The 72,089-nt window shown below is 33.1% G+C and overlaps 1 protein-coding gene across 1 annotated transcript; it reads left to right on the forward strand.

The window, feature by feature from the left end:
• Window positions 1–34,193: 34,193 nt before the first annotated feature.
• Window positions 34,194–38,550, forward strand: LOC139494117 (uncharacterized). The gene is made up of 4 exons (XM_071282291.1): window positions 34,194–34,920; window positions 35,333–35,431; window positions 36,395–36,481; window positions 37,371–38,550. The coding sequence occupies exons 1-4, from the start codon at window positions 34,194–34,196 to the stop codon at window positions 37,979–37,981; spliced, it is 1,524 nt and encodes a 507-aa protein (XP_071138392.1). The 3' UTR covers window positions 37,982–38,550.
• Window positions 38,551–72,089: the final 33,539 nt, after the last annotated feature.

Here is a 72,089-nt window from a genome sequence, read left to right on the forward strand (position 1 = left end):
TCTTATTGGGTCTTTTTATAGCTGACTATTCGGTATCGGCTTTGCTCATTGTAGAAGGCCGTACGGTGACCTATAGTTGTGAATGTTTGTGTCATTTTGGTTGTATTTGTGAATAGTTGTCTCATTGGCAATAATACCACATCTTCTTTTTTATAGGTACATGTTTATTGGTTTCATGGAGTCTATAGTAAAAGGAAGATGTTTATTATGATTTTCTTATAATTTTTTTTTCTCTTATATCATAACAAAAAGATTTTATAACTTGAGTCTGAAAATTGATATCTAAATAGTCAATATAGTGTTAATAATTCAGACAAGTTACCCACAGTTATGCAATTGTCACTAATTATAAAATCTATTCAACATCTTATATTTATAATTATGATTGACAAAAACACAGTTACTATTCCACATGTAGTATCCAACTGACCTTATTTTTCCCCATTATCTATGAATTGTAATGGAAATATTTCTGTTATATATTTATTTGTTTGGTTTGCTGTCCATTAGTCCGTCTGTAGATTGAATTAAAATAATCTTTTTTATTTTAATGCAAAATAAGAGTTTTAACCCCAACTTCATGGTCCACGGAACATTGAAAATGATAGTGTGAGAAGGGCATCAGTGTTATATGGGCACAATTTTGGTTTTTTTCATTTGATAAGCCTTTACTAGAAATTTCGATGACTATCCAACATTGTCCAAATAATGACAAAGATTATTGTATCCCTTAATTGAAAAAAATAAAAGTTTTCTTGAGAACAATTTGTTTTGAATATTTTTCGATTTCGACAAGATTTTATAGAAAACTTGTATACATATACTTAATGTGAAATTAGCAGGATATACCTACTAAACAATTTTAAAACTTGTTTGTTATTTTTAGCCTGTCATCTGTCTCTTAAACAGAAGAGATGGCAGATCCGAAATTACAAGATATTTTACTTCTTTAGGTAAGGCATATGAAACTTTTGCGTTGACATTATTTTTTAATAAAAATGGAGATAAAATTGAATATTTTTCCTCTTTTTACTCTTTTTATATGAAAAGGAAATGTTGGAGCCATTGCCAATTAGACAAATATCCATTGGAGTTGCAATGACAATCATATAAAAATGTTCAATTATCCTAACAGCAAAGTTTAAATTATTTTTTGTATTATTGATATAAAAGATGCAGCTGCTTTATACTGGAATACATTGTATGCAAAACTCATAAGAGTGATGATTAAAATAGTGTCAAATCAAGTGCTTTGTTCGGGGTGAATTTGATTCATACAGCTGATTTGCAGATCAGAAAGTATTTGTTTTGGAAGAATAAACGGGAATGATAAGAACATCAATATCCTGTCAAGGCTATCTAACATACCCGAACAATTAGCTGCACTGGAAACCGACTTTAAATAAAGATTACTTTACTTTACTTTTTACCCAGAATTGATATATAATATACAATGAATGACAAAAATATTTAACATTGTTACTATACAGATCACATCAAAGATATTTTATAATAATAAGCTCTTTTTTGCCAGCAGTAGAACAATTTGGAATTCAAGATGGTCACGTTCACATCAATTGCAGACAACAGTCAATTGTAATAATTAGGTAAACGGAAAAAAAGTCACAGGATATAAAGTCACAATATCCCTAGGAAAAAAAGTCACAGGAAAAAAAGTCACAATTTGTTTAGGTAAATTAATTTGTCAGAAATATGTTGGAATGCATGTGAAAAGGTCACTATGTACATGTATGCAATAAATAAATAACTGGAGTTTATGAATTCTTAATAATCAGTTTAATGTTTTGGGAGGTATATCAACAGCAATGGACACAGTGAAAACAAATATGGAGTATCTGATAACCTTGATAAATTCTAGGAGTGCAGGTAAAGGACCTCCATTTAGGCATTCCGCGCACGCTTCCTGTAAATACTTAAAATGATAAACAAGTTCTATTGAAATGACCTGTTACAACACCAATCATCAAACAAACGGTGGTTACAATCCTAAGGAGCAATGGTGTTATTTAAGGCAAGGATGCAATATTTAACTTTAATACCAGAAAACCAGTCGCAATACGTTAATTTCAGTTGGCCACCAATGGAATCAAATATTAGTGTCTTATAGATTCTTACTAATACACAAATACTTTCACATGAGTGTCATGATGAAGAGTAACTTTGAAAAAAAAACAGTAAAATATGTATGCCACATTTGTAAAGCATTCTTTTGAATAAAACCAATGCTAAAAAGACACGAAGAACTGCAAAAAAAGGCATTATAAACCAATCTAGGAAAAAAAGCAAAACTGATTTATTTGGGAACGACAAAAGGAACAGTCAATTACATGAGAAGAAGATGACTGTTGACATTAGAGAACCTATAGGGGTTTGTGTATTTTGGAAACATTTACATAACGACTCAAGCCGATCACCTTTATCATTGAACATGTAGGGCTACATCAGATACATTTGTTTTCGGTACTTATACATCTTCGGATTTCAAATGTTTGGCTTTGAGCGTTCCTGGTGAAGGTTAATCCAGAAAAGCGCTTTGTACGCAACAAATAATTAATAAACTCATCATAGATACCAGTACTAAATTCTATATATACGCCAGAATCGCGTTTCGTTTACAAAAGACGCATCAGTGACGCTTGAATCCAAATAAAGTACGAAGTTGAAGAGCATTGAGGACCAAAATTCATAAAAGTTTTGCCAAATACAGCTAAGGTAATCTATGCCTGAGGTAGAAAAGCCTTAGCATTTCAGAAATTCTAACTTTTGTAAACAGTTTATTCATAAATATAACAATATCAATGATAAATCAGGTCAGCACAAACAAACAGTGCTAATTACTGGGCTTGTGATACCCTCGGGGAAATAAATCTCCACCAGCAGTGGCATCGACCTAGTGGTTTTTGTCTCGCCTTGGCGGAGTCAAAAAGCGAGACATAGGTATGCTGTTTCCGGCGTCGGCGTCAACAATGTATTAGTTTGTGATTAGGTCAGTTTTATGGGGAACCACTAGTGGTGTGTCAATGATAATTGGTATGCAGATGTATTACCATTGCCATGGAGATTTTTGGGCTCCGCCCCCTCAGTCATGGTCTATTGACTTTGAATGGTTTGCTTACTTTACATGTATTACTTTGTGATTAGGTAAGTTTATGGATATCCACTTGTGGTACATCAATGATAATTGGTATGCAGATGTATTAGCATTGTCACATCTCATTGCCGTGGAGATTATTTAGCTCCGCCCCCTCAGTCATGGTCTATTGACTTTGATTAATTGGCACAATTCATTGCCAAAATTACAAAAAGGTGAGACATATCTCTGTGATAACAGTTTATGAATAAACTCATCATAGATATCATGACTAAATTTTATATATACACCAGACGCGCCTTTCGTCTACAAAAGACTCATCAGTGACGCTCGAATCGAAAAAGTGAAAAGTTAAACGTGTTGTTTACAAATTGTAGTATCACCCGGTATAGCAGAGAACCACACTTTCATTCCTATAAATATTGGCAACATTTGGAATAGTATGACGGCGAAAAAAGACTGTAAATCCTTTTTCGACATGTCCTCTATACTTTAATTAACATTGTAATAACAATTCGAAGTGTTCTGATTATTGTTTTATTTGGAAATTGTCGATCTCTTAAAGGAATGTATGTAATATACAATGAATGACAAAAATATTTAACATTGTTACTATACAGATCACATCAAAGATATTTTATAATAATAAGCTCTTTTTTGCCAGCAGTAGAACAATTTGAATTGCATGGAATTCAAGATGGTCACGTTCACATCAATTGCAGACAACAGTCAATTGTAATAATTAGGTAAACGGAAAAAAGTCACAGGATAAAAAGTCACAATATCCCTAGGAAAAAAAGTCACAGGAAAAAAAGTCACAATTTGTTTAGGTAAATTAATTTGTCAGAAATATGTTGGAATGCATGTGAAAAGGTCACTATGTACATGTATGCAATAAATAAATAACTGGAGTTTTTGAATGCATTGAAAAAAGTCATAATATATTTGTATTGGATTCTGTAAGGGTACTTATTTAAGTTATGTTACAGTAAAACTATAAAGGAATTATATATATAAAAATGTATTGGAATAAGTAATGTGGACTTTTTAACAAACAGGGAAAACTAATTGTGTCCTTTTATTTGATCTTGAGCATAAGTTGTATTTCGTTGATATGGCTTCCTACGAAGACAGGAAATGAAAGGTCTACAAAAGGGGAAGGGCGCCCGGGGAAGGTGCCACAAGAGGCCACACATCAATATCAACAGTTTCTAGATATATATATATATAAATATTAAGCTATTATTATTGGCAATGAGTTGTTTGTTTAACACTAAATTACAGAATACTTATTTTTATTAAAATAAAAAAAACATGTGGTCAAGTTATATACTGAACTTTTAACTTGTATTAAAATTGAAGGAAATTGTGCTGTTAAACTCACATCTCTTTCATTAGAGATATAAAACAAAAATAATTACAACAAATCCTTGAAAGCATGTATCAATAGTACACCAGCATGTACATGTTCCATTTAAATGTCTTGCGATTTATATCTAAATTTCCAAAGCTAGTCGTATAAAATGAATTAAAAAATGTCTATTTCCAAACAAAATATCTATTGGGAATGTTTCCCAATAATAATCCATATATATGTGCGGCTTTATGACCATTTCCATAAAAAAAATACAAATTAGGAATGTTTCTCCTGTTAATAGTACATATATGTGCAGATCATATGATTATTTCATACAAAAAATATATTGTGACTTTTTTTCCTACATTCGTTTGGTATGTTCGGGAGTTTACCTTTAAACATTACGAGATGTGGTAACAATGGTGATTAAATTAAATTCCCTTCAAATGATAACAGAACACTACATTCAAATAGTCGAGGTAGATCAAACAAAGAAATACAACAACTATCAAAGCGAATGTGACTTCCATATAAGGAGATTCAGTGACGAACATAACTTTTTATTTAATAGCTTTCATTTAAAAATCGTTTCCGACTACTGCTGTCTTTTGCATTATAATAATTGGCTATTGCCTGCAGTTGAACATCTTGAATCCCATGTTTTTTACATTTCTACTCTCATTTCAACCCGGAAACAACGATCTTTTTATCATAAAATGTTTTTGATGTGATCTGTATAGTAGCAATTCAGTCACTATGTAATATTTTTGTTATTTGATGTATATCACATACATTTCTCGCAGGAACTACCATTTAACTTCTTATCCCTTTAATGAAATACAATAATCTGGTGAAACATATGACGACAAAATCACGATTTCAATTTCCTATACCATATAATGATAATTTATGAAGAAGATACGTCGACAGAGTCTAACTAGATGCTCCCCAGGGCACATCTTTAAACGACCGCAGATGTCGAACCCTGAACAGTTGGGGTAAGTATGAACACAACATTTAAGGGGAGCGTCCAATCACCAAGCCGCATTGGTGCACTAAGCTCATAAAACTGCACTAAACCCATGAAAGGATGGTGCTATGAATGAAATAAACATACCATCGGAAGTAGTTTTTCATGAAGGTATCCAAAATATTTGCTTCCACCCTTTAACAAAATTTCAAAACTTCAAAAATTTTGAACCAACCATATTATCAGAAAAATTACACTGTTATATATATTGAAGCAGTTTGACAAACACTCCCTTATCAAAACAACGTAATTTAAACGTTAACCTGACTTTATAGAGTTAATTCACTGTAGTGTTGGGTACCACCTTAAAGAATTTGACATGCTCAAAGGAAAGTTAACTATATATTTGCATGCATTGGTGTTGATGAAAAATTGATTTCATGATTTCTTTCCATAAATTTAGTTCCATACACACTTATCATTCTAAGAGCTCAAATTGTATGCATACATGTACAATGCAAGACTATTTTAAAAATCTGTTGACAAAAATATTAGTTTCCCTGTTTGTTAAAAAGTCAATTTTGAAAAAAAGAACATTATTTATTACAATACACTTTTATTAGTATAATTCCTTTATCATTGTTTATAGTTTTTAGAAATTAACCACTAACATAACTTTAATAAGTTATCCGATTCAAATATAGTATTACTTTTTTTCACATGCATTCCAACATATTTCTGACAATAAGTTAAATAAGTTTTCTTTAACAAATTGTGACTTTTTTCCTGTGACTTTTTTTCTTGTGACTTTTTTTCCTACGGATATTATGACTTTTTATCGTGTGACTTTTTTTCCTGTGATTTTTTTCCGATTACCGAATCTCCTTATATGGACATTCGCTTTGATAGTTGTTGTATTTCTTTGTTTGATCTTTCTCGACTTTCTGAATGTAGTGTTCTGTTAACATTTGATATGAATTTAATTTACTCACCATTGTTACAACATCTCGTAATGTTTTCGCAAGTACGTTTGATGAAATGCAGATGAACATCAAAGTTATTTTCTGTTAGCATTCTCTTCAAGCAGTACACTTTTTTAAAAGGTAAACTCCCGAACATACCAAACATTGATTTCCTGAAAGAATGGAGCAGTTGAGGTTGTACAGTGTATACAAATTCATAACGCTTATGCTTCTCTTCAATTTGTCATCACGGAGAAAAATTATCTCCAACAGTCTTGCCATGACATTTGTGCCTGAATCATTGGATATAGAGTTCTCGAAATTTGTACCATAAAAGTGGGGATTCTGATTTTCTCTCGTGGCAATCATCGAGACTCAGAACCCATAGATCCCAAGATATTAATAGTTTACATGTCCTTTCTAAACTCAGTTATGCATAGATTATTTCAGCAAAGGAATCAGAATTTACATGACAGTTCCCTGCGAGAAATGGATGTGATAAACATTTAATAACAAAAATATTACATAGTGACGGAGAATCCATGACAAGTCGCCCCACTGGCAAGTCGCCCCACTCCTAGTCGCCCCACTTTTTCACCAACTCGCCCCACTTTAAAAAAAACCGCCCCAACCTGGATCACCAACTCGCCCCACTTTTTAAAAAATCGCCCCACTTGTGAAATGTGTTAAATCCCGTTAATATTACTCCTGAAAACTCGCCCCACTGAATGGAAAACGATAAAATCTAGATTAACATATTATTAACCAGGATGAATGTAGTAAAGCCAACTCGCCCCACTCATGGAAAAAGATGTTATCCCGTTGTATATAACTTAAATTCCGTAAATATTACTCCTGCCAACTCGCCCCACTTATAGAAAACGATAATATCTAGATTAATATATTATTAACCAGGATGAATGTATTAATGCCAACTCGCCCCACTTATGGAAAAAGATGTTATTCCGTGAATATTACTCCTGCCAACTCGCCCCACTTGAAAGAAAACGATAATATCTAGATTTATATTATATTATTAACCAGGATGAATGTAGTAATGCCAACTCGCCCCACTTATGGAAAAAGATGTTATCCCGTTGTATATAAGTTAAATTCCGTAAATATTACTCCTGCCAACTCGCCCCACTTATGGAAAAAGATGTTATCCCGTTGTATATAAGTTAAATTCCGTAAATATTACTCCTGCCAACTCGCCCCACTTATTTGCTTTCCCATTGAAAACCTTATAGAAACTTCTTATATTATTCCTTTTTTTTAAATATAGCAGTAAGAAGTGAGTATTAATATTTCGGTAACGTGAATGTCAACTAGCCCCACTTATGAATAGTACAAGTATGAATAGAGTTAAAGGCTACAAACTAGCCCCACTTACGAATAAAATAATTAAACTGAAATGTGTGTTGGCTTTCCAATTGGTCCCACTTATGAGAATGTTTGAAAGGCTTCCTTTTTGTTGTTGTTCTTTTTGTTCTTTTCTTCTGCATAGTTGAAATAAAACAAGGATACACAGTAGACATAGTAAATGCATGTCAAAGGTTAAAAACCTGTTTTGACTACTTTTACTAACAAAAACACGACACACGCTTATGGTAAATGAATGAATAGGCATTCTCTTTGATATTTACTTGAAAGAAACATTTGCCTTTCTCTGATTGCTCGTTAGTGTTGAATTATTCTAAATTCAGAGACAAAAGTAATCAATCTGGTAATTGCTATGATAACAAATTGCTGTTAATTGAAATCCGTTAAGTATTATGATATATTGCATTATGATACAATTACCAGGTTTCTTTTCAATTGTTATGCAAATAACTAATCTTAAAAAAATACAGTTATTCTTCAATAATACGAAAATTATTTTTAAGTGGGGCGAGTTTTTATATTTTAATTTTATATCTAAATATTACCGTTTTCCATTAAGTGGGGCGAGTTGGCAGGAGTAATATTAAACATGATTTAACTAATTTCACATGTGGGGCGATTTTTTAAAAAGTGGGGCGAGTTGGTGATCCAGGTTGGGACGGTTTTTTTTTAAAGTGGGGCGAGTTGGTGAAAAAGTGGGGCGACTAGGTGTGGGGCGACTTGCCAGTGGGGCGACTTGTCCTGCTTCCGTGACTGAATTGCTACTATACAGATCACATCAAAAATATTTTATGATAAACATTTCTTTGTTTGCGGGTTGAGATGGGAGAAGAAATGTATAAAACATGGGATACAAGATGTTCACGATCAATTTCAACTGCAGGCAATAGCCAATTATTATAATGCAAAAGAAAGCATTAATCGGAAACGATTGTTAAATTAAAGCTATAAAATAAAAAGTTCTGTTCGTCACCGAATCTCCTTACATGAACAATCGCTTTGATAGTTGTTGTATTTCTTTGTTTGGTCTTCCTCGACTTTTTGAATGAAGTGTTCTGTTAACAATTGAAGTGAATCATTTGCCATAGAGTTCTCGAAATTTGTACCATAAAAGTGGGGATTCTAATTTTCTCTCGTGGCAATCATCGAGATTCAGAACCCATATATCCCAAGATATTAATCTTAAGAAAATGTTTATAAGAAAATAGTTTATACTGTCCTTTCTAAACACAGTTATGCATAGATTATTTCAGCAAAGGAATCCGAATTTACATGGTAGTTCCCTGCGAGAAATGTATGTGATATACATTAAATAACAAAAATATTACATAGTGACTGAAGAATGTAGGACAGAAAGTCACAGGACAAAAAGTCACAGACAAAAAGTCACGGACAAAAAGTCACAGGACAAAAAGTCACAATTCATTTTTTCTGATTATTTTCTTTGAAAAAAATATGCTTATTTTTACAAAAACTTTTTTGTATTTTTCTTGAAGTATTGTATATTAACCAACTTTGTATCAAGCAAAATTTATCAAAAAAATATCAAAGATGATCAAATAATTGTAAAGAAAACAAAATGTCAAAGTAGATTGGCACTTAAATGGCTTCATAGTGCCAATAAGTATGTCTTTTGCATGATTAAAATTAAATAAATCTTCATTTTTCAAGTAAAATGATAAATTCATTAACTTTAATATGAATATATGTATTAAAAAGTAAATATTTAAAGATATTTCTCTTATATATTCAAACAATTGTCAAAAAATTGTTTGTGACTTTTTGTCCTATCAAATTTGTGACTTTATGTCCTGTGACTTTTTGTCCTGTGACTTTCTGTCCGTTTACCGTGACTGAATTGCTACTATACAGATCACATCAACAATATTTTATGATAAACATTTCTTTGTATGCGGGTTGAGATGGGAGTAGAAATGTATGAAACATGGGATTCAAGATGGTCACGATCAAATTCAGCTGCAGTCTATAGCCAATTATTTTAATGCAGAAGAAAGAATTAGTCGGAAACGATTTTTAAATGAAAGCTATCAAATTAATAGTTATGTTCGTCACCGAATCTCCTTATATGGACATTCGCTTTGATAGTTGTTGTATTTCTTTGTTTGATCTTGCTCGACTTTCTGAATGTAGTGTTCTGTTAACAATTAAAGGGAATTTAATTTAATCACCATTATTACAACATATCGTAATGGTTTTTTTTTGTGGATAAATTTCTTTTTTTCGCCAGCTATTTTTTTTAGCAACAAGTCGGAAACATTTTTTCTTTCAAATGCAGCATTACATATAGTGGTAGGTGAGGGTGAAACAAGCAGAATCAAAAACAAAACTGGAAACACTTTTTTCCCAAAAAAATCCTCAGCCCAATACGATTGTATTGGATATTTCTGTTCTTGTAAGATTACCTTCTCCGTTGAAATTATTTTAATGTATCTTTGATATTGATTCTTTAACGTCTGACACCAGTATTGGAGTAATTGAAGGTTTGATTGTTCAAATTCGTTACGTTCAATTTGATATCTATCATACATAAACACATCTTTTGGCAGATTTTGTTTTAAAGAAGTACCTGTATTCGGCACTTGTTCGTCTTCAATACGAAACGAATAACTTGTCTCTGGAAAGCTTTTGCATTTCTCGTCAAAAGATAGTTTATGAATAAATGGGCTCACAATTTTGGGAATTCCAGTTTGCTTTTCCTGAGCCTAGGTTTTATCAGAGGGATCCAAGGAATAAGTTAGGCTTTTTTGTACTCAGATCGATGTTGTTATGTTCATCAATTAAAAATTTGAAATGAAGAGGTGATGTCTGTACTCATAGAGCTGTTGGAATCGGTGTTGACCATCAACACATTTTGCAAGGACATTACAATAATCGTTATGCTTCTTGCCTATTATATGCATGCATTCTACATACAAATCATGTTCACCACTGTTGTCTTTGGCTCATCACCGCTATCCCAGTAATCGAGATTCATTGAAAACTTCGTCTTGATTGAGAAATTTTCAGAAATGATTTGTAAATCATTGGATTAAACTAATGGTTACGGTCAATTGTTAACTTTAAAATAAGAATATTTCAGAATTGAAGTTTACATGAAAGTCATTTATAAATAAAATACAAAAATCAAATGACATACAACGGAAGAAGTCATAAAGGTCAATCTTATCAGACCTTTGTACAGGTAATTTTGCTTAGACTTTTGATCCCTTCCTTTTCCTATTCTCTCTCCTTTTTTGACTGTATTCCTCAGTTTAGTCAGAGCCTTTTTCTCAGGGTTCTGTCTTATTTTTTTCTTATCCAAATTCTTGTTTTAATACCTTTCAAACTCTCTGTGTTAAAAGCTGTTTTTTTTTCATCTTGAACCTGGAATGTTTGTAGTTCTTTTCTTTCCTAAGCTAGGTATAAATGACATCATACCACATCTTTTGAAAATTCTCAAACTTTATACTGTAACTTGCTGGTCCTGTTTTCATTGCAACCTTAGTGAACTTTGTTTCTGGTCTTAAAGATATTTCCCTTGGCAATACAATTGGGAAACAGTTGTTTGGAACAAAACCCTTGTTTTGCAATTCTGTTCGTAGAGAGACCGTGAATAGATAAACGATTCACTCGGACTGCCATACAGTTGGACAGATTTTAATTTGAAGTTTCTGCTCACAGAAAAAGTAAGTCTGTCCGGTTCCAATGATGGATCAGAACCTTTTGCCAAAAAAAAAAAAATTACGTCACAACCTGAAAAAATCTACTTTATTATTTATTTGATAACTATAGTAAGATTTTGTTTGTAACAACAGCAGGTAAAATATTTCTCTGAACTACTGTTGTGACGAAACTTAGTGTCCCTCGTCCAAACAACATATTCATTTGACCAATATAAACAGACGATGGAACTTGGTGCCCTTCGTCCAAACAACCCTTCAGACTATCATTGACAAATACCACTTATGCAGCAACATACCTTTTTGATGATCTGGATTGATTGATTGTTTGTTGCTTAACGTCCAGTGGCAAATATTTCATGCATATTCAGGACGAGAACAAGTTCACAATAAATACAATAGGTAGGTTGATACAATAGAGGCCATCTGGGATGATGGTCGGAGAAATTTGGACTGCCACCGGAAAAGGAGGGTATATTGGATAGGGACAGATATTTTGCCTTGCAACAGACAACCTACGGACCCCGCAAAGAGTTGTTGCAAGGGTTCTTAACGTGCAAAGAGCTTGGCAAGAATAGTAAGTCATTTAGTATTAGGAAGTAAAACGCTTGCCGAAGTGGGGCGTCCGTTTGGCTGTGCGGGATGTATTAAGTTCGCAGTCACGTCCGGTCAGAATGGGGACGTTAAATCCGATGTCTCGTGTAAAGAGAGTGCCACGCTCCTTGCACGTTAAGAACCCTTGCAACAACTATTTGAGGGGTCCGTAGGTGGCCCGTTGCAAGGCAAAATTTCTGTTCCTATCCAATATACCCTCATTTACCAGTGGCAGTCCAAATTTCCCCGACCATCATCCTAAATGGCCTATATTATGACAAGACCTACCTATTCTATTTATTGTGAACTTGTTCTCGTCCTGAATATGCATGAAATATTTGCCACTGGACGTTAAGCAACCAACAATCAATCAATCAATCACATATTTGGAATACTGTAAAATGTTGTCAGCAACTGTGACAACAAGCAACTGTGACAACATAGGCTAAATGAAGAAAAAAAGTCTCATCTTCATTCCCATATAAGGCTATAGAAAAAGCATTAAAAATACAATTTCCATCTGATGATGCAGAAATTACTGTTCTATTTTCGATTGAATCTGGAATGCAATCCTTAATCCAGTGATAGCACTTCTTTAGTCTTGATGTACAAAGCCTGTAGGTCCACTACGATTTCTTCAAATAATGTCAGAGCTAGTTCTGTATGTCTTTATTTAAAAGAGCGCATCTGATAATGTACGTTCCAAAATTAGAGGTGTAAGCATTTACAGGTTGGCTTACAGCGTGCTCTGCATCTATTTCTTTCCTTGAAAAGGTTCTATTTCACCCGTTTCGCCATCATCGTTAGGTGGGCCAAGATGAATGTTCAAATGACTAAGGTTCACTAATGCCACAATGACAATCGGGTCTAGACTGAACTGATGACAGGTAATTTGCAATACTCTACTTAAATTTCAAAATCTTCTTTAAAAATATAAGTGAAGAGTTTCAATGTCAAATGCTTTATGTTATCCCCAAACTTCGCTACCATAATTCACTATGCTTGACACATATATGTATGAAATAAAGACAGAAGTGTTTCTGTATTAAAACAGTTTTCTTGAATTTTACTGAATAAACTAAAAACAGTTTTTTACCTTGATTTGACAACATTTTCTGAGTGTTCGTAACAATACCATGATTATAATTTAACAGCATACCTAGATATATAAATACATCACATAACTCAATATTCTCTCCATAAATGAACCATTTTCATCTGGTTTGATAACACCTCTGTTTCTAAATACAACATTCTTAGTTTTTAGCATATTTATATGTAAATTATACCCTTCACAACATATTTGTACAACATCTATCATTTTTTGAAAGGAACTTTATAAATAACCAAATATACACATACCGCGTTATCGGCAACATGATGAATGTGTATGGCAACATAATAAAAAAAAGTATTAATTTGAAAGTTTCATCAGACTTTAACTAGTTTTTCATATATATCTTACATTCAAGAATAAAAAGATAGCATTACATTCCTTTAAAACAACTCCATTAATTTAAGTTCAAAATTCAAATGGTTGTCTGTTTAATTTTGATTTACTGTTTCTTGTTATTTTATCTACAGCTTTGAAACTAATATAAGGAAATAAAAAAAGCATCTTTAAAATGCTGAATATTGATATTATAAGACCATCATAACTACTTTAATAATATAATCTTTTATTTGTCGTATAAGTAACATTATACTTGTGACATAAACAAAATTAACAACAACAATAAAATAACTGAGTTGAACACACATATCTATATATATTTAATACAACATATATTTTGAATTTGAATGTTCATAGTTATTTCCTATACTTCTTTTGCACCTCATTATTTACATCTATTTCTTTCTCCATACATTGTTCGTTTGCCAACTCATATGGGCACATTGGTGTCTTCTGGAGGAAGTATATGATTGCCTCCTTGTGTAGAACAAAGGTCACATAGTTGTCAGCAAAACTAAAATTATAAAATAAACAGAATTTAAACTTCAGCTTGTAATGGTTAAACATTTTTATTCCTATGTGTTTGTATGTAAAGTCATTTTAAGACATCGAAATATTTATGCATATTTTGCAAATCTTTCGCTACATCAATAGAAACGTAACCGTGGCGTTTTCGTCATGAACCTTACCAAATATGAAACCGACTAACGGCCATACGGCTCCATAGGTAGTCACCACGTCACGGTGTTAAACCAATCACAGCGTCATAATTATATAACCACAATGCGATAAAAATTATGATGTACCGATTATCAGGTTGTCTGCATGTTTACATTGTAAAATAACATCTGCAAGTCACAATATGAAGCTTTTTGTCGAGTGAGCTCAGTTTACAAACGACATTTTGGAAGCATGCATTTTGTCAAAACTTTCAAAGCCTGTTTGTGAGATATGTTTTTCTTGCAAAAATTGTAATTTAAAACATTTTGGAAGCCCAGCGACGATAGGCTTTAATTGTTATAAGAAAATAAGCATCCCTTATAAATCGACAGATGAGCAACAAGATTAAACTTACAATTTATATTTCAAAAAAATATTGTTAAGTTCAATATTTTTCAGCTTTCTTATTCTTCTGCCGCCGAATCTGAAGGGAACCTGATGGTTGTATACAAGTTCTTCTGTCAAATACTTCAACAGAGCACTAGTAATCTGCAAAAAAAAACATATTAAATCCCGAACATTCAAGATATATACTGTGAAGACGATTAATGTTTAAGACAGTCTATATATTATAAAAAAGACGAGATACAGTACCGAAACATTTGAGTTTAGGTAAGTGAAGTACTAGAAAAAGAGAGAAGCATTCACTATTAACGCCGTTTCTATTGATGTGTTCAACTTTCATAGTTAACTTAATAGATTAAAGTTGAAATTAATTGTCATTACATTGAAACAATGGTTGAAACGTTTATTCGAAGTATTGCCCTTATATTAATCTAGATCAATTTCAACAACTGTGTTAAGCTTTTTAACTTGTTTTTTTTAAACTTCTGTTTCAAGTGCTGCATGATAATTAAAGGGGTTCTTGCTACTAGACATAAAAAAAATCTAACGTATATTAATTTTTCAATCATTAACGAATGTGAAAAGTGAAATAATAATTCGCTTTTAGATGACACTATGTTTAAATTAAGCTAAAAAACAAAAACGGTGAACTATTATCTTGCCTGAATTATTCAATTGCAAGTTGTTTAAACTGAATACTGGGGTTGTCCCTTTTCCGTAAAAGATTTTACTTTTGTTTTTCTCATTGTTTTTTTTTTATATATATATATATATATTGCGTACAGCATTTATTAACAATATCAACGTAAAATTGAGAATGGAAATGGGGAAAATGTCAAAGAGACAACAACCCGACCATAGAAAAAAACAACAACAGAAGGTCACCAACAGGTCTTCAATAAAGCTAGAAATTCCTGCACCTGTTAGCGTCCCTCAGCTGGAACCTAAACAAATATATACTAGTTTAGTAATAATAAACGTCATACTAATATCCAAATTGTACAAAAGAAACTAAAATTAAAATAATACAAGACTAACAAATTTGTTAAAATAATCTGAAGAGCCATCGTACTATGATGTGTTATGATAACAAAATGTGAAGGTGGTGAGCATATTGAGTATAATAGTACATTGGGTAAATTGTTATTTTACTTTCTCATTGACATTTAACTCTACAAATAATCAAGCAGACCATTTTTCTTAATATCATTTGCTACAAACTTTTAATACATTAATATTTCTAGAAAAAAATAATTGTGAGCTGCAAAATTTCAGTAGAACTCGCACTCAGTTTTAGTAAGATTTGTGTTTTTACTTTCTAAAAATGTGTTATTTTAGCCTTGCTAATAACTGATGCGTTTCTTTTTTAGCATTCTTTTTAATGACATACAAAACAGTTTCATTAAAATGAAATATTGTGAATGATAATTATGTATTTTTCTTAAAATAAAATCTGACTGGTGTTGCGTACAAGTCACACTGGCAATAGTCATCATTCTGGCATTCACATTCAGACAAATATGCTTCACTGTCGATGTCTACTATAAGATTGTTCTTCAGATCTACATATTTTAACTGTTTAGTTAGAAACTTGCTGATGAGTTTTTTGCCTGACATAGTAGAAATAGCAGCCTGTTTGCTGAAGTTTTCTTTGCTTACAATTTCATTTTCTTCTTTCAAATGGGCAATGGTTATTTTTTCTTTTTTCTCTCTTTTAAGTCTAGTACTGGCCTTGAAATCATCAGGAGTAAAAGAATATTTTTCTTCGCAAATGGCAATTCTTTTTAAATTCGGTAGACTGCTAACAAGCTTCTTTATGATTGCATTAGAAACAAACTGAACATATTGTTGTCCAGAGGAAGCCAATACTTTAAATTTTGTGCCAGCAAACTCGACAATTGACAGATTGGCGTTGTTTCTGATGTGAGCAGGGAGCATTTTGAAGTCAAGAAACACACGCTGGTCTTCTTCAGAATCCCCTGATGAACTTGTATGTAAGGATTTTGCTACCTGGCATGTTTTGATTAAGTTCAGTATTGCCTTTTTTTACACCAGGTGATTTATTTGTCGCATTTTTAGACCCATCTGGTTTCGACTACAATTTTCAAAACAGAATATTGAGTTCCATCTTTAGCATATCCAAGCGGGGTTGGATATTGCTTCAAGAAAACAGGTCTGCCAGAGTGTAGTCGTTTTAAAGTAGGATTGTTTATGCACTCCATCACTAATTCATAAACAGAATTTAAATCATTAGTAAAAAATTTACTCCAATATGTGAATGTATCTTTCCGTATATGGTAAAGATATATGTGCTCCATGATTGTTTTCTTCAGTGATATTTGTCAAGGATGACGAATCTGGTTTGTCACACGCTTTTATACGGTATATTTTAGCCAATCAGATTAATTAAAATTTATAGTGTCATGGTGATTAGGAATTAACTCCTCCCCATATTAGATTCAGTGATGACAATTTATTAATAGGTGTTTGAGTGAAACATTTAATAAGTAGTATTAAAGAATTATGTAGTTTTGATTTTGACTAAAGAACGAATCTTGTTTTATTCTTTTTATTTTTTTTTACTAAAAATGGATTTAAAGATCTATTTATTTCATAGGTTCATTGAATATCCGAAACTTGACAATAATATAGTCTATATTGAAATATTATATTCCATACGTTTTTAGTGGAAGAAGACGTCAAGTCTTCTGAAGACTTAAGGGGCCGACCATTGGCTTTGAGTCTCCGTATGCCGCATTCATTTCGTGTATTACAATTTCAAAACAACTTAGATTCCTGACACCGATTTTTACACATGATTGGGCATCTGAATCATTTAATTTGTAAATTATGATTGTAAAACAATCACTATCGTAAATATGACCCTTTTATTTATGTAAATTATTAGATTTCATCTCATCCACATGAACGTAATTTGTTTACTTGTAACAGGATGTTTTAACTGTAGATATTTGTATTACGCATGCGTGAATTTGGTATGGGTACAACTCGCCCTGTTTACAAGTTCGCCCTTGAAGTTACGAATTTGCAATCCTGTAGACAAGAAGATTTTATTTTTATATAAATAAAAAGGATATATAAAGTGTTATCTTTATTCATGGGTTTCCATTGTCATGTGAATTAGATGCCCTTCGTAACATACATGTGAACCTCCCGTTTAGGAGAAAAAACTCCCGTGTATGAAATTTTTCAGACGCCATATTTGATCATTTCTTACTACTGTACGGGTGTAATTGACGCCTGTGGTTAAATTTTACCTGAACATCAAAGAAGATGTATAATTATATGGCTTCACTTGACAGCTTGGGTGTCAAACATACTGGTAATCAACGATGTTTACCTCCGGCTAACTGCCGTTGTGTTATCAAAACGATGTGTATTGGGAATATTGAAATACTTTTTTGTTACTTCCCTTTGTTTTATCCTGTTTTCAGTTATTTTGCTTTTAAAAATGTAAATGGTAAAAAGACTATAAATGATTAATATTTTAATGAAATAATCATAAAAGGATGTTGATTAAATGAATTTAAATGATTTTGGACAAATAAAAAAATTAAAATTTATAAATTATTTTATTAATTTAGACCTCCTTTCAAGGATTAAATTGAAGTTTATATATTAAATTTGTTTATAACTGGTTAGAAGTCAACTTACAATATGTGCAACCAGGCTAATAGTCTAGCTTCTGGCAATCTGCTAGCTTCATGTATAATTTTTCTACCGATTTAATATATAACTAGAATTATGCAAACAGACTTAAGGAAAAGGCATGTAAGTCATGTAAGTTCATACAAATATGACACTTTTTCTAGACAATCCAGATCTTGCAAAATACATCGCTAAAAATTGTAACCTTTAATTTTGTTGTTGTGCAGTAAAAACCCATATGGGAACTTTCAAAGGTTGGCAGGTATGTAACAAGTCTTACTATTTTTATGCTCCATTTATGGGCAATATGTTTTCTAGTCTGTCCGTCCGTCCTGCTTCTGGTTATAAAGTTTATGGTCGAGGTAGTTTTTGATGAAGTTGAAATCCAATCAACTTGAAACTTAGTACACATGTGTTCCTCTTGATATGATCTTCTTAATTACTGCCAAATTAAAGATTTTACCTAATTTTCATAGTCAACTGAACATAGAAAATGATTGTACGGATGGGAAATCCATGTACTTATGACCTTTTCTTGTTTGAAGAAAAATAATACATTTTAACGATAATGGAACAAAGCAGCCTGGGTAAGTGGGGCTGCTTTTATGGTAATTCAAGTTACCTTTTATTCACCTTCTTCCACTTCAGAGCTATCAGCTCTTTGATTTTATGAAATATTGTGAATGATAATTATGTTTTTTTTATAATTTTATAGGAAAAATGCCATTTGTTTATTTATATAAATAGTTACAATAGTTTAAGCGGTCTGGTTGTCTAAAGTATAATAAATTTATCAACTGAAGCTATAAAATAGATAAAGAAGATAAATAAATGAAGTCTGTTGATAATTGTAGTGCCACTAATAAATGTTTTCATTGAAAAGTTTTACGGGGAAAAAAAAGCATTCATCAAAAAATTAGTAGAGTTCATAATGGTTGTTACAAGAATGATTTTTCATTAAATTTTTGGTAACATTAGAATTATAGAAATCTCTATTTGAAATCATTAGTTCGAGATATTTATCTTAATTGTAAAGTTTAATATTTGCATCGTTGCAAATTCTCTGGATACCTTCTGTGAGAGATTTATAGATTTTATATAACTTCTTTTAGATTCTTACTTTGAATCCTCTGAGGACTGACATTCAGTCCCACTAAGGAAAGCCAGGCTTTCCAACCAGTATCCAATAGGTTAGTGCATTTGCTACATGCCTCCTCAGTACGGTAAATTGAAGTCTTCTTGAATGTTCCATTTCTACCCTTTTGGCTTTACATAAATAAAAGTTGTATTTTGTTAATTAAATTATATATTGTTTTCAGTTTTTTGTTTTTATTTACTTAGATTTATTACAGCTCATCACTTTTGGCATCAGTCGTTTTCCGCACACATCAGTTTACAAACTAGAATTAGCTGTGGTCCGCATCCCCGAATCTTAGGCAGAATTGTTCCTGCTACACCTTGAACAATATATTTTGTTTCAATAAAAGGTAGTTAGTTTGATCCAAAATAATCCAAGTAGAAGTTGATGTTATTGAAACAGAATGTGAGAACTTGAAAGTGAAAGTAATGGCAAGGTAAGTCCGAAAGTTTGAAACTAATGACCGGTCAAAATAAAATAAAAAAACCGAGGCAAAATATTTCTTACTTATTTTATATAGAAAACGCCAAATGAGCTACGAAAGTCTTGCAAGGCATCTTAATTTCGTAGACCTGATAGATTATCTATTAATTCTTGATATTTACAATTCAATAGCATATACTTACAACTCAGAGGTATCAGAACAGGTTTTCTGCCTTTTTGAAGCTGGCTCATCATGCTCATTATGGTGTTTATCATACATGTCGTATATCTTTTTCTTGGGGAATGGATGTTGTTTCTCTACCTTCAATGGCTGATGACTTTCCTCTACCTGTCGAGGATTTTCCTCTACCTCTTATCCCTCCTCAGGTGATCTTATTACTAAAAAAATATACCAAAATGATTGAATAGTGGTAATAGATTAATGATATTTACATTTTTTCTTGTTAATCAAGTAGAAACCCCAAATAATTTCGATACAAACAATAGTTATGTTAGCCTTTCTATTTTTGAAGCAAGTAATCAGATTAAATATTTTGTTGTTAATTTCCATCAATTGAGTGGGCTGCTACATTTTATAAATTTTCTTGAAATTTATCTGTTTAAAGTCGTTTCACCGTTTGTATTATTTGGTTTATAACCTTCCATCAAAGGTCATCTCAATTTAAGTTTTAATAGGTCATTCGCATTTAAACTGGTCAAAATATTGCTGTAAAATATACAAATAAAATGATACATATCCAGTGTGGAATTCTTAAATTGCTAACATGAATATATTAATCATGTGTACATTGTTGATTATAAATTCAAACCATGCCACAGCATTTGCATAGATGTTAATGTAAAGCATTCATTCCATGTAACATTGAATTGGTTTATTTAAAAAAAAAATCATACTTAGGTGGCTTTTTGTTATTTTGAACATGGGGAAGTATCTCTTTCACACATTACCGGTTTCCATTCTTAATCTATTTATATTGATAACGTAAAATGTGGATAATTACTATTTACACATTAACATCTGCTGGTGTAAAATTTATTTGCATTTGCTCTCTTGCCAAATTTCTGCCGCTGTCGACTGCAGAGTTGAAAGTATCCTTCTCCGGTGTCAGCAGAATGACTTCCTGATCTGGTGTAAATAGTTATCACAATTACCAGGATTATCATTTAGTACGCCAGACGCGCGTTTCGTCTAAATAAGACTCATCAGTGACGCTCATATCAAAATATTTATAAGGCCAAACAAGTAAAAAGTTGAAGAGCATTGAGGATCCAAAATTCCAAAAAGTTGTGCCAAATACGGCTAAGGAAGGTAATCTATGCCTGGGATAAGAAAATCCTTAGTTTTTTTTGAGAATTCAAAGTTTTTTTACAGGAAATTTATTAAAATGATCACATTATTGATATTCATGTCAACACTGAAGTGTTGACTACTGGGCTGGTGATACCCTCGGGGACGAAACGTCCACCAGCAGTGGCATGCAACCTCAGGCATTGAAGGCAGCTTCCTGCTATAACTGTATGGTGGTACATCTGTGATTGGAAGGCCTTCAGAGAAACGTTTTATCATATCTCCATAGCCATAGGCTTGATAACTGTACTCCCATTCCTCCTAATGAGGAAGAGGGTGTCAGCTGGCTCATATATTTGTTCCTTTTGTAATTTAGTGGCAAATTTCTGTAAAGTTTTTACGATTCGGCTTTTTGATTTTTGAAGTGCATTTATTTTACAATTTCTTAGCTGGTGCTTGTTTACCTATTTTCTCCTCTCGCCTGATTTTAACTTCTCTTTACTCTCTATAGCTGAAAAAATGTAAATATAAACAATTGAAATTACAAACATATACTGTAAAATCCAGGAATGAGGTTAAAGGACTTACAATAATTTCAAAATCAAAAAAACAAAAAAACATTTTTTTTTAATTCTGTTTGTGTATTTTATGTTATAGGTTAGTCATTTAAGGTGTTACCCAACACTTTCAGTAAATTAATTTGGCTCGTTTGATTTTCTTAAAATTTTGACAATTTTTTTTTTTGACCCTTTAACAAAAATTTCTAAATTTCAAAAATTCTGAAGCAACCATTTTATCATGGAAAGAAGGATCAACAGGCATATTATGGCAAGGCTGATGGACTCAAAGCTTTTCAAAGACTTTTCCATCAGCTGAACAACCGGTAACATCCCTTTAACTAGATATCCCTGGGTTCTTTGCATGGATCTGTCATTATCTTTCAGACGTTTAGATGTTTCCTTAGAACTCCACAGCACTTTATTCACGCAAGGAACCTCTAGAAATTCACAATTCTCTGGCCGAACAAATGTGTCCAGTAAATCCTGAAATTCTTTATTTTTATGATCTACGGCAGACTCCGGCCCTCGATTAACGATTTTTGCTATCTCCTCGTGTACCGGCGATCCTAATTTTGGTTTCTTAAACAAAATGTTCTCAACTTTTTGTCTTTTTTCCCATTTTGGACATTTTCGTCGTAACTTTTATTCTTTGTTGAGGTGGTTCCTCCGCCATATCCTCCCCATCCTCATGAGAAGACTCATAGTCCCGTTCCGATTCCTCCTCCGAAACACTGTCATAAAATGTATTCGGAAATTTGCCCCGTTTATTGTTTCTCAACTGCGGCGGCGCAATGGGCGCAATCGGATCAGCTGTTTTGTGGAGAACCGCGTTTTTAATTTCAATTACAGATTTGGCTAGCTCATTAATAGATTTCTGCTGTTCAAAGTAAAGCTTTTGGTTGTTTATCAATTGCTCATTGTATTGAGCTAACAAATCCGGTCGCTGTTGATTAACTTCAACACTTGCAGTAAAAGGTACACAGTTAGGCTCCACCCCCTTATTGTTTTTCTCAACTGTCGCGCGCTTCGGAACAGAATTTAACAACTTTTCTTGTTCTGATAATTGTGTGTTTGGAAAACTGACCTTGGAGGAATGTATGGGATATACATAAAAAGACAAATATTAAAACTGATGGAATTGTTACTTTACTGATGACGTCATTATATTTTATGATCCTTAATTCTTAGTTTGAAGCAGCAGTGAATATGTGTCTATCATTTTTCTGTGATCATGAATGTATTAAACAAGTTGCTTTCTTTCAAAAAGCAGCCCAAGGGTGACTGGGGTATAGAAATATGGTCACTTGGTCTTCTCCCGACCGGCAGTAAAACGCTTGCTGAAGTGGGGCGTCCGTTTGGCTGTGCGGGATGTATCAAGTTCGCAGTCACGTCCGTCAGAAGGGGACGTTAAATCCGATGCCTCATGTAAAGAGAGTGCCACGCTCTTTGCACGTTAAGAACCCTTGCAACAACTCTTTGAGGGGTCCGTAGGTGGCCTGTTGTAAGGCAAAATTTCTGTCCCTATCCAATATACCCTCATTTTCCAGTGGCAGTCCAAATTTCCCCGACCATCATCCTAGATGGCCTCTATTACAACCTACCTACCTATTGTATATATTGTGAACTTGTTCTCGTCCTGAATATGCATGAAATATTTGCCACTGGACGTTAAGCAACCAACAATCAATCAATCATTCTTTCAAAAAGCAATACTTGAACCAGGTTTTTCTGCTATCAGTGAATGACGTTTGTTATAGACATAAAGCTGGAGGCACAAGCCATTTTCCCTGAAGAGATTATTGAGTGATTTCTTCTGTATGCACATCATTTGCATCCATGTAGTCATTTAGATGCGTTAATCAGGAAGTTTAAGTTCAACTTTCTCCTTTTAAAGGTATTTTATTCTGAATAGTATGTTATTTATATGTATGAAGTGTCATGTTTTGTAAGAGTTGCTCTTACAAGGTCACAGTACCAGTCCAATTATCTCTCTTTGCAGCCATATCATCATTATATTTTTTTGTGTATATCTATACAATGCTTTCCTTTGTGTAAAATATCATTGAAATGAATCCTAACATTTGATCTTAATTTTTAAAAAACACTGCTTAAAGGCGTATATGTAAGTAGTAAAGGATAATGCAATAATGGCAATGTGCAATGCAGTAAATCCCCTTAACATATGCACATTAATACAGTCTAAAATCTTGGAAGTCCAATTGTGACCTTGAATATCAATAATTGTTCAATTCTCTTCATTTATTTTCTATGTGCATAGTAAAGACAGTCATTAAATTTTGGAACTGAGCAAGCAAAATTCAGTTAAATGCTTCAGCATCTCTCTTGACACTTATTAAACGGACAGTTTTGTTTATAATCTTGCATTTAGCAGAAAACAGGTAGAATTCCAAATAACTGTGACAAGTTTCTTGGCGGTCACAAGAAACACTCATTTGAAAAACCCTACTTTTGAACAGATCTTGAATTAGTGGCAGGAATATTGCAACTTTTTTCTGAAGATCACCGCTTTCAAAGAAGATTGTGGTACGCATATAATTATTTGCACATGATGCTGATGTTTGGACTTTGCAGTTTTAACACTGCATTAGATAAATCGGCGGTTTAGGGGCGGCTGGAAGGTTGGTTTGAATTTTTGCACTGCTATACTGCTACTTACTAAATAAGTTGGTTTGGATCGATTATTCGATTGCCCAAAGCTTGGTAACGTTTGACAACCAGCTGTGAGATGCCCAAGACTACCGCATGTTTCACATTCCTTATTAATTTGTCCACTTGTGATGGATGAATAGAGTTTTTCGTCTCTGATGGACAAATCTACAACTTTACTGTGGGTCAGTTTGATAGCAGCGACCTTATTTGCGAAAGCCTTGTGATACTCGTAGAAAACGCGACCTTTATATCTTGCAGAAATATCAATGACATCTTGAAAAATGATATCGAATTCGATGCGTCGGTCTTGCTTTTAACAAATAATATTTTTGTAAATATTAAAAGCTTCTAGAAATTCTTGAATAGACAAGTTTCTTTGAAGGCGAGGATCGCGATGAGTGATTAACAGAACGGACCCGTCAGATTCATCAACGGTTTTATAATCTTGTACGTTTTCTTGATTGTTAAGTAAAGTAGCCAGATTGATGTACTTGCCTTCTAAAATCTGCCTCCGAACGTTCGTTGCCACTGCTTGAACATGCGGAAACATGCCTGAGGAAACCTTGGTAGTGTGATAAGATCCTGTATCATGATGTACTCCATTATTTATATCACTAAAGACTTCAGGTTGACTAATGATATTTGATTCCAGAACTAAAAGCGACTGAATTAAAGTTCCACAGTTTGCTCCATGTTGTTTAAATTGATGGTAAGTTAAGTTAATGCTGGAATTTCGGGCATATCTGTAGTATTCTGTCATGAATTTTCATTTAATAGTTCCAATAAATGCTCTTTGGTGAAAGTTTATGGAGCCCTGATGCCCTGGTAAAAACTCACATTTATAACCTGAAATTGTTCTAGCTATTAGTATTATAATATATAGTGAATGCATTTATATATTTAATCATATTTAATATAAATTTCTTTTAAAAATATACTAGTCAACAAAAGAAACGACACAAGACTTTTTTTCTAATAAAAGATAAAGTTTTCCATTCATTGGACCAATATTCAAGTTAGTAATACTTAATTATTATGGAAATATAAATATGTTAAAAATTATTTTTTTTTACTTTATTGACGTTTTTTTCGCGATTTTTTTTCTTTCAAAATTTACTTAAAACGACAATTTCAAAAACAGTAGTGCCAACTTATGATGCCAACCCCTCATTTAAAGGTAAAGACAGTGTTTTCCATCAAGTTGTTTTTAAAAATCATACAGTTTCTTCGTTTATTTGTTAAGCAAAGTTTGGTCCCACGAAAAATCGTTAAAATGTATACATTATCAACAGATTTACCATAGACATTATGTGTAAAGTGATATTCAAAAAGCGGTAGCAATCTTAAAACTCATCCAAAAGGTTCCAAATTTACTGTGTGTTGTTTTCATATCTAAAGCATTGATTTGAGACGAAAATAAAAAAATATTTTTTTGGAGGTTTTTGAGATTTCAAAAAACACTTTTTCCCAAAAAAATTTGAAAACTCAATATTTCAACCCATAAGTAACATCATGAACATAACTTGATTATCATATTGAATTTTTTTAAACAAATTTGAAATTTAATTTAGTGCTTAGAAAATAATGTGTAGATTTTTTTTTCAACTTTCCGCAAAACTAGTTTGCACACTTTGATCATTTACACGAAATTTAGATACTTTCCGACAAGTTTTGATTTTCATTATCACATGTGCATACATTATAAATGAAAGCTTTTTAACATAGTGTATCTCATTTTGATTTATATTAAATACTTTTTGATAAATTTTATTTCAAAGTCGTGTATCGTTTCTTTTGTTGACTAGTATAGTTGAATTGGCCATGTCAGAGACCACTGACCACATACTTCAGAGGTTTCACTTCGGTGGACAAAATTTATGCATACCGGGAAATACTCATATCAATACCGACATTTTTGTGATTATGTTTTCAAGATAGATAACTCTTGTGCGAATACTGAAACAGCTGCTTTTCATTTTCGTTTTCAACATTCAACATTCGTTTACAGCTTTCAATTTTCAACTGTCATCGTTCGCTGTCAACATTCAACATTGAATTTTCAGTTTTCAACATTCGTTTTCAACATTAAACATTCGTTTTTAACATTCAACTTTCGTTTTTAACTTTCAATTTTCATCTTTCTACATTCGTTTTCAACATTCAACATTCGTCTTCAACTTTAAATTTTTGTTTTTAACATTCGATTTTCAACTTTCAACATTCGTTATTAACATTAAACTGTCGTTTGCAACATTCGATTTTCAACATTTGTTTTCAACTTTCAACATTCGTTTCAACATTCAACAATCGTTGACATCATTCGGTTTTCAACTTTCAACATTCGTTTTCAACATTCAACGTTTGTGTTAAACATTCAACATTTGTTTTCAAAATTCAACTTTCGTTTCCAACATTCGATTTTCAACATTCAACATTTTTCAACATTCGTTGTCAACATTCAACATTCGTTTTCAACATTCGATTTTCAACTTTCAACATTTGTTTTCAACATTCAACTTTTGTTTGCAGCATTCGATTTTCAACTTTCAATTTTGGTTTTTAACATTCAACATTCGTTTTCAATTTTCAACATTCGTTTTCAACATTCAAGAATCGTTGACAACATTTGATTTTCAATTTTCAACATTCATATTCAGCATTTGTTTTCAACATTGGTTTTCAACATTAAACATTCGTCTTCAACTTTAAATTTTTGTTTTTAACATATGATTTTCAACTTTCAACATTCGTTTTCAGCATTCAACATTTGTTTTCGATATCAAACATTTATTTTCAACGTTGTATTTTAAATTTTCAACATTCGTTTTCAACATTCAACATTCGTTACCAACATTCAACTTGTGTTTCCAACATTCGATTTTCAACTTTCAACATTCGTTTTTAACCTTCAGCATTCGTTTTCAACATTTGTTTTCAACTTTCAACATTCGTTTTCAACATTCAACAATCGTTGACAACATTCGATTTTTCAATTTTCAAAATTCATTTTCAATATTTGTTTTCAACTTTCAACATTTGTTCTCAAATTTCAACATTCGTTTTTATACATTCGACATGTACAATCATTAACAACATTCGATTTTCAACTTTCAACATTCGTTTTTAACATTCAACATTCGTTTTTAACATTCAACATTCATTTGTCAACATTCAACTTTCGTTTTCAGCATTCGATTTTTAACTTTGAGCATTCGTTTTCAACTTTCAACATTCGTTTTTAGCATTCAACATTTGTTTTCGATATCAAACATTCATTTTCACGGTTGTATTTTTAATTTCAACATTCATTTTCAACATTCAACATTCGTTTTCAACATTCAACAATCGTTGACAACATTCGATTTTCAACTTTCAACATTCGATTTTCAACTTTCAACATTCGATTTTCAACTTTCAAATTTCGTTTTCAACATTCAACAATCGTTGACAACATTCGATTTTCAACTTTCAACATTCGTTTTCAGCATTAAACATTCGTTTTCAACATTCAACATTCGTTTTCATCTTTCAATTTTCAGCTGTCAACATTCGCTTTCAACATTCAACATTGGATTTTCAGTTTTCAACATTCGTTTTCAACATTAAACATTCGTTTTTAACTTTCAACTTTCGTTTTTAACTTTCAATTTTTATCTTTCTACATTTGTTTTCAACATTCAACATTCGTCTTCAACTTTAAATTTTCGTTTTTAACATTCGATTTTCAACTTTCAACATTCGTTATTAACATTAAACTGTCGTTTGCAACATTCGATTTTCAATATTCGTTTTTAACTTTCAAATTTCGTATCAACATTCAACAATCGTTGACAATGTTCAATTTTCAACTTTCAAAATTCAATTTCAACATTCAACAATCGTTGACATCATTCAATTTTCAACTTTCAACATTTGTTTTCAACGTTCAACATTTGTTTTCAACATTCAACAAACGTTGACAACATTCGACTTTCAACTTTCAACATTCGATTTTCAACTTTCAAATTTCGTTTTCAACATTCAACAATCGTTGACAACATTCGATTTTCAACTTTCAACATTAGTTTTCAACATTAAACATTCGTTTTCAACATTCAACATTCGTTTTCAGCTTTCAATTTTCAACTGTCATCATTCGCTTTCAACATTCAACATTGAATTTTCAGTTTTCAACATTAAACATTCGTTTTTAACATTCAACTTTCGTTTTTAACTTTCAATTTTCATCTTTCTACATTCGTTTTCAACATTCAACATTCGTCTTCAACTTTCGATTTTCAACATTTGTTTTCAACTTTCAACATTTGTTTTTAACATTTAACATTCGTTTTTAACATTCAACATTCGTTTTCAACGTTAAACTGTCGTTTGCAACTTTCGATTTTCAACATTCGTTTTCAACTTTCGACATTCCTTTTCAACATTCAACAATCGTTGACATCATTCGGTTTTCAACTTTCAACATTCAACGTTTGTTTTAAACATTCAACATTTGTTTTGAACATTCAACTTTCGTTTTCAACATTCGATTTTCAACATTCAACATTCGTTTTCAACATTCAACATTCGTTTTCAACATTCGATTTTCAACTTTCAATATTCGTTTTTAACATTCAACATTCGTTTTCAACATTCAACATTCGTTTTCAAAGTTAAACTGTCGTTTGCAACTTTCGATTTTCAACTTTCGATTTTCAACATTCGTTTTCAACTTTCGATTGATTGATTGATTGTTGGTTGCTTAACGTCCAGTGGCAAATATTTCATGCATATTCAGGACGAGGACAAGTTCACAATAAATACAATAGGTAGGTTGATACGATAGAGGCCATCTGGGATGATGGTCGGGGAAATTTGGACTGCCACTGGAAAATGAGGGTATCTTGGATAGGGACAGAAATTTTGCCTTACAACAGGCCACCTACGGACCCCTCAAAAGAGTTGTTGCAAGGGTTCTTAACGTGCAAAGAGCGTGGCACTCTCTTTACAAGAGGCATCGGATTTAACGTCCCCTTCTGACCGGACGTGACTGCGAACTTGATACATCCCGCACAGCCAAACGGACGCCCCACTTCAGCAAGCGTTTTACTGCCGGTCGGAAGAAGACCAAGTGACTATATTTCTATACCCCAGTCACCCTTGGGGATTTCAACTTTCGACATTCCTTTTCAACATTCAACAATCGTTGAAACTATTCGATTTGCAACTTTCAACATTCAACAATCGTTAAAACATTCGATTTTCAACTTTAAACATTCGTTTTCAACATTCAACATTCGTTTGCAACATGCGATTTTAAACATTCAACAATCGTTGACAATATTCGATTTTCAACTTTAAACATTCGTTTTCAACATTAAACATTCGATTTCAACATTCAACTTTCAATTTTTCAACATTAGTTTTCAACATTAAAGATTCGTTTTCATCATTCAAATTTCGTTTTCAACTTTCAATTTTCAACTTTCAACATTCGTTTTCAACATTAAGCATTCGTCTTCAACTTTAAATTTTTGTCTTTAACTTATGATTTTCAACTTTCGACATTCGTTTTTAACATTCAGCATTTGTTTTCAATATCAAAAATTCATTTTCAACGTTGTATTTTCAATTTTCAACGTTCGTTTTCAACATTAAACTTTCGTTTGCAACATTCGATTTTCAACTTTCAACATTCGATTTAAACATTCAACAATCGTTAGTTTCAGTCCACACTCAACACACAGTTGATGAGGTCTAATGATTCTGACAGCAGCTATTTGTGGACTTGATGAAATTTGTCAATTCATAATAAAAATTCTTGCGTTGATGAATTACCTCTTCAAAACTCAATCCAATAATTGGTCAGTTGAGAATGAACCTTGTGGACTTTACTTTACAAAAACAGCCAACAGATATATATGTCTTTCAGGGCAAATTTTAAAATTGAATTGAAAACTGTTATTTCATTGATCTATGGGTTTATTTAGTCCCTACCCAATAAGTGGCAATGTGGCGTTTCACAGCTTGCACCTTGTCAAGTTTTTATTTAAATTGTCCTAGTTTGTGATGCTTGATATATTTTTCCAACGTAGAGGATGTTCGTCTATCAATCATATTGTTTTAAAGTCATTATTTCGAGATCTACCAAAAACGGTGCTGCAATAGTGTTTTTAACACAAAAATAATGGGAAGATGTAAATCAGACTAACTTTATTGCACATTACAATCCATCATTTGCAATTAGACAAAGATATGAGAACTACAATATTTTTTATGAACAAGTGTAAGAAACTGAAAATGCATTCATACCATCAATTCAAACAGCAATGCACAAGACTTGTAACAACCAATAAGTACTATAAAAAAAAACAATCATTCAGGAGAAATAAATAAATTAATGAATTATTTTCTCTGCAAAATTGGCTCAAGCTTAATGAAAATGAAAAGGGTAAGCATACCCTTGAAAACTGCAACCAATGCAATGTTACACATTGAGATGCTTCTTTGTTACACAAACGTTGCCAAGAAATCAATTAAAACTTCAAACTAGAGGCTCTCAAGAGCCTGTATCGCTCACATGATTCTACTTGGGTTTTTGAAATCATATAAAAAAATATAAAATTTGGCTAAAAGTAACAACACAACCTCATAAGGAAAGGAACATTCCGGCTATGTTTGATTCATTCAACTCAGTGGTTCTCTAAAAGAAGTCATGTGTATGCATTTCCCATGTTAAACTTAGTTCCCCGCTGGCGGCCATCTTGGATGATGGATCGGCTATAAAGTAACAAAACTTGGTCAGCACCTCATAAGGAACTTTCATGCCATGTTCGGTTTCATTCCATTCAGTGGTTCTCTAACAGAAGTCATTTGTATGCATTTCCCATAGGGTTGTATGTTAAACTAAGTCCCCCGCTGACGGCCATCTTGGATGATGAATCGGCTACAAAGTAACAACACTTGGTCAGCACCTTATAAGGAACATTCATGCCATGTTTGGTTTCATTCCATTCAGTGGTTCTCTAGAAGAAGTTCAAGATGTAAAACGTTAACGACGACGACGGACGACGGACGATAAGTAGTGAGAAAAGCTCACTTGGCCCTTCGGTGTTGGAAAAAACCTTTGATATAAACTTCAAAACCACATTAGCAAGTTCTAAATTTGTCGCCAAGAGAGCAATCCGTAGAAAAAAAATTCATGCACCAAAAAAACACAGGCTCTTTAGAGCCTCTAGTTTATTTCTGTGAAGATTTCCAAAATTTTGTTTTTATTTTGTTCCTTGGCACCATGTCGGGTCAGAATAAAGGGGTTTATATTGGTTCTGGTGGAGGGGGCTCAGGAGGGGCATTTGTTCAATATATTTCTAGGCCGAAAATGTTCTGTTATTGCTAAAAGATATCTGATTAGTTGTATAAGATATCTCATAATGTTCCTGAGATACCTAATATATTTTATAAGATATCTCATAAATTTTAGAAGATACCTTATAAAACAAATATATTAAATGTAAATACAGCTTGCCATAAATCTTATATATGTTCTTCTTTTTTTTTTAAATATCTTAAATATATTTCAGAAAATGTGAGATATCTTGAAGTATTATAAGATATCTTATACTTTAGTCAATAAGGTATTGGATTATCTTTATAAGATGTCTTATAAACAATTTTGAATAAAATATCTGATAAAGTTTAATTTTGAAATCAATTTTTTTCAGACTTGTGTGTGCATTCACACCAAATTAAATTGAAAGAGTTGTGTAGATTATGTGGTCAAGGGGTCAAACAAGAGAGTAGTTGTGAAAAAAACATGCTTTGCTACCGAATTGCTGCAACGCCACAACATTGATATCATTTAGACAGCACAAGTATTCATCCAACTCAACTATGTAATGCATGTAGATGTTCCTTAAGACGATATCGAAACACACCTACTAAAAAAAGGAAGATTTCACAACAGCATGATACACCAGTGACATTTGTGGAACACTCACATAACTGTGATTTATGCTATCCAGACTGCAATGTGGATTCATTTTCAGACCAAACCCCTTTATCGAAGGTAGATAAAATTTTCACAGAATTTAAAACACTTTCTTTTGACGAAAAGAAAGACTTGTTGCAAAAACAAATTGACAATGTCAAAGAAGAAATTGATTTGAAATCAAAAATAGAATAATTTAAAGGACTGCATCCATACAATGATAAAACCTCACTTTCAAAATTTTATCTAAAGGAATACTTTGATTGCTTTGACGATTTTATTGTAGAACTACTATTTTGGTTGTTTGGAAATATCAAAAGTTATGAACAGTTTACCAGAATCAATCACAGTCATGGAATGTATGTATCGTCTGTTTGATAGTTCATTTATAGGCCAGTGGTAATTTTTACAAAACATTGTTATTTTCTCAGCTTCAAAAAACAAAAATGTCTGCAATATCTTTGGAACTTCTGTACCAGCAGCCAAATTTTCCACACTGTCAAATTTTTTATCAGATATTGAAAGCACAGAAGAAACTCCTTGCCCAGAAGGAGATGTCATATTTATGTTTGACAATGAGCAAGTAATTGGACGAAATTGGAACATCAGGGTAAAAAATCGAATCAAATCCTCAATTATTACAAATGTTGCAGTAGCTGCTGTTCATAGCCATGATGATACGGAGTGTATTCAAACAGTAGAAGAACTGATGCCCGGGAAATGGTTAAAATCAGCAGGCAACGAAGATACAATATTAAAGTTATGTGATGAAACTCTCAAGGAAGAAGTTGATGATCAAGACAATGATACACCTTTTTTTGAAAAATTGAAAAGCGTTCATTATGAAGAGCTTTATCGACAGATAGACTTTGTCATTAATCTAACTGAAGAACAGTTGTATCTAGATGACAAAACAGGTAACTTTATGGACAACATTGACCAAATTGTTAAAGAGTTGGAAGAATTAAATGAGTCAGTAAGATGTCCTAAATGCAATTTATTGCTGGAAAAGAATAAGAGGAAATGTCCAGTGTGTCACATTCTTATGTCAGAATATAGAAAAAATCAAGAAGTAGCTCAAAAAGAATCTGAAGAGGAAGAAAAGTCAAAGAAATGTACAGCAAAATTATACGAGAAAAGAAACAATAAGGGGCTTAATGAAGACAAACACTCATTAGAGTCTGTTTATCGATATGAACATATTACTAGCAATCATATTTCTGAGGGTGTTGATGTAAGTGTACTTGACCCGGTTCTTGCTAATCCGAACTATCGAAAACATTCTCTATGTTTTGCGGCATATTGGTAAGAAAGCGGGCATAAAGCGATATGTTAGTTCTGGTAAGAGATATTGGACAGTCATTTGCTGTGATGGGCTTCCTCACAGTTTAGTTAGAAGGCTTATTGAAGAATATCTACATTGTTCTGAATGTGATGTTGGTTGCCTTGGTATAAAAGAAATGGAAAAACATGCTAAGAAAGTGCATGGAGGTAAAGTTTCATTCTACAACGAGTTTGATTGGGTTTTATTGTTAACTGGTGATGGACACTACGAGATGAACCTAGTTAAAAGTTTTATGGAACTAAATTGGGAGGTTTTCATGAAAAACTTTGCCCAAAAGATGGGATGGATAAGTGAAGCTGCACAGAAATCGGCTAAGAAATGTTCTGACAATCACAAAGCATGGCAAATGATCCTCTCATTTCACATTGGCACAATGTGTGAACTTGTTATACCATATGTAGCATATGAAAAGGGAAGAAATGAAAACCCATCGGCAGAAGGATATTTAACTAATTGAAGAAACAAGGATATAATTCCAATTATATGTACCTTTTTGAAATGGTTTGCAAGTATACTCAGGGAATAGTAAATTTTCGAATGGCTACAAGGCGGAACAATTGGACCCTCCTACAATCTGCAAAATGGATGACTAAGGAACTGTTCCATGGTCGGAGTCATCCCAAGTACCAAGACATTGAGATATACGACCAATTTGTTCAGCATATTATGCCTGAAAAGGTTAAACAGTTTGTAAGGTTAAATGCTACTATGTCAAAAACAGGACACCCTAGCAAAGGTCAGGGATACGACTTTATTTTAGAGGAAGAAAACAAATCTTTAAAGATATGGTTGAAGAGGGGAACTCCGACAGACAAAATGTGGTTCAGCACATGTAGAAATCACCAGTACTTGAAGCAAATAAGGGATCATGTGTTCTCACAAATTAAATCTCAAAGTATCACAGATGGTAGAAATATAAATCTTGATGAAGAAATATTCGAATGGAGGTTACAGCTAAGGAAAACAGGTTTCCTTTACAAATATGTTGCCTTGACATCCATATCTGGAGATATCCTGTGTCCAGATCTTTCAAAATTCACCTCAGATGCAAGCAGAAAACGGTCATACCGAATTTTAGACATGCTTCTTCAACAGGAACCGCCATCTGATCCAACACTAAATTCCCCTGTATATGTTACTTATGCAGAGCAGGCAGAATACTCATCATTTCATAACTTGTGCATTAGAGACATTGATGTAAAGATCAAGGAAGGTTTGGAACGTATCCAAGATGAGGAAGCTAAAAAAAAACAATGGAGAATTGGTACTTAGTTCCAGCAGTGCACATGTAGAAGCTTCAACATGTTCAATAGGTAATATATTTAAAGTCAAAATTTTCTAAAACTGTGAGTCTGTCAAAAAAAGAATGATTAATATAGATTTTCTTGTTTGTATTCTTTTTGAGACAGAAATTATCTATGAGGGACAATCTTCCACAATATTCATGCAATGGTCCTTTTTATTGTATGGGAATATATTGCACGCTATAAATTTAACATTGACGTCTATACAAAAAAAAAACATATCAACAGTGATAGCCAAATTATTTGATTACAAGAAAAAAATTACTTTTAGCATGTTACACTTTCATAACGAAAATGCTCAACTCTGATTTTAGTTCTGCATTTTTTAATTTTGAAAAAATACTGTGAAAGTGTTATTATTTTATTTGACAGGTAGCATCATCCCACCACCACCATCCTCATCACATTCATCATATGCTGATCATGATTATGATCCATCTCTAGAACTGTCCCCTGTACTTCCAAAATTGGGTAAGAAGAACTGTTTTAAGCATCATATCAATGTGCAATACAAGCAGACTTTGTGCTCAAGGAAAAACATACATTCGAACTCCTATAAAAACCAGGAGTGAACCCAGGTGCTTCGGAAGGGTAAGCAGTTCCTGCTCTGTCAACAGCATCCGTCGTGAGGTCTAACAAAGTCAATCCGATATGTGTCACAATCAGGATACGAACAAGACATGTTTATGACAATGGAAGCATGTATAATGTCATTTGTGTCACTGTTACATTGTAACGGTCAATTAATTCGTGATGACGACCGTAAAACGTCCGCAATGAAGAAGCCAGCCATTCCCTGACAAAACCCTGACTGAGCAGTTTTTGTGATAACAGCAACCCTCTCTCTAGAAAGTCATGATAAGTAATACATGCTCTAGAGTGACGGATAAGCTGAGAAATGTAAACACCATATGTAAAGCTGGTATGTTGCCACTAAGGAAAGGGAAATTGACAATGGGAAAGTTGAAGTCATCACACTTATTGTATAACTTAGTTATGAGATATCCCTCGTGGTCAGTTTCGAGAAATAAATCCAAATATGAAGTTGACTTTGGTGTGTCTGTCGTGTCCTTAATTTCAAGTTCAATAGGATACTAGTAGACAGATGAGATGTTAAAAGTCTTGAAATCTGTTGTTATTCAAGGACAAACGTCATCTATGTAACGGAAAGTGAAATTAAAGGATAGGGCTAGTTTCTACTTATCTACATGTTCACATAATTGATGCAATTAATTGTTAAGAAAAGATGATATAATATCATTAACCCATGTTAAGATCTGGATTTATTTATTTATTTTTTTACAAATACAGGTTTTTGATATTTTTTACAACTAAAGGTTCAAGACAGCCTGAATCACTCATCTTTTTTGTAAAATGTTCTGAAATAAAGTTATTGGAATGAAATAATATGTTTGATTTTCACTATTTTTTCAGGATCTCCAACAATGATAGGTGATCCTATAGTAGAACCACTAGCAGAGATTCATGTAGATGAAAATGAAAAAGCTGGCATGTCAAAAGGTAAGCACTAAATTAATTCCTAGTTCTTCGGATTCACTAGCTACCTAAATTTGAAGATTGTGAAAAAAAAAACCATTTTTTTGGCCTTTTACATTTTCTTTGAGGTTTTTCCCTTCATTTCACAACAATTTACACTTTGAAAAATAAAATTGATCACAGGTGGTCATGTTTAAAATACATGATATACCCTCCAACTTAAGTTAGCTTGGTACTGAAATGAAATAATCCCTAAATATTAAACAGGTCCTGTCCAAATACATTTGAGCGACATAAGCAAAATCTAGCAAAAATTGTGATCCAGTACTTTCACAGTATGATGTTTATTATTCTAATACTATTTGTTTGTAACAATGGATGTGATTGGCTATCCTTTTACTAAAAATTCACGATTGTCTTGCCGTAACTAAGCTGCAGCCTTTCACACAGCCACCATTTTGAAATGATAAAATCCAAATGCAATATTTCTGCCACTTTGGCAAAACAAATGAATTTCATACTTTGAATAATACCTTTTGTGAGATTTCAGTTTGCATAATTATCTCCCATTTGCAAGAGTTGTCTTTCTAATTTTAATGCCAAATTAGAGTTTTGACCCCAATTTCACGGTCCACTGAACATAGAAAATGATAATGCGAGTGGGGCATCCGTGTACTAAGGACACATTCTTGTTTTACTTTCTTTTAATGGTCCAATAAAAATCTACAGTAGATACATATCAAAGGAATTTAAACATTTGTATACACAATTTTTCAGAAGTGTTATATAATATGATAAAGATGCATTTCACAGAAATAACCAAGATAGAGACATTTAAGGTAAATTATGACAAAGGGGGATAGCTAAAACATATTTGGACCGAACCTGTTAAATATGTCTTTCTATTTTTCAGATACCAAAAGAGATGGAAGAACTGGGCGATTTGCCGTTAAATCTGGGACGCCAGAACAGATGAAAAGAAGGAGACAGATGGCTGACAGAAAAAATTTTATTAGAAATGTGGACTCCCTAATGGAGAAGGTTACAAAGTTTGGGGAGGATCATGATGAGTCAGAATATTTCTTAGTTGTGAAGCACAAAAATGAGGTGCATTATACTGGCTCTACAAATTTACTTGATAATTTTAAATCAAATAATGTTATAATGCCATTTAATGATACAATGTTCCATGCTAATCAGGAATCTATAATTCAAAGGCTAAATAAAGCCAAAATACTGAAAACTGCAGTGCAGCCATCCCCAACAAAAGGTCCTGATCAGATGGGATTTCTGCCTGGACAAAATGTCAGACAATCCCAGCTGATCAACCTACAGCTGCTGGATATTCAGTCACCTCCTGAGGAAGATCATGTCAGCGTAGAGTCAATGAAGAAGAGAATATTTACCAGAAAGAAAAGACAATTACAAAAACCCAAACCAGTAGAAGTGGAAGGAAGTAATAGAGGGAGAGGTAGGGGAAGAGGGAGAGGGAGAGGTAGAGGGCGAGGTAGAGAGGTTGACTAAATATCCAGCAGCTGTAGTATATCAGTTATCTATGCTTAAAGCCGTGGGTATTGATATTGTACCACCCTGAAGCACTTGTGCAGCCTGAGGCGTAGCCGAAGGTTGTACAGTTGTGCTGAAGGGTGGTACAATCTCAATTCCCATGGCTATAAGGGTAATAAACAGATTTATCCCCGGCTTGGCTTCAATACGGAAAGTACATGCATCATAAATAAAATGTAAACGACGCAATTCCAACGTCTTTTTCATTACGCGTTGAAATAAATATGATAGTTATGCAGAAAATACAACCATTTACAGGTCGAGGATGTACCTTTGGTACAATCCTCAGAGTACCATAGTTTTACGTCATTTTACATTAGATTTTGGCTGTACATTGATGTCTTCTGTTTTAGCGCGAATATGTAACTTCGACAACGTGATAGTTCCCCCATAGCTAAGTTCTGTAGCTCTTAAGGTCCTTTTTTTGTGTGGACCATATAGCTACGGATCTGACCCGTTTAAAAACTTGCGATTTTGCGACCCAGGCTTGAGTCGCACTTTGTGTACTGATAACAAATTCACTTATATTTCTGGAGTTCCAAGAGGATTTATTTTCTACATCCTTCCATATTTATCCCAAATGGTAAAACAAAAGACTGAACAGAAAGGTATCTATTCTGGCTAATTTATTCTGAATAATGCAAAATAGCAAGTTTTTAATCAGGTCAGATCCGTAGATCTATGGTCCACAAAAAACGACATTAAGAGCTACAGTACCGCAGTTAAGTTCCCCCAACACATATCAAAGAATTTCATTCATGCATATTTCAGTTCAGAATGGCCTGAATTTAAACATCTTCTGTAAATTTGTGTGAAATAACTTTAACATGGTATAATGTTGAAATAAATATTATGGAAAAGCAACAACAGGGAGTATTGTAACACGAGGTTCAGAAGCCTGGATAATCTTAATAATGTGAAAAAATTACTTGTTTTACGCAAAATATTGTGTAGTCTTTACATTGACAACGTACATGACGTAAATAAGACCTCCCCACAAAGCTGCTTACCAACATCCAGGGGCCATGGGTTTTGAACCAACGTGTCGACAGCCAATCTGACATTTATTCCAAGCCGGGGATAATACCTTTTACACCACCCTTACAAGAGTAAATGAGAGTTTGATTACTAAAGTAAAACTAAGCATAAAAATGTTATTGCAATAGTGTCTTCCAGCTTCAAAGTCTATTATATGGATTGCTGCTAGAGTTAAGATACCACAGCACATGTCCTAGACCTCTGCTACTGTGGTATCTCAACACTATCAATCCAGATTAAGATAAAGATTTGTTTCCTTAGTATTTTTCTCCAATTATTTATATCAAAGATATATATTTATTATAAACTTCTACTTGTTATTTTTCTGTGATATTATGTACCAAATGAATACTCTTGTTGCAAATTAATATTGTTTCTTTTAAGTCTAGTCAACTGGTCAACTACTTGTTGTATTGATAGATATATATAGAAATTTGCATTTTTATCATGTTGTCTCTGTGATTTTAAAACCTGTGTCGTCAAAGACCAAAGCAGGACTAGAATTTGCTCGCTGCTCTCCATGTGGTTACCATCTCGGATGTTTTATTTAGTACAACATGAGCTTTGTCATCAATTGACTGTTTATATGTATGCATATTATTTATAAACATTGAAATACAAATATGCAGAATGCTTTGTAAATCCATACCATTTTTATGTGAAAATCTTTGAGTGTGTCTATATTTGCCATAAACATTTCATGGTTCAAATTACCGTCCCTCTGTCCATCCGTCCACATTTAAACTTTTGCCATATTTTTCTTCGCTCCAACTGATCTGATCAATTTAAAATTTGGTATACAGCTTTATATATATGTACCATAAAGTGTATTAAAGTGATTTTTGTTGCCCTCAGATATCAACTTCATGTTTCGTGGAACTTTGAATTATCCAGTATATATAACGATAGACAAAAGTGGGGCATGATTGGGGGTATGCTTAGCACGACTTGCATACAACTAATGTTGTTTTGGTGTTTTTTTAATTATTTGTTATCTTTTATTGTTAGCTATTTTTACCAATTTTTGGCCTTTTCTTTTGGTTAAATTATGAAATCTTATTGAGGTCTTATAAAATAAACTCCTGAAGCTTGATATATTTGTTGTAGCATAACACACATTCTTTATAAGACTAATGCTCAGATTTATTCCTAAGATGAAATGAAGATTTCATGGCTATTTTATCTTTATAATGTTTTCCATTTATGGTAGGATCCTCAACTGATATTATACAGTATAAATTAGTTTGCTCAGCCAATGAAATTTGATGTTACATATCAAATTAAGTTATAGCAGTTATGTTTTATTTGTTACATGTGTTTCCTTTAATTTGTGATCTTTTTCTATGTTAACTGTTCATTTATTCCATTGTTGGGAGTTCAAGAAAATAAAACTTTAAACAAATGTCAGATTTCAACTTTTTTATTGGAAGTAATAAAGTTTATGCAGAAAGCCTTGCATCAAGATCCTGGAATGGAATGCAGTTTTCTAGAACTCTCATGGCTTCTCTGAAGTGTGATTTATTTATCAAAATGAAATAATCACAACTAAGTTCAGCTCCTCCACCAGGTATATCAAATATCCTGTTTGTCCTGTGGAATCTTTGGTGTGAGGGGGGATTGCGACTCGGAGCAGCCATGCCAGTATACCTGCAAATCACTTTTTTGGCCATTTGCGTCTGGAGAGCTGTTTAAATGCCTTGCATACATTAGCTGGTACTCTTCCTACTGGCCTTCCTACGAATGAAAAAAGAAAACACATTTTATCATTTTTTAATTAGAACATAGAGGTGAAGTGTAAGGTGATGTCGTGTAAAAAATCTGAATTAAAAAATAAATAATACAAATAGGTGGAACACATACCAGAACATAAAAATTGGGTAAATTTATAATAAATAACATTTCGAGGTCACTGCCTGATTTTCAACAGGTGGAACCCACACCAAGTAGCAGGTTACTGACAATCTGAACAGGGGCAATACCGTTGGTGGGGTAAAACATGTCTAATTGGATCCAGATCATTCCCATATCTGTATGATTAAAAATGAAATAAGATAGAAATTAACCACAAACCATATTTTGTGTAATCTGTAACCAATCGCAACTCAAAAAATGTTCAACCACTATTATTAAAACTCATATCGTGCATACTGAGGATGTGTATATAATGGAGAATTGACTATATTAGTTTTTACATGTTCAACTTAGTAATTTAAAAATAATATATCATGTTTATCATGTTTATACTGATAGCAATTAGCAATATGACGGTAACGCATGCAGGTCCTGACATGTAATTTACATGTTCTACTTGTCCCTGCCATTTCTAGATTGATCAATGAATTCTATGTTCAACACCCTTCCCTTCATATGCCCTGAAGTCGTGAGATATAATGTGATGGCCAGCCGGCTTCGATTTTTTTTTTAAATTGGTTGAATGTCTGCCAGTCTGCCAAACTGATCGTTGGGGTGGGAAGGAGGGGTTGTTATCTGAACTCCCATGAAATAAAATGTGTAATCCCGAATTTCCCATTGAAATAAATATTTGATTCGCGATTACCGAACAATATAGAGGGGGGAGAGGGGGGAGATGGGGGGGGGGGGGTAACCAGTAATCAAATAATCATTAAAATATTTGGACATTGTAATCATCAAGTTTTTGGTCGTTGTCCTTAGGTTTTCAGTTGTAACAGAGACTTAACAATGCATCTAAGACTCTGGTTGTAATCATTAAACTTGCTACAAAATTGATAATCAAATAATCAAAAAGGGGGTCTGGGAATCAAATAACCATATAAAATGCCCTTTGTAATCAAATAATCAAAAATAAAATGCCCTGGTAATCAAGAAACCCCTGACATGCAGCCCTCAGAAATGGGTGATCCCTAATCGCGATAAGGGTTTTCTCGAATTCCCTGGTTTTAAAACGCTCCATCCCTCTGTCCTTCAATAGTGATGACAGTATTAAACAAGATCAAATTGATTTGCATTGTGTTGACATACCTGCCAGCTGCCTCAAAGGTCGTTGATTGCTTCCCTCTGGCAGCTGGTTAAGAACATGTTCCGGTAAATCCACTAAGTCTGGAATCTTTACCAAGACAGCATTCTCATCATACCGGTTGTTGTTTTCTATTTCTATATTTAAGTCTATGTTTATTGGTGGTCGTATATGGAAAGCATGGTATCCTTTGATGCTCCATGAAATCTTAACCAAATGTTCATCGTCAGCAGCTTGCATATTTAATGAATGGTAAACTTTGGTTAAACTCGTATAAAAAGAACTGTGCTTATTTAGCAGCTAATTCAACAACTATGTGCATGACCATAAATAAAAGAAGATGGTTTCACCGTCTTCAAAGGTACCTTTTTTACCAGAGACTGGTTTATTCGTCTTATGAGTTTATAAATAATAAAAGACCGTTTTTCCGTCTAAAGCATGTTTGTTTTGGATAAGATGGAAAAACTGTCTAGTGAATTTGACAAAATATTAAGGACAGTTTTTCCGTCTTGTTTATTTCAATTCAATATAAGATGGAAAATCCGTCTTTAAAACTGAGGATGGACATTCCATCTTATGTAAATTAGACGGATAGCCGTCTTGGAACTGACTGTTAAGGTAACATTAAATACAATTAACAATACATATAAGAAAGTTGTCTTGGTCAAATGACCGATTAAAGGTCACATCCATTACAGTTATCAAAAACATTGTCAAATTTACAGTAAAATGTCGAAAAAAGATCAATATATCAATAACAGTTATGCTGGTATATTATATACAATGATTCTAAAAATATGGTCAATTTAAGGTAACATCGGAATGAATTATCCACAATATCTTAGAATTAACTAAAACAGTATTATAATTCTGTAATGAAGGTTTGGTTGGTTCAAATTAACTTCAAATACAATTGTCAATACATATTACAAAGTATATCGGTCAAATGACCGATTAAAGGTAACATCAAATACAAGTATCAATACATATAGTTTAGTTTATTGAATAAATGCACAGTTATACCCCAATGGGGTTGAAGGGACATATAAATGAACACAATACATCATACAAAAATAACAACAAAAGAACAAACATTATATACATTAAGTATCTATCATGCAGTTGTTCAGTCCACTCTCCTCAGTGACCATGACTTTTTAACAAATGGAGCCGTATACTGCATAATTGACGGACACGAAAGACAGAAAACCAATTTATCCACATTATCCATATTATCTATATCAGAATAGGTATTTCTAACTTTCTGTAAAAATTCAAGTCTTAAATCTTTATTTTTAATACAGTGAAAACTGGGTAAACCGAACCCTGATAAAACCGAATTTCAGTTTAAACCGAACAATGACGTTCCCGATTCAGCTAAGGAATCGTCATTTGACAGTAACTGTGAGTCTGAATTGGTCAGTAAATTAACGGATGAGAAAATAGTTATAAAACGCAAATTCGCTCCCCGACGAGCGTGATTGACGGAGTGGCGTTTGATTTATAAACAAAAATGTATCAAAACGTCTATCTTCATCTTCTTTTATTTTTAAATTTACATCTAAATCAACACAAAAATAAACTGTCGTCTGTTGTGTCACCTTTTATCCTTTGTCAGTAAATGCCAAAATTATTTTGGTATTTGCATTGTGTTGACATACCTGCCAGCTGCCTCAAAGGTCGTTGATTGCTTCCCTCTGGCAGCTGGTTAAGAACATGTTCCGGTAAATCCACTAAGTCTGGAATCTTTACCAAGACAGCATTCTCATCATACCGGTTGTTGTTTTCTATTTCTATATTTAAGTCTATGTTTATTGGTGGTCGTATATGGAAAGCATGGTATCCTTTGATGCTCCATGAAATCTTAACCAAATGTTCATCGTCAGCAGCTTGCATATTTAATGAATGGTAAACTTTGGTTAAACTCGTATAAAAAGAACTGTGCTTATTTAGCAGCTAATTCAACAACTATGTGCATGACCATAAATAAAAGAAGATGGTTTCACCGTCTTCAAAGGTACCTTTTTAACCAGAGACTGGTTTATCCGTCTTATGAGTTTATAAATGATAAAAGACCGTTTTTCCGTCTAAAGCATGTTTGTTTTGGATAAGATGGAAAAACTGTCTAGTGAATTTGACAAAATATTAAGGACAGTTTTTCCGTCTTGTTTATTTCAATTCAATATAAGATGGAAAATCCGTCTTTAAAACTGAGGATGGACATTCCATCTTATGTAAATTAGACGGATAGCCGTCTTGGAACTGACTGCTTAAATCGGTCATTTGACAGAGATACTTTCTAATATGTATTGACAATTGTATTTGAACAAACCAAACCTTCCTTATAGAATAATATTACTTGTGTAGTAAATTTTACCACTTTTTTTTATAGTTCATTCAGATGTTACCTTAGGATGACCATATTTGTAAGATAATTGTATATAATACAACAGCAAACCTGTTATTGGTATATAGATCTATTTTCGACATTTTACTGTAAATTTTACAATGTTTTTGATAATTGTAATGGATGTTACCTTAAATCGATCAGTTGACCAATATGCTTTCTAATATGTATTGACAATTGTATTTGAAGTCAATTTGAACCAACCAATCCTTCATTATAGAATTATAATACTGTTTAGTTAATTCTAAGATATTGTGGATAATTCATTCAGATGTTACCTTAAATTGGCCATATTCTTACAATCATTGTATATAATATACGAGCAAACCTGTTATTGGTATATTGATCTTTTTTAGACATTTTACTGTAAATTTGACTATTTTTTAGATAATTGTAATAGATGTTACCTTAACTCTGTCATTTGGCCAAGACGATTGTATTTGAAGTCAACTAAAACTAACCAAACCTTTATTATAAAATTGTAATATTTTTCGGTAAATTTAACCACTTTATGGATAATCTATTCAGATGGGTCCGTGTAACACTTATCAATTCAAAGTTTTAAAAAGTTTTAAAATTTTAGATTTTTGGAATTTTGATCAAAGTTTTAAAATATCAAAATTTCAAATTGTGTTAAAATTTTGGATTGTTTAAAGTGAATTTACGAGGGACATTCGATTGTTTGATATTATTTTGGATTGTTTAAATTGAATTTACGAGGGACATTCGATTGTTTGATGGATATACTAGTTTAGTAGTGGATAAGTGCGGATAATAACATTACTGACAATTATTTGATATATGTTTTGATTTATGTGATTTAAGTAATAGAACTTATTAACTATTTATTTTGTTTGACTCTATTTTGACTTGCCCATAAAGGTTCACGTTACAATTGAAAATTTTTGTTTTGTAGATTACATGTATGTTTCTGATCAAGCAAGCTGTTGATGAAATGCTGAAATTAACAGAATTTCCTACATACAACAGCTACCGCAAAGCACCAGTAAAAGTGAAAGTTGCTTTTTCACAATTTTAATGTGACATTCCTGCTTATTCAAAACTGTAACATATAAGTAAGCAAAGTGGTTTAAGATCGTCAAGCAGACATACAACAGCAATCAAATATCCAGCTAGTGTAGAAATCTCTCCAGGGCTACATATTACAAAACCATGGACATTACGGAATATGAATTCAAAATTACAGGTATGTAGATTAAAATTAAATGTTATGTTAAATTTGATCACATATAACAGTCAGGAGTGCTGCTTGTACAAGTTATTTTTATTTATTCGAAGAAGTAAAAAAAATATACAATATAAGTAAATAGATATTATTTGACTAATCTCCCCTTAATTTTCTCAAAAACTTACAAGTATAAGTAAATTTTTCCCACAAAATCCCACAAAATTCTTCAAGTTTATAGATTTAAAATCATGCCTTTAATGATTATTCCCAGATTTGCTCATTTTTATTTATTAGATGAAATGAAAGTATTGGTATTTGTTTTTATCAAAAATAAATTGAGGTTTTTCAGAAGTTAAAAGTTGTTTGTAGACTGAAGATGTGTGCAATGCTGTTGGTATTGAAGCAGCTAGATGAAATGGTGTCAAAATAATGACCTTGCGATGTAGTCCCCGACACTTTTTCCATCTTGAGGTCCATTGTTTGCATTCACTGGAACAGGTGGTGGATTGTTGCATGGTGTCTCATCAAGTGGCTCTTTCCTCAAAACAGCTATAATGTACAGTACAGCACATGCACCTATTACGCGACACATCTTATCTGGCCTCATTCTGAGCTACAGAAGAAAGTAGTGGTTAGTGTTACATGATTTTTAAATTTGAGTAAGTTTCTACCTCTTCACTACCTCACAAAGTTAAAAAAAAAAAGGCTTTTATATATCTACTAGTAGTATAGTTTAACATGTGACTATCACAGAACGAATAAAATTAGTTACAAAAAACGAATATATGATATTCATTGCGCATTGTGATTAATTAATTGTTGGTTGCTTTTCGCCGCATTAGAACAACTTGCGCATTGTGTATAAAGACAATGTGATAAAGATTAACAGATGGGTGTTGTTAGCTTTACGTCAAAAGGCGAGTTTTTCAGGTATGTTCAGAACGAAAATAAGTTTACAATTCCTATAATAGGTAGGCCATGTAATTTCTTTTATTAATGTGAATAAGAAGATGATATAAGAGTGTAAACGCTAAACCCAAGATACAATGTATAGTTAAAGTTCGCCAAAAATACTTCAGGAATTGTCTGTTGATGCATCTCCACTTTTAGCTGGTGAATTTGGTATTTGTAGAGGTGCACAAGATTCTATTTTTGATTCATTGTTGAAGGATACTGGTGATCCTGTATCTGAGATGTATACATAGATGGCATTAGAGCTTTGTACAGGTGGTATGCTTATAATTCTACAAAGGCAAGATAAAGACCAATTGTCTGCTTGGAAATTCTTTGAACCATCTTTTAGGGACCAAATCCATGGTATTTCTGTACCTACCACAAATAGAGGTTGTGTCGAACTTGACATGTTGGTAAAGCTAAACCTGCTACAACTGTAGCATATGAATAATTATGTTGTCTAACAATAAAACATCAAATTGGCTTTCAAAACTACCAGACACTGATAGAAACAAGATTATAGATGATGCTAGGGTTAGTGCCCCACATATGATTCATTCATTTAAAATACGACAAAAAATTCTTTTCAATAAAAAAAAAACTTCCATTTTGATGTATCTTCATGGATGTATATTACAAAAAGATGCAAACACAAAATGCGTGAAATACCATGTTTTAAGAGCAAATGAAGAAAAAAAGGCAAATAAAGAAAACAAAGAGTACACACAAAAAGTGAAATTAACTGGTCAATTAAATGAGCTTGGTGGTATGTGGGTAACACAACAACAAATAGAGTGATACAAGGATCAAATAGAAGATAAACCCACATATAATGTATTGTTTTTAAGAAGCTTTAACAGCACTACTTTAATTTAGAAAACATGTCATTAAAAGCAAAGGGCATAAGGAGTTATATTAAGTCATGTAAAGGGAAACAATATTTAATTCAACAACTTGAAAGCAACTTGAATAAAGTTATTGAATTAAATAAACAAAATGAAAATGTCACGTACAGCTCTTCTATACAACATATATAGTTCACCTATATACATGCATAGAATATCAACTTTTTAAATTCCAAAATTAACAATAGAGAAGAAAAACAAAATAAATGTATATCAATTCAGAGTCACATGTACAATGTAGAATAGTGAAAGACACATTAATTACCTTAAAAGAATGTTTTGGTTCAGGTCTCTTTGCTGGATGGCACTGTAGAGCTAAATTTGGTTTGTGGAAGAAAAGTCTGCCATCAGACCCTATCTCAACGGATGTTTCATCTGTGAAAATGACATTTTGGACTTTTTCTTGTCCAATGCATAAAGACACCAATATTGTATAACTAACTTGTTCTTGTGACTGGTTGTCAAACCCAAACCACGGCGAATTTGTCAAATGTCCAGGGACGAACAGACAGAAGGACACACAGACCAGAAAACATAATGCCTCTCTACTATCGTAGGTGTGGCATAATAATCACGTGTTTTCCTTGTTATTCTTAAGGATCTCATCCTGGGCCCAGTTGTTCAAAAGTATCGTTAAATTTAACGATGATTAAGTCTAGCGAGTCGTTAAATCTTAATGCAGTCGCTAACTAATCAATGCGTTAAATATTGTTGTTAAAAAAATGTTAACGACAATGTTAGGTAACGCATTGTTAAAATTTAACGATGTGATTAAAAAAAAATTAAATTCCCACGATTCCTTGTAAAATTAAACTTCCTGTATTAATCAACATTGCTGCACATGTCTTTAAAAACTGCAAGAGAAAGAAAACTGAACTTCACTGCAATAGAGAGCAATTTAATTAGTGAGCTGGCTATAACACATCTGGAATTACTCCAGGGGAAGCATTCCCCAGAGGTTACCAATGCCAAGAAACAAGAAATGTGGCAGGATATTAGGGGTGTGTCTCAGGACAGAGACAGAGGTTCGAAACCGTTGGAGGAACCTGACCCGTGGGGCCAAGCAAAAATTTACCACAGTGCAGAAGGACAGAACACAAACTGGTGGTGGTCCTCCTCCCATCCAGCCTTCCAAAGCAGAGGAAAACATTATTAACTGTATGAGGGACACTGCCTCTTTCCGTGGAGTTCCCGGTGGTCAGGGAACTGTAATTGAGGGACCAGAAGGTAATACATGTTTAAAATGTTTTCAAATTACTGTAATAATGTTTTTAAAACAGTCTTTTCATTCCGAAATTTACAAGACACATTTTAATCAAAAGGCTATGTATCGTCTGCAATGTTTACAAACTGAGTTGTAGACTGCGACATTTTCAATGACAGTCTTGTGTGCTTTCTTGGATCATTCCTATACGATAAATGCTCTGCAGTTTGTGTCCAAATCTCACCTTCTGTTGCTTATTTGTTTTCAATTCATGATTCCCCCTGCAACTTGAGTGTCCTGGGCGCCGAAAACAAGCCGCTTATGTCATAGCCAAATATTTATGGGGTGTTTAAGGGTAAATTTTGTGCAACTTTTTTTTTTGTATTTGATATGCATCTATTTGTGTGTTCTCTAATATGACATTCAATCGTGAATTTAACTTAAATTATTTCTTGCTCATCATGAAATGCGTTTGTTTAAACATTCTCCCGTGCAGATAACCAATATCCTTTTATCACCCTTATTCCTATTAATTTAGGTATCGGGTTCGTACGCCTTAATAATATGTTCGCCCCTTGTTGTTCGCTGATCGAGTCCGTTCGCCCTACTTTGCTAAAATAAATATGTTCAGAGCATTTAAGTGCCTATTTGTAAGTTTACTACTTTTTGCATACTTCTATACCCCAGGGTGACTGGGGTATAGAAGTATGGTCATTTGGTCTTCTCCCGACTGGCAGTGAAACGCTTGCCGAAGTTGGGCGTCCGTTTGGCTGTGCGGGATGTATCAAGTTCGCAGTCACATCCGGTCAGAAGGGGGACGTTAAGAACCCTTGCAACAACTCTTTGAGGGGTCCGTAGGTGGCATGTTGCAAGGCTAAATTTCTGTCCCTATCCAATATACCCTCCTTTTCCGGTGGCAGTTCAAAATTCCCCGACCATCTTCCCAGATGGCCTCTATTGTAACAACCTACCTATTGTATTTATTGTGAACTTGTTCTCGTCCTGAATATGCATGAAATATTTGCCACTGGACGTTAAGCAACAAACAATCAATCAATCAATGTAATATTTCCTTTAGGTAGACCCTCCTCCTTAGTAAAAAAAAGCAAAAGAGATGAAGGGTCAAATTGAAGAATATCTTCAGAATTACCAGCCATTAACATCATTGCCAAAAGTTAGAGATAGCCTGTTGAATGATTATGTTGACATAACTAAAGGCATCTCTGAGGAAGATATATGAACTAACTTCATATCTCAGCTTACAATACAAAGACATTTTCAATTTATCAGTCCGTTCTGACATTCCATCTATGATGCACAACACTATATCCTTCATAATCCATCATTCAAGACACGAAGGTACAACTTTTTTGAGAGAAAATTTTGAGAGAAAAAAGTCTTATCTTAAATTTCTATCACCCCTAAACACCTAAATAACTTACCATGATAAAACATTCATATTTTGTCCTCGTCTACCAAATTCTTGTTTTTGAATGCCCATATATGGTTTATAGATATCAGATAGGTCTTAGATTATTTTTTTCAGAATGCAAAATAATGGAAAAAAGTAATAGACAAAATTGACCAAAATTATGTAAAAATCAAGAATAATGAAGGACCTAACTCCATTTTTAAAATAAAAAAACCCATCCAGACCATCAAGATTTTATTTCACGATCACGGTGATACTGATACAAATATCTTTGATTTAAACACTGAGTACTTGTTGAAACTATCTTAGATAAAAAAAAAAATGGCATCTGCTTACAATAAAATACAATTTCAAAAGTTAAAAAATAGTGGGAAGTAAAAAAATAAGAGTGAACAAATAAAATTGAATAATTGATTTTAAGACTTATGTAGTTTGTTCTAATGAGTAAACATAACTATTTTAGACCAATTAGAACACACCAGTGCCGTGAATGAGGAGATGGAAGAAGTATGGAGGAATCACCTGGACATTCATTTCAATGCCATCAGTTCCTTCAGCAGCCCCAGTGAGAGTTGTTCACGAATGGTACAGAACAGGACTGACCTGACTGTTAGGTATACTGTAAACTCTAAGAAATAAAATTGAGAATGGAAATGGGGAATGTGTCAAAGAGACAACAACCCGACCATAGAAAAAAACAACAACAGAAGTTCACCAACAGGTCTTCAATGTAGCGAGAAATTCCCGCACCCGGAGGCGTTATTCAGTTGGCCCCTAAACAAATATACTTCGTATACTAGTTCAGTGATAATGATAACGCCATACTAATTTCCCAAAATTAATATAAAGTGGCATTTAAGTAAATACGTTTTTTTTGTTTGTTTTTTTTTTTTTCATCTACTTGCCATTTTTACATTATTTTATTTGTACCAGCATTAATACTTTATAGCATACAATGTTTAAGAATAATATTAGTATATCCAAAAATGTTCAGTCTGCAAGGAAAATATAGATTAAACTGACCCCATTGTAGGTACTATAGATCTTCTATTTATGAAGAATTGTTGTTATATCTCGCCCAATCGTACATAAAACATATTCACAATAACCACAAGGCACTCCCACATAAAAGGAAAAGTGGTCCTTGACATAAAGCATCAATCGTTTCAATTTTTAACTGATTCTTGTGAAGCATAAAAGGAGGATGGGTTTAACATTCACTAAACAATAATAAAATAGAGTTTTTTTTAGTTTTAAACATATTTGTTTATAGTGGATTGGGAAACAAGTTTTACAACTTATATTAATCCCTTTCCACTTTGCGGGTGCGAGTGCTGCCTTGTAGCGGCATTAGCCTACTCTTTTTCGAAATCTACAAGGGTGTTTTTAACGTGCAAGAGATATGGCTCTCTCTTAACACGGGTCAGCCATTTATCGTCCCCGTCCGACGGACTATCATCGTTTCCTTTAGACCAAACTCGCAAATGGTGTCAAGGGAGAGCCGAAAATTGAGTTCCTGAAATTTTCATCCCAAACAGGAATCGAACCAGGAACCTTTGTGTTAGTAGTCCGATGCACTAACCACTACACCACGGCTCTCTAAAATAGAGTTGAATGGTTGATGTCTAAATAGTAAGTGGTAATTATGTTCCCAGATTGAGTTTCATTACAAAGTTGTTAGTTATGTTCCCAGATTGAGTTTCATTACAAAGCTATAAGTGGAACCATTAGTGGTAGAAATGTACCGCAAAACAGGTTTTTTTTTTCATGCCCTGCTAGTTACACGGGATCCCTTTTTATGTCCTGCTGGTTTGAAAAGGGTCGCTTTTCAAGGCCCTGCTGGTCACACTATTTTATGTTTCATCTTATGTTTTCTAGATCTCGTGAATAGGAACCACCACACCAAAAAAAGCCAAGAAGAAGACAGCTGATGATGTATACAGTCTGCTGTGTCAAGTTTTGGAGAGAAAACTGATAAAAACAAACCTCCAAATTCAGTTATATGAAAGGCTTCACAGCAAGCTTGATGACAATCTTACTACCGGGTTGCTGTCTTTCTTGGAACAGTAGAATATAAAGATTCTATTTCTAATGTTAACCTGTTGTTTTGTTTTGTTTTGTTTATCTTAAATATATATTATACATATAAATATGTTGATCCTTTGTTTGGTTGATTTTTTTATTTTCCACTGGCAACAAAATTATAAACAGTAGTGCCCACACTTATATAGTCAACTGCTTTCTGAGGCTGATTAACATTCAATCTATGCAGAAAGTCTTTAAGATACAATAATAACTACAAATATCACAAAAACTGAACGAATTACTATACGGTATATGTTTTATTCCTAGTGGAGGTCAGGTGACCATGTTTTAGTTGCATTCAGCTGTTGTCTGCTCTATTGTCGGGTTGTTGTCTCTTTGACATAGTTCCCATTATCATTCTCAATTTTACTTATTGATATGAAACCTAGCAATAATTCAATAGACCAAATAGTTATCAAAGGTACCAGGATTATAATTTAGTACGCCAGACGCCAAACACTGTCTTACCTATAAATAATGATTGAGAATTTCACATGACAGAAAAAAAAAACGCTCTGTCAGAGTTTTCTCCCGCTGGCTATTTACCTTCTGACATAAGGTTAAATCGGATCATTTCACAGTCGGATTTTTTTGTAACCAGCGGATGTTTTCGAAATTGTAAGTATTGTTTAACTGTAATAAGATTATTACTTTCGTAAATTTTACAGACGCCATCACGAGTTGGTTGACCGTTATGGAATAACCGTTTCACAAATGATATCGGATATGTTTTTTACGTCGTAACTACGATCCCCTTCCCTTTCATGAATTTGATCTACCGAATTAGACTATTTACCGGATTTGTAATCACATAAGTAACATGACAGGTGCCGCATGTGGAGCAGGATCTGCTTACCCTTTCGGAGCATCTGAGATCACCCCTAGTTTTTGGAAGGGGTTCGTGTTATTTATTCTTTAGTTTTCTATGTTGTGTCATGTGTACTATTGTTTTTCTGTTTGTCTTTTCATTTTTAGCCATGGCGTTGTCAGTATGTTTTAGATTTACAAGTTGTCCCTTTGGTAAATTTCGTCCCTCTTTTTTCAATCTAAAGATGTTTTTAAAATGAATTAGTTCTGAATTCATACTTAACTTTCGATTTAATTTTTTTTAATTTATTGTATTTTTCAAACTACGGGCGCCGTCATTTTGCATAACACACCGAAGGTGTTTATGTAACGGCGTTTCTAATTGGCTAATATTTTCAAATCTCGTTACTTTGATTACGAGATTACAAACTGAAAGCCATACTTTCCAATGATATTAGACAAGACTAACTTTCACTTTATTTTCTCAAGGTATGATTTCATTGAAAATAGCTAATATTGGCTATTTAAACTCAAACACAAGATTATGCTGGAAAAGATAAGGGAGTTAGTTTTGGTTTAGATCAGCAGTTTGGTTATTACATTGATGACATCGAATTAAGCGCATTTCAGCGCAAACGTAAACAAACATATCTCCCCCTTTTTTTGTGATTGGTGTAACGGAGATGCGCAGCTTTGGAATAATCCCCCTTTGCTAAACAAGGAATGACGCAAAACGTACCATTTCACTGTCAAAGAAAGGAGATGACAAAGTGTATATTTAGATAAATCATATGGTAATGATTTGGAAGACTTTTGGAGGAATTATACCTTCTGAAATGAACTTGTGAAAAGTATAGACTTATTAAAGAAATATTTTGTACTGGGTTTCAAATTGACCACTTGGATTTATCATTTATCCACTTTACATCTTTTACAACATGGATTTATCAATAATCCGACCATTGGTTTTTCGCCTTTCTTATCTAAATTTATGTTAACAAAATCTACTTCCGGTTCCAAAACTATTTGCATTAATCAAAGCAATAGCTTTTTTTTTATTACTATTATAAATATGGATATTCTATGTATGTCTAAGTATAGTATAGACAATCAATGCCTCATATAAGCCCAATCTGGCACCACAGTTATAAGCACAGTACAAAAAAATTCACAACTCTCCTTGAAGAAAGGGGGTGCAGTAAATTTCTGAAAGTCAAAGATTAATTGATGACAGTGATGATCATGTTGCCAACAAAATTGTTATACAAAAAATGTGGATGTTAAGAAAGTTACCTACATGACCTACACATACCCTTAATGCTTTTCTGTTATTGCTATTCTTAACATAGCATATTTCCTGAGAAGAAATGGGGGGGGGGGGGGGGGTCTCAACGTGTAAAATTGTTTGGTATAGGCATGCAGCTCAAGATTTCAACACCTGTGAGAGACTATACCCCACCCTCAAATTATGGCAAATTCATATATTGAAAATTTGTGTTTAAGGTATATCTACATGTATATGTATTTTTTTTTCAGTCTCAATTAACCTTGAAAAACACTCTATGGACGAGGAATACACTTACAGTTAAGATTTATTTGAAGACCTTATGGTAAGACAGAGCTCTAAAGTAAGGGATTCTATGTGCACACACATATATTAATATAAGGAAGGTGTTACCTAATGAGCTGCACCAGAAGGGTAAACATATAACAGGAAATATGTTTCCATATCTTCCATGAAAATTAATGTAACAAACACTGTGAATATACATTTATGTCAAGGTAGTTTTTGATGAAGTTGAGGTCCAATCAACTTGAAACGTAGAACACATGATCCCTATGATATGATCTTTCTTATTCAAATTAGATTAGATTTTTGACCCCAATTTCACGGTCCACTGAACATAGAAAATGATATTGGGAGTGGGGCATCCTTGTACTATGGACACATTCTTGTTGGGTTTTTTTTTCTGCAAAAGGAATTAACAATGAAATGAGTTAAAATATATATAATTTTGTTTTTTTAAATTTATGTCCACATAAAGCATCAACTGTTAGTGGCTGTACGTTGCTGGGATAAAGCATGTAAGGAAAGCTTTATGTTATGTACTTTTGTTTACAGTTGGGACCACAAGGGTTAAGTTTGTATTAAATAATTGTTTATTTTTTAGCCCAGTCCTATATTTGGTAAGCGACTCAGACTAGATACAGACTCAGATATTGATGCCACACAACCTCCTGAGATTCAAAATGTAGGCTCAGATGACAGCACACTACCACCCTCACCATTTGCCAATTTAGTAAGTATAGAAAAATCTAAAAATATATAATATATTCTCTATAGCTAGCTTACACTGTCTAGTGATGTGCATACATGTAAATGGAAGCTTGAAGTTTTATTTAAACGGTGCTTACCATGCTAATAAAGCTTGGAGTTAATTTTCATTTCTTTTGAATTGTTCATTCAACTTAATATTTTACATTTTTGCACATTACGTGCACATAGTCAAGTAGTGATATACTAATATAACATTTCCAAATGTAGTACTAGTTTTGTTTACAGTTTACAAATTTGTATCATAAGCATGCTTTTATTATATATTTAAGATACTGTCATGTTATTTGTATACTTACATGTAGTTAATATATGAGTGACCGCTTGATATTTGGTATGTCATAATAATGATTTAACATAATTGTATTGTCCCCTTCACCACGCTTTCCCAGGGACAAAAAATACTGGGCATCCTTGTGTCCACATGTCCGGCCTGGTTAGTACTCTCACCGATACAATTTTTGCTAGAATTTTATAAAACTTGTACAGTTTAGGTTAATTTATCAGAAATATCTTGGACAAGTTTTAAAATTGGGGCTGATCAATTTTTTAAAACAGTTATGCCCCTGATGAAAATGAAAAGATTTAAAAGTGGCAAAACAAAAACTTTTAGTTTTCAGTAATGGATTAAAATAAAGTTAACCCGGAGGAAGCCCTGCTTTTGACTATAGTTTGGTGAAGTTCTTTTGCTTTGTTTAACATGCTTTTTCTTTTTATAGATGCTACATATGTAATGTCTGCAACAAGTCCTTTCTTTACAATAATAAAAATAATCTAATGCACTGTGAAAGTACTTTTGATTGTGACGTATTGTCTTGGTTTTCATTTATCATTATCCCCAGGCATAGGATTGTTTTAGCCTTATTTTGTCACATTAAATTTGTCACCTTAAATCTTGAAGCGATTTTTTTGTTCATGATACTGTATTATTCAAACCAGAAATTTCTGTGAAGGAAAAGATAATTCATATTTGACTTAATACAGTATATTTTAAATTTTAAATACAGAAGACTGGAGACCAAAATTCAAAATTTATGAACAATTTTCTTTTGAGAAACCACAATTGACAGAAATTGATACAAACAAAAATAAGGGTACTTTCACAGTATTCGTGTTGCATGAAGTTCTACACTAGCTTAGTCAACTGTTATCAATAATTGCAAGTCTACTAACATTTAATTCACAGGTAGAAGAGATAAACGTTAACCATGTTCATTGTCAGACATATCATCACTAATTCAAGTAGATAAGCCACTTTTTAACAAATGCTTTCAAGATGAACTAAAATTGGTATCACCATGTCATTCATTTATATTGATAAATTTAACACCAATTTATATAGAAACAGACTCATAAACATTTGAAAGTGGGGATTTTGTTACACAGTCTCAAACGCAGACTGAATTTGGTCTAGAGAATTTGAATGAAATTATAGTATGAAAGATATTACATCAAATTTGATGATAATATAAATCGACACACAACAAAAGATGAAATATAGAATAAAAGATGCACCAGGTGTCGTTCCAGGCCGATTTCTATCCGACGCGTCTTCTTTAATTCTGGATGGTATGTAACAAAATGTAGGTTTCACCATATGTGTCATGCTAAAACTAGTTTGTACAAGAAGGATACATTCAAAGTATTGCGAAGTCTTTTTTGTCCTGGTATCTATAAGTTTATTTGAAGGTAACAACGATTGATCATATGACTAAAAGAAGATCTGATATGGACATATTTTTTTTAAAAGTACACGTTATGAGACCAAAAGAAATCAAATCCTTTATCAAAGGTTACAAATAGATGTTACTATGTTTGAATTCATTTTAAAGGGGGAGAAAGGAAAAGTGTTCACCATAATAAGGTTTTAATTTTTTTTTGTAAAAGTGTTCGTCTACAATTCTTCATGATTTAAATTTGTTCACTTCATGTAGAAATTTATTTGCTAACATTGAAATCTTAATACCAGTAGTTATTCAACAAATGTTCAGGAACAATCAGAGCTGTTTAAGAGAACTTTAAAAATTTGTATTTACAGTTTTAATTTATTTTACGGGTATATTTAAAATAGATAATACAGATAATGCCTTTGTGAAATTTTCCTTTAACACTATAAATTAAAAGATTTCTTGATTGCAAGAGGATTCTCGTGTATGGGAAACCAGCAACAGCAGGTATCCAGATGCTTCGAGATATGGGAGTCGATCATTTCATTAAGGTATTCAGAACAGGAGCATCAAAGTAAACAAAAGACAATATGATAACATATTAAAAGGGGCAAATATAGTTGATCCAAGGTCTTCAAAATATGATGACTGGTTTGAAGGAGTGGCCCAAAATAGATCTGCATGATATTTTCTTTTATTTTATTACTACCACTGGGTCGATGCCTCAGCTGGTGGACTATTAGTCCCCGAGGGTATCACCAGCCCAGTAGCCAGTACTTCGGTACTGGCATGAAAATACGGATTTGTTTGTGTTATTAAATTTGCTGTTACAAAATATTAGAAATTATTATAAATTAAGGAAGTATCTCCCTCATGCAAAGCTCTGATTCCTTTCTCGGGTTTGGCTATACTTTTTGGACCTTTTGGATTATAGCTCTTCGTCTTTTATGTAAGCTTTAGATTTCAAATATTTTGGCCACGAGCATCACTGGAGAGACATGTATTGTCGAAATGCGCATCTGGTGCAAGAAAATTGGTACCGTTAATTTTATTTCACAATAGAACGCATTAAGGTTTTTATTCTACGTCGGTAGCTAAAAGATAGTTCACTTGATTCGTTTGTTGCTGGCCTCACTAAAATATTAAGTTTAATCAATTCACAACTTCTTTTAACCATACTTACTCCCCCATTTGACAGTGATCACAATGTCACAAAATATTACATCCTCACTTTTGCAGTATGACTCAAGTTAACAGAATGCATCTTAAGTTGGCATTTTAAATCATTCTTTTGGAAATCATCTCTGTAAAATGTCGTAGCGGCATTCAATTCACCCTCTTATGCACTGGATTAAAGCCTTTTCTGCATGTCAATGTCAGGTGTGACAAACCGATCTTTGAAAGCATTTATAATGTGATTAATGACTTGTCAATAAACCCTTCGTGGCAATGTGGTTCTGCATTCCCTGTCTCCAATCTAGCAGGTATGCATTTTGTCTAGGTAGACAGGGCTTGAATACACATACGTTCGGCAAATTTTATGACTTGCTGCCTAAAAGACTGTATGCCTCGTCAGTCCTCAGTAGGAAAATTACCTTGACAATCGTAAAGATCTATTACCTTTCCCTCACCAGCCGACAAATCCTTGGTAGTATTTAAAGCAAAAATATATCAAAATCTTTACTATAAAAAAAACACACAAATTATTTGCAGAAAGCAAGCATCTGGTTACAAACGAAGTCGACATATTTGACAAATATTTATCCAAATACTTTGCAAAGTAGTTTTCCTTTAAGTCTTTAAGTTGTCTTTCAAGACCATTGGTTGTATTCACTCGGTTTTTAAAAAGTGAATTTCTGAAGCTTCGACTATCTCTGAAAAAAATAAACAGACACCTTATACTATTGTGTAATGAACTTTTCAATTACGTGTGATAGTGAGGGAAATTCCAAACGGAAAGTCCTTATATAATGGCGTTATCAAAAGCTCAAACACGTCATGAACTGACATATTCCCGAATTTATATAAGGAATTTTCTTATGTAAAACAAATATGAACACATTAATTTCAAATTAAAATATCAGATATTTTACCTTTACATATTTTTTTTATGATGGATGATTATCATACAAAAGAGTGTTTATATACATGCATGTAACAGATGATACACATTCTCTTTGAAACAGACATATTTTTTGCGGGACAAATGGCCACAACATCAGCCGGATTCGATGCGTTTAAAAAACTTATTATTTTTTTAGCTAATACTTGATTGAAAAATTGTTCGCAAATAAGTTACTTCTGTAATTGAAAATACCTTTCCAATGCGCATAATATAGTATTAATCAATCTGTCGCATCCACATAGGAAAGGATCGTCATCTCCTATGTCTTCTGCTTTAACATGAACAAACATGTCCGCATAGGTTATATTCTACCAATGAATGAAAGCGCCGAGGATTTGCTTTGGATGTTTTTTAGCAACAGCACAACCCTTCAAAGCCCCATTCTTAAAGATGTGCTGCATATGGGCCAGGTGAGTAAAATACTGGTACAACATGGCAAGGATTGCCATATCTGCAAAATCAAAATCAGAACTTGTTCACATTTTTGAGGAAACCTTCTATTCAATTAAATATTTTAAGAGATTAGACATAAATAAAATCTGTCGGCTACAGATGTTTTTAATCAATAAAATATTGGTTAATTAGGCAATATTTGTGCACTTGCCCACAGATGTTTTTCAATATTTAATTGATTTTTGTATGAATAAATAGCCGATTTACTCTTATAACTTTTTTGGAATTTTGGATCCTCAATGCTCTTCAACTTTGTATTTATTTGGCTTTTTAACTATTTTGATCTGAGCGTCACTGATGAGTCTTATGTAGACGAAACGCGCGTCTGGCGTATAAAATTATAATCCTGGTACTTTTGATAACTAATAACAGCATTAATCTACCTGCGTTCAGTTTGCTACAGTTTCTGCTATGTGAGCAATACATGCGTTTGTTTTAATCTGCACGATTAAGAGATACAATTTTACTTCGATCGTTCTAGACCACATGGCACTCACACAAATAACTATGCATTAGGTTTAAATTAAAATTACAATTTTTAGAACTATATGTGTAAATTTAAACATCACTGCAGATACATTTGTCATAGTCAACAAAATTGATGCTGAGATAAAAGTATTTATGCTTTTAGTCGTTTTCTTTCATATAAATGTCAAAATCGTATATTTTATTACTTTATATGGCCTTTGTTGTGTTCATAAATCGTATTGTATTGTTATTTAAACAGTCAACTTTAATGGTCCACTTGACAGAGTGTGTAAATTAGCTGATCAGTTGTTTAAGGGTGGAGGGGGCAGGCTAAAATACACTACATAAAGTTAAAACCTTGTTATGTTGACATCAAACTTCAACTTTTCGGCACTTGATTTTTGTTTTGTTTTGGCGGCATTTCATTTATGCAGAACACCTACATCATCGCCGTCAGGGTAATAAAAAATGTACTTGTAACATTCTGTCATAATTTAAAAAAAGAAAGAATAGACGAACGTATGATACATAGTGTATCTGATTCCGAATAAAGCAGACTTGGTTTGCAAACAATTGGCGATCAGCACCGATTCAGGAAAAAGTTTGGGAAAATATGTTCAATACACCTAACGCTGAAAATGGAGCACCATTGTATGCTGTGGGGTCATCGTCTGCCGTTTTCACGCCAACTTCGGCTATGCGAAGTAGCATTTCAGAAAATAGGAATCGCCTATTCTAGCGATATTGTACTCTCAGAAACAGAGAGAAGGTTCCCTATCTCTTAGATCAAGAAGCCGCTTTCGATAAAAGTTTACTAAAACAACCGCTTGTATGTAAAGCTTGGGAGCTCCACTTTTACAAGGGTCTTTAATTATATTATGACATTAGAGCCAAATTTAACGCACTCGGCTCGTTATCTCATCGCGACGTTTGCTGATTCAAAACTGAAGTAAAATGGCAAACAAACAATATCAGGAGTAATTTTTGTACCTTCAAAGTTTGTATATAAAGTTATTTCATTGAGTCTGTGATGCGAATAATCATTTTTTTCTTCTTCAAAATTAAATACTATCAGGGGAAAATCTGGATTTTGAATATTTTTTTGTCAATTGCTTGAACAGAATATTTTTATTCATCAATATACATCGGAATAATTTTTTAATGGAAAAAACACATAACAGTGTGATTTGCAAATATTTAATATTACCTTTGACACATAACCATATCCCTCATTCTTTTGTTACTGTAATACTGACACGATAATTTAAACTGGAGGAGCCCGAATAATGTTTATTTTTTGCTGCCTTGGTCGAGACTGTATGGTTAAAGCTCTCATTTGCTTGGGAACTGGCAAGTTTTGATAGTTTCTTTGATTGGCTCTCTATTTTCCCCGGAAACAATTTCTCCAGATCAGCTCTGAGACTTTCAGATTTCAAGTCCTTTCCGAATGGTAAATTTGTGCCTGTATGACGCTGTCTTTTAAAAAACCACACCATTTTATGTCAGTTTTTTGGTTTCCCATACATATGATCGACCATCTCTCTGACTTCTTTTTCTTCTGGAGAAAATCGATTTTGTGCCAACATTTAGGAATAGTTCTTGGTAATTGCATTTATTACCATTGGTGTCAACTCTTTTTGTCGGAGCGGCCAACATGTCAAGTGACCATTATGGACTACAGAGATGTATACGTAAACAAGCACCTTTAGTGCCATACACCAGATGAAACAGCCATGCCCCTTGGTTATTGTTCATGCAAGCAAACAAAAAGATGTAGCCCATACTGTTACAAAAATGAAAGAAGTCTGTCTGTTCTACAGATACAGCCCAAAACGTCAAGGAGTACAACAAACAAGAGAAAGCCTCTGTTAGATCTTTGCAAAACACGATGGACAGGAAGACAGTATGCATATTCCCATTTCTTTGAATCTTTATATGTGTTTGTAGTAGTCTTAAGATTTTATTTCTTACCGCCTACATCAAGACAAATATGATCTCAACTTGTATGATGATCCCTGGAATACAACACAAAGCATGATGCGGTTTCTCTTTTGAACGCAATAACATAATTCGGCTTTATCATTGTGTTCATGATCATCTACCAGGGTCTTTCTGCATTAGCTGGGATAAGTGTCGGACTTCAGCGCAAGGCCTTGGATGTATATGATGCATTTTCCAAAGTAAGTAAAACTGTAAAATCATTACACTGCAACCAAATAATAACAGTAACTTTTAAAAACAGGAATTACATTTAAACAGAAACCACAGTACATAGTTATAGTCTATACACACACGAACAACATCATTTTGTCTTCTGAACTAGTAGTAGTATATTTGTAATCAGTTATTGGTCACTCTAAAGAAATTTACGTTAACATTTTTTGTCAAAACATGTACCGTTTAAAGAAAAAAATTAAATGAAAAAATGAATTGCCTTCATTTTCACTGTGCTTAAACGGCTGTGGGTAACTTAACTGAATTTAAAAGTTGTATTAATCGTTTAGGGAAACCCCTAAACTGGAAAGGTGATTAAATTCTACAAAATAAACGATCACAGCACGATTTTAAAAAACACTTAGGCTGTCCGTAACTTCAAAACAACTTGTCCGTAACTTTTTTCATCATACCAATAGAGATGTCCGTAACTTTCAAAGAATCAACATACGCGGATGTAATGTTTAAACTGATGATAGAGATTGCATCGAATACATATTCACAAAACGAAGTAGATGTCTAGTATGATATAATTCATTGTATCGATGGAAGACAAAATTGGGAAAAATATGAAAAAAATCACGATAAATCCGCAAAACTCGGGTCTCAATTTGTATAACGTCGGGGTACCCGAATCGCCTAGTTCGGAGGGTTGTTTCCGATCATAGCAGATAAACTGTTGAAACATCATTGTTCGTTTTTATTTTTGAACAAGTAGACTACACAAGGTTTTTTTTACACATACATGTAGCATGTATACACTTTAATACTGATTTTCTGCCAGCAACGACAAGGGTAGCGTGAATCCGGGATTTTGGAGGGGAACCCAAATTGCCCAGGCATGCAGTGGATAGACTATACGAGACTTAAGTGCACAAACTTTTCCCGTCTTTTTGAAAAAGCCAAAAACACTTTTCTCTCATCCCCACAAAAACAAATCCCATCAGCATTGACAGTAAAAAAAAAAAGGGGTGTCAATCTGGACACACTGGGACGTTGCGCACGGTGATATTGCGGCACCCTGGCCAAGATTTACAGTAAATGGGAAAACTTGAAAAAAGGACATTTTGTATAAATGAATAAACCTAGTTTTACAGCTAGCTGCATATTTCATTTGTATGCAAGTTGCATTAAATCTCATTAAACTGAATAAAACTAAAAGACACAATAGGTAGAAGTCAGTGACAATAAAAGGAAAAGAGCAGTCAACATAGTGTAACAATTCGACATAGTATATAAAAATATAAATAACTACGTAGGACAACAGGGTAATTTAATAGTCAAACAACCCCTGATAACATACAAAGAGAGAAAAAAAACATACTAGGAAACATATTCAAAAAATCATAACACTATAACTAACTGGTGGGATGTATAAATACCGAGCCGCGTCAAAGAGTATTCATCAAAATACACATAGAAAGAAACAGGTGAAGGTAAACCGAAAACATATAATTAAACTCAAAACATTAAAGAGTATGGAAAAGCCTTGGTCTGACAAGCGAAAAACGTCGATAAGACGCACATCAGTAAATAAAAGTTCAAACCATAACCAGGATGGAGTACCACAAACCCCACATAAAACTGCTGTGGTGTAAGTATGATGCGTTAATAAAATCACATTTGGTGGTGAATGAGTAGTATAAACGGCTGCGAAGGTTACAAATATGATGTTAATTGTCTTCTAATTGTTGAAATTATAATTCTTAAAATTTTAAATCAAAAGTTACCCACATCTAAAAATAAAGTTACGGACAGTCTGCTTAGTTTCGATCAAAAAGTTACGGACATCTTATGCATTTTTTAAAGTTGGTCTTGCGCTTTAGTGAACTCTATATTAACAAATTTATGGTAATTGTTAGTCATTTCTTTATTCAATAATCCTATAAATATTTACATTCTGTATGAAAAACGTCGCAAAAGGTACATTTTGTATGAATTAAATATCAACGAGTTTAGAGTCCGCCATCTTGGGCTGTGGGTAACTTAAGTTTAGTTACCCACAGCCGTTTAAGCACAGTGATTTTATAGATGAAACGATAAAAACAAAATTGATATGAAGAGGCTGCAATTGACGAAAAACGCTCAAGCTAAAGGTTGCTAAATGACTTCGGACATGCCAATTCAGAATTAGTCGTTTTGAATAAGTTTCAAGCTTTTTATAACCCCGCTTTAAAATAGGGGGTATACTGTTTTACCTCTGTCTGTCCTTCAGTCAGTCAGTCCGTCCGTCCCATGAATATTTTTCGTCGCATTTTTTTTTTTCAGGAACTACAATACAAGGATTTCTCAAATTTGGTTTCAGGGTTTATCTAAGTCAGCTATACCGTGTGATGCATTTTCAGATTGATCTCTTGACATCTTCCTGTTTAACGAACACTTGTATGATTTTACACATGATAGCCAAATTGAAAATTTTCGTCACATTTTTCTCAGGAACTACAATACAAGGATTTCTGAAATTTGGTTTCAGGATTTATACAAGTTAGCTATATCGTGTGATGCGTTTTCAGATTCATCACTCGACAACTTCCTGTTTACCGAACACTTACACTATTAATATTATCCACTTGCGGCGGGGGTATCATCAGTGAGCAGTAGCCGGCAGTTTCACTTGTTTAAAACTGCGCTGAGACTTTTACTGCCCAACACCAAAAGGGGGTCTTACTGAACCTACTCCTTTGTTATATCAAATGATCAATTTGTTATTTTATGCCTCGTCCACACGGACATTTAATTCGAATCGCACTCGCTAATCGCGTTCACACACTTTCTTTTTAATTCGAATTGGGTAAAACGTAATTAATGATTTAAAAAAATAAAAACCTTCAATTTAACATTTAAAAATCAATAAATAAAAAAAAACAGGTGAACAGCAAATTTCTCTCCGGTCATCATGACATTTGATACATTATATATCCTACACAATGAAATTTAAAGATTCAAGTTGACCAATCGCAATTGTCTTTCAAACGCTCAGTGAATCGAATACTACGCTCAAGAGTTTTATACTTCATTAATTGAGAACAAAAGAAAATTTTTAAGGTGATCATCAACATAACAACAATTTATTACATCGATCTTTTTGGGGTTTTCATTTAATATATTTTTATTTTATTTTTATTTGTTAAAATATATCATATATTTATTTTTTTGTATTTGCAGCTCAATGCCAGTAAAGAGGCGAAGGGTGAAGTTGCAAGGATAAGCACGCCATTGCAGCAAGATGACACTCAAGATGACGGTCAAGAAGACCAGATTCAAGAACCGTCTGGCGTAGCAAACAGATTTACAGCGATCCCTATTGCCGATGATGAGGATGAGGAGGAAGCAGATCAACCATCCAAAAAGAAAAAGGGTGCCATAGAAATGGCTTTGGACACATATCAAGCGTATCAAGACCACCTTGACAGATCTAATTTAGGCAAACCTTATAATAATATTATGTGCAGAAAAAATCAGTGTGTTATTACTAGATGTCGTATTGGTCATACTAGAATAACACACGAGTATCTTTTAAAAAATGAAGATGAACCACAATGTGTTCCTTGCAACTGCAAGTATACTATTAAACATGTTTTAATTAATTGTATGGACTTTGCTGATATTCGTAAGAAGCATTTCAATGTCAATAATATGTATGATTTATTCAATAATGTTCCATTTACAAATATTGTTGCTTTTTTAAAAGAAATTGGAATTTATTATAGAATATAAGATTGTTATTATATTTAAATCGATTTTAATTTTTATCACGTTATTTTACTGTTGAATTTTATTTGTTTATAATCAGTTTGCTTTAGTCAAGAATTTTAGTAAATTGAAGGACTTTTTGTCTTATTTTAAAAGTGCTTTAAATTGTAAAAATTATTCGAATTATCTTTCGCCGCGATATAGCCTTTTTGTGCTAATGCAGCGTAAAGCAACCAACAATCAATCAATGATAGACTCTGACCTATAGAAAACAAACTGTATAACCCTCTCCTAACCTGTGGAACAGTGGTGTAATAGTACATCATAAGAACGAACTGTAAAAATTTTCTTTTGCTTATTTAAATTAGGTATTTCCACTTTTCTGTGGAAAGACCTATTGTATTTCTTCTGACTATTATTTTTTTTCACCACATTCTGAAATTTTTGTTTCGCAATATGTCACTTAGATATTTTAATAATTGTATCGTATAGTTTATACACTTAAATTTCACCCTGCTAAGACGAACAATTTTCTATGTAAGATCTCCCCAAACACTGTTTTCTGTGTGTTCACTACTGCTTTTCAACCGTAAAAGATTACGACATATTTATGTTTTACATATACATTTTATACATATTAGAAAGTTGTTTTGGTCAAATGACCGATTTAAGTTGACATCTATTACAATTATCAAAAAAAATGTCAAATTTACAGTAAAATGTCAAAAAATGATCAATATACAAAAAATAGGTTTGCTGCTATATTATATTTACAAATATTCTAAGAATATGGTCAAGTTAAAGTAACATCTGAATGAATTATCCAAAAAGTGGTCAAATTTACTAAAAAAGTATCATAATTGTGTAATGAAGGTTTTGTTGGTTTTAATTGACTTCAAATACAAATGTCAATACATATTAGAAAGTATCTCGCTCAAATGACCAATTTCAGCTAAACATCAAATACAATTGTCAATACATATTAGAAAGTATCTCGGTCAAATGACCAATTTCAGGTAAACATCAAATTCAATTATCAATACATATTAGAAAGTTTTCTAGTTCAAATGACCGATTTAATGTAACATCAATTACAATTATCAATACATATTAAATAATTGTCTTGGTTAAATGACCGATTAAAGTTAACATCAAATACAATTATTAAAACAATTGTCAAATTTACAGTAAAATGTCGAAAAATGATCAATATACCAAAAACAGGTTTGCTGGTGTATTATTTACAATTATCCTCTCAATACGGCCCATTTTAAGTAACATGACTAAAATATCCAAAAAGTGGTTAAATTTACCAACAAAGTATCATTATTCTATAATTAAGGTTTGGTTGGTTCAAATATAATTGTCAGTACATATAAAAAAGAAAGTATATCGGTCAAATGACCAATTTAAAGTAACAACAAATACTATTATCAAAAAAATTGTCAAATTTACAGTAAAATGTCGAAAAAAGATCAATATACCAATAACAGGTTTGCTGTTGTTTTATTAACAATTATCCTATGAATACGGCCCCATTTAAGGTAACATCTGAATAAAATATCCATAAAGTGGTTAAATGTTTGAAAAATATTACAATTCTATAATAAAGCTTTGGTTGGTTCAAATTGACTTCAAATACAATTGTCATTACATATTAGAAAGTTGTTTTGGTCAAATGACCGATTTAAGGTAAGACACAATGAACAGATCTGAGAGTACTCGCAGTTATCTAGTGCAAAGCCACAAACAACTAAGACTTATTTTGTTTCAGTCTTTTGATATTGTGCAAAGTTTTGGTCTTTGGATCTCGAAAATTCACCAAAATAATTAGTTTCCACACTCTTTTTCGTTATGCTTAATGATTTTGACTTAGGATTTGTTATAAAGTTTATACCATGCCAAGTTAGAAATCAAGTTAGCATTTTGCTCCAGAACAATTAGTTTGTAGCCTGAAGGGGGCTTTATATTTTTAATTCAAGTTTTTTTCAGGTTTAAAAAATGCAGCAAGCCTCTACATTTATGTATTTATTAATTTTAATGTTTGGTTTTCCTTTCATTAATTATACCCCACGCAACGGGTTACTGAGGGTATAATGTTTTTGACCCGTCCGGCCGTCAGTCCTGTTTCTTGTCATCGCAACTCCTCTCAAACCACACAACAGAATTTCACGAAAAGTTTTCAGATCATAAGGACATACTATGTAGTTGTGCATAACGACGGGAAATTGCGGTTCTACAAGTTATTGGCAAAATGGATAGGCTTCCACTGTGATTGAAGGTGACTTTAATATCAATGTTTTGAAGGATTCAAATAAGTTATTAATAAAAGCATTGGATAAAAAAGATTTCTATAAAGTTGTGCATTCACCTACTCATATTTCTGGTTCCTGTATTAACCATATGTATATACTAAGAGACAAAGTATACGATGCTAGAGTTATCCCCGTTCCATATTCCCAACATTCTGCCATTCAAATTAGGATAAATATGTGGAGGTAAGCATTTGATTGTGTTTGTTTAACTTGCGAAGTGATATTTTGTTTCTCCAGTGACAATATGAAGACGTGGGGTATGTGAGCGTGCTCACAAAGGTAATTTATTTTAGTGTACTTATTTCGTATATTTCTTGGCTGATTATGTTAAGATTTACTCAATACTGTAAATTCAGAAATGGTTGCTTGTTGCAAATGTTGTTAAACCCTTAACAATGATAAATGCATTTCTTAATTGTGTCTGTAGTTGTTCTTTAGATTGATCGTGATATACTTCAAGCAATTCCTGATGATTTCTCAAAAGACAACATATATTGAGCTGGAAATCGATTTGTTTTGAGAGAATTCTTCAAGAAGGGGGCGAAAACAAAAAGACTACACTTATCAAAAACTTTAGAAAAGGGTTAAATATACAGAAAGAAGATTCAGACTCGGAAGAGGGGAAGGATGGAAATCGTTCAGTAACCATGATACTATAAAATGAAATCCTCGTGCAACCGGAAGTTATAGCATTTTATTGACTGATTGGTGGTTGCTTAACGTCTTTTAAGCTTAAACTTGAACGAGAAAGGATAACACTATACAGAGTTTTTTTCATGAACTATGAATAATTTTGACAAAAGTTAGAGTCTTATGGATACAGTAAATAGTCAACAAGTGGGAGTAATATTGAATACGTGCTGATGTTAGTTGTATAATTTCCATGCTCTTTCCAAATACTGTATATTCAAATTTTAAATCATGACCTACTGAAAATGTTTGGCCCTGTTTGCAACATTTGATTGTAAAATCAATTAAGATTTTTTAAATATAAAAACAAAACAAATGTAAAGTATACGCATGCTCAATTTTGTGCTTTACTGCTTTTTCTTCACTTAAACGATTGTTTGTTGTTGTAAAGTTAGAAAAATATAGTATAAATAAGTTTCTCAAACTACTGACCAGTTCATCTACAAATTGTCATTCAGGTTGTATAGGTATACAATTGGTAGGTTGATACGATAGAGGCCACCTGGGATGATGGTCGGGGAAATTTGGAATGCCACTGGAAAATGAGGGTATCTTGGATAGGAACAGAAATTTAGCCTTACAACAGGCCACTTACGGAACCCCCCCCCCCCCCCCCCCCAAAGAGTTGTTACAAGGGTTCTTAACGTGCAAAGATGGTGGCACTCTCTATACACGAAGCATCGGATTTAACGTCCCCCTTCTGACCGGACGTGACTGCGAACTTGATACATCCCGCACAGCCAAACGGACGCCCAGCTCCGGCAAGCGTTTAAATGCCGGTCGGAAGAAAGACCAAGTGACTATATTTCTATACCCCAGTCACCCTTGAAGGCAATCTATATGTAATGGCAACAAGATATGGTGATAGCTTGCGAGAATTGCGCCACTGGAAGCATACCATCATTCCAAGAAGACAGAACATGGATTGGCGTTGCAGGCATTAATGATCTATTTACTACCAGACAACGCTATTATATTGCATCAATCGGGGCATTGCTTAATAATAGGTTATTAAACCGGGAAAATGGGTTACAAGTGGTGATCAAAGTCCTGTAGAGTATACTAGAAAGCTGAACATAAAGGTAAGATAGTAAGAAAACCTACATGCAGAAAAATCTTTACTGTGAGTGCAAAGGCCATGGAACCGAACATGGTGGAACAAATAGTCACCAACAGTATAGAAAAGGGGGTAGAAATCACAGAAACCACTATTGCAAAACTCAGGGCTAAAGTTGATCCAAGAATAAAGAAACTCTCAGACAGCAACCACATTAAAAAAACATTTCAGTTCCAGTTTATACGATTTAAGAAAAATCATTCCTGTCTCTCTCAAAAAATTATTAACTACCTGATTAAATGCTTCAACGAAATATTTTTTTAGGATTCGAGCCTAACTGATAAGTCTTAAGTAGACGAAACGCGCGTCTGGCGTATATTAAATTCTGGTATCCTGGTATCTCTCACGAGTTTATTGGGAAAGTGTATCAAACAAAACATGCAAGTTATACACTGTTTACACTAGGAACTAAATATATAGGTGCTGTTAAACCCGTATTCCTTTCAGAGAAATCTCTGGTTATTGATATTAAACTAATGATCAGTTCAGTTTCTAAACCATGTTAAACTTTTTAAAGCTGTCAATTATATTACTGACACTGAACATGACAGCGATTCATTTGTCATAAAACTGCCCAAACCAAAAAGACCAATACACAAACAAGATGTTAAAGATTTTGAAGAAAGTATTAAGAAGACAGTTTATCAGGAGGATTATGAGTTTGAAAGAGATGAACCAGTACTGCCACCAAACAGTAGTTCTGACTGAAGAATATAATTCTGCAGTTGATGTTTAGCAAGTTATTCATGAAGAGTGTTCATAACAGCATAAGAGGAAGATAGTAACACAGCAAAAAAAGTAAAAGGGTATATATTCAATCTGTTGGGGCAGATCCATTTAGCATAATTTGCTACACAGAGGAACAACAACGATTAATGAAAAGTAAAACTTTGGTGTTTTATTGAGATGCAACTGGGAATGTTGATCGAAAAATCCAGAACCAAACATAACGATACAGCTTGTGTTAAAAGCCCTGTTAAAGGTGGGCTATCAATGCATGTAGCGGAAATGGTGACACATAACCATACATCTGTATCTAAAGCGTCAATTGTCTTGGAGTTTAGTCATGTCATATGTATGGTTTTAGGTAGGCTTATTGTCCAAGATTGTCAGGAATGTGTTTTTTCATGGCCAATAGTTATCAAAAGTACCAGGATTATAATTTTAAACGCCAGACGCGCGTTTCTTCTACATAAGACTCATCAGTGACGCTCAGATCAAAATAGTTAAAAAGCCAAATAAATACAAACGTCCAGTGGTAAATATTTCATGCAAGCTCACAATAAATACAATAGGTAAGTCTTGTCATAATTCACAAAACAGGCCATTTGTGATGATGGTCTAGAAAGTTTGGCCTGCCACTGGAAAATAAGGGTATATTGGATAGGAACAGAGCAAAGAGCGTGCACTGTCTTTTTTTACACGGGACATCGAATTTGACGTCCCCATACTGATCGATCGTGACTGCAAGCTTAACACATCCAACAGACACCCCACTTCGGCAAGCGTTTTACTACAATTTTTCTATCACAGTCACCCTTGGGGGACCAAGTCAAGAGTCTGCAATTCAGTGTATTAAAACTTTATAATTCATTGTTTAAATTTGAGAATTACTCATAATGAAAAGTCTTAAAATGTGGTATTCATTTTACATTTATGTTTTAACGTTAATAGGTATTAAAGAAAAAATAAAAGTCTAACATCAGTCTGTATACATTTATAAACCAGGAGGAAGCCTTGTAGCAATTCCTTAAATAGATTTCAGCGCATTGACGAGACGAAGAACATTTCAAAAGACATGTTTACATGGTCTCATAACGAAAACCAGCAGTGTGCTGCACAACCAGACTGTTTAGAGAAAATGACTGCCTTCACAGGTTATCAAGGTATTTTGATTTACTACAACTTTCATGTATTACATTGCATTATTAACTAGGTTTGTAAACTCTTACACAGGATTTTGTGTATCCAGT

The sequence above is a fragment of the Mytilus edulis genome, chromosome 11 (assembly GCF_963676685.1).
Source record: "Mytilus edulis chromosome 11, xbMytEdul2.2, whole genome shotgun sequence".
Classification (NCBI taxonomy): Eukaryota; Metazoa; Mollusca; class Bivalvia; order Mytilida; family Mytilidae; genus Mytilus; species Mytilus edulis.

Coding starts and splice junctions, on each gene's coding strand:
- LOC139494117 (XM_071282291.1), top strand. CDS start 34,194: ATGGCTACAAGGCGGAACAATTGGACCCTCCTACAATCTGCAAAATGG. Junction 35,432..36,394: donor CCCTGTACTTCCAAAATTGG/GTAAGAAGAACT, acceptor CTATTTTTTCAG/GATCTCCAACAATGATAGGT. Junction 36,482..37,370: donor AAAAGCTGGCATGTCAAAAG/GTAAGCACTAAA, acceptor TCTATTTTTCAG/ATACCAAAAGAGATGGAAGA.